This window comes from Schistocerca americana, chromosome 2 (assembly GCF_021461395.2).
Source record: "Schistocerca americana isolate TAMUIC-IGC-003095 chromosome 2, iqSchAmer2.1, whole genome shotgun sequence".
NCBI lineage: Eukaryota > Metazoa > Arthropoda > Insecta > Orthoptera > Acrididae > Schistocerca > Schistocerca americana.
Window position 1 is genome coordinate 493,025,363 of NC_060120.1, and position 72,089 is coordinate 493,097,451.

The window sequence follows — 72,089 nt, forward strand, 5'->3', positions numbered from 1 at the left end:
TCGAACCTCAGATGGGTTTGGGGGGTTGGTGGTGATGGGGGGGGGGGGGGGGGGAAGTCGAGCAAACCGTAACAAGGCTCCCAAGACCGCGCCTCTATCCCGCTCGGCACACCTTGTGTTTAATACAACCCCACAAAAAACAGTCGTATGTGTTTAGATCCGGAGAATATGGCGGCCAATCGAGGCCCATGCCAGTGGCCTCTGGGTACCCTAGAGCCAGAATGCGTTCCTCAAAGTGCTCCTTCAGCACACCATTCTAAAATTACACCACTTCTCTTAGAATGCATACTGATACGCAAATAAAACGGACAAAACATGTTTTGAGGGTTTCTAGGTACGATAAAAAGATACTAGTGTCGAATGGTGAAATCATGATAAGCAGCACTACGATCAACTCTGAGAAAGGACGAAGCCGTCTGTTTTCCACTGCTCATGCTCCGATGTGGCGTCATCCCATCTACATTGTTCGTAACACTAGGTCAGTATTGAATGTGTGTGTAAGGTACTGTGCAAGCGTAGAGCATGAGGGATTTCTGAGAAGTATTTGACGTGTTGTTGCTGTGTCCTTACCAAAGGATTAGCAATTTCTTTGATCGGGTTCGAATAGCATTGTTACAAATCTTTTTTGTTTTATCTTATTACTCACAACGTATTAATCATAAAATTTAAATACATTTAAATAGTTCAGTTTATAGACGTTAAATTAATACATTCAATTTAGTTACGATTACTATCCTTGTAAGTAAAAAAGGATATAGGCCAGCACATTGTAGCACAGTGGTAAAATTTTGTACGAACCATCTCTGGGGTTGTCTGTATATGGAAAGTCTTAGATTCTCTAAGACCCATATTGCACTGCGCAAGATGTCGGTCAAATTTTATTAGACAAATTTTATAAAATCCTTGACAGTGAACTGCGGTAGTTATATAAAAGATTTGTCAAGGACGTTGACAGTGTAATATGGGCCTTAGGAATGTATTCTTCCTAGAAAAACATATGAACGAAACTTGATCTCAATCAATACTTTATTTGAAGTTGTGGAGAACTTACCTCAACGCTGTAAGAATAAATAGTAGCAAAGAACAGATAGTTCGGCTGGCTTTTGATTGGACCATGTTTTGACAAAGGCGTCCAGCTTAGCGTCCTTTACCATTCCGGTGGCTGTACATACAGCGTGAACATTAATAGTTCAAATGACTGAGCACTATGGGACTTAACATCTGAGGTCATCAGTCCCCTAGAACTTAGAAGTACTTTTACCTAACTAACCTAAGGACATCACACACATCCGTGCCCGAGGCAGGATTCGAACCTGCGACCGTAGCGGTCGCACGGTTCCAGACTGAAGCGCCTACAACCGCTCGGCCACACCGGCCGGCGTGTACATTAATACAACCGCCAAACTGCAGGGACGGATCCCTGATTGGAAATGGAGGAAGAAAGGTCCTATGAACATGTGTCCAGAAATGCATCGTTGCCACGGTAGATGGCACTGACGCATGAAAGTTCCTCTGACCATGCACCGTGTGTTACTTGTGTGTTTCAGGCTGTGTGATTGACGCAGCGTATTGTATGCAACAGAATGGTTCAGTATTCATGTCGGGAACAAGCCGAGAGGGTATTTGTGTACGGCCAAGCAGATGGAAACGGTCGAGAGGCATTACGGCTATACCAAAACATGTACCCTCACAGACACCAAGCACGTAACAAATTTCAAATTCTCTACGGGCTTTTGTATGATCATAGGTTCTTTCAGACAGACGAACGTGCAGGGAGGCGGCGGATTGTGGGTACACCAGACTTCGAAGAGAGGGTTATGCCTCTCGACCGGTTCCATCCACTTGGCCGTACATAAACACCATCTCGACTTGTTCCCGACATGAATACCGAACCAATCTTCTGCTTACAGTACGGTCCGCCAATCAGACAGCCTGCAACACGCGAGGAACACACAGCACTTGGTCACAGGAATATTCGGTCGTCAGTGCCATCTACAATGACAACAATGCATTTCTGGACACATGTTTATAGGACATTTCTTCCTCCATTTCCAATCAGGAATCCGTCCCTGCAGTTTGGCGGTTTTATTAATTCCTCTGAAAGGGAACCTGACTGGTACACAACCTGCACCGGAGGCTTGCCTTTATGAAGTGATTTAAGGTGCTTCGCTAGTCTGAGGATATCTACTTCTAAGTTATGTTGGGAGTTGTTCTAGTGATGTTTAAAGCTTTCCCGGCGTACCAGTTCTTCTATAAAAACACGGGAGAACTGCCGGATATCAGTAACGTCCTGTCACGATATTCCGGCGCAGAGTCTTCTGGCCATCTTCAGGTGAGTGCCAGTACTACTACAGTGGCACTCACCTGAAGATGGCCAGAAGACTCTGCGCCGAAATACCGTGGCAGGACTTTACCGATATCCGGCAGTTCTCCAGTGTTTTTATGGAACAGTTGTTCTAGGTTCGAATTCTGAAATACTTACTTCATCTTCTTTAGTGAAGGAGTTTCGGAAAACCGTATTCAGTAACTCTGCAAAATGGCACTGTTAACAATGACATCACCTATCGCGCGGTGAAGGAACTGATTACACCTTGTCTCTGGGATACTTTACATATGACCAGAATATCTTTGGGTTTTCTACCAGGATTCGAGACAGAGTTTCGTTTTGGAAAGTATTAAAAGCATCCCTCATTGAAATTCGCACAAAAATTCGGGCTTTTGTAAAACTTAGCTAATCTCAGGAACAATACGTTCGTTTGAATTTGGCAGTATTTTAAATTTTTAAATTATGTCAATAGTTATATGAACCATTAAAATGTTTTTGCAGCCCCCGGAAACCGTATGCCAGCAATAGCGGCCCTTGATCGTTTTAGCCCTTTAGTAATACACGTACGTAGATGACGTAATTTACACGTGAGTTAACTGATACGATTTTAGCAGCCGTACCTCTACAAAGTGGAGGACGTCGCTTGTTGGGGGGCGGAAGCGTGGGCGAAGGGCTGCCGGGAATAGCAGCCAGTTGGGGGGGCAGGGCGTAGACTGCAGCTCAGTGACTTCTGCGGAGCCGCAGCGCCACCGCCACCTTCTTAGGTCAGTGTGTTGAGCGCACGCAGGCTAACAAGAGCCTCCGGCGACCTGGGGCGCGTGGCGCTTCAGTTCACCTGTATGTTCTTCGCGAGCCATTTTACAGTGGCTGTCGGTGGATACTTTCAACCAATATTTGCCGCATTCGCTATCCAGACGAAGTGAAGATGGTGATTCTACGTGCCTTTTTTTTTCACCAGTGGCGCACTCAACAAGGCAGCTACCAGTCAGACCACGTAGTCCTGGCAGGACGAAGGGGTCCTTAATTTCCGAGTTATTCTGGGGGGAATGAAAACTGCGAGATAATCTTGTTCTATCTGCTGCCTAACCTGTGCTCTACGAGTTTAAAATTTTCTGTGGCGCAGTGGTAACTGAGTGCATTTAATGGCTATTGTAAACTTTTAGCTGATTTATCAGTAAATGGAGAACACCAGTTGTGAAGAACAGCTCTGTAACATTCCCTAAACCTCTTCAGGTGCGAAAGTATAATAATTTGATGCCGCTTAGACACTACTAAAAGCATCGTAATGATTAGTAGAAGCTGGGAGGATAAGAGAAAAAAAAGAGCAAAATCATTCACAACAGCTGGATTATGTAAAGGGATTGGACTGTCAGTGGAGAGATCGAGAATCGCTGCGGTAAATAGAAAAGTAAACTGGTGGTTTGACCTTAATACGTCCCGTAAAAAACACGATTACACTCCAGTCATCACGAATATTACATATACATATTTACACTACTTGACAATAAAATTGCTACACCACGAAGATGACGTGCTACACACGCGAAATTTACCCGACAGGAAGAAGATGCTGTGGTATTCAAATGATTAGCTTTTCAGAGCATTCCACGAGGTTGGCGCCGGTGGCGACACCTACAACGTGCTGACATGAGGAAAGTTTCCAACCGATTTCTCATACACAAACAGCAGTTGACCGGCGTTGCCTGTTGAAACGTTGTTGTGATGCCTGGTGTAAGGAGGAGAAATGCGTACCATCACGTTTCCGACTTTGATAAAGGTCGGATTGTAGCCCATCGCGATTGCGGTTTATCCTATCGCGATATTGCTGACTGTTAGCAGAATATGGAATCAGTGGGTTCAGGAGGGTAATACGGAACGCCGTGCTGGATCCCAACGGCCTCGTATCGCTAGCAGTCGAGATGACAGGCATCTTATCCGCATGGCTGTAACGGATCGTGCAGCCACGTCTCGATCCCTGAGTCAACAGATGGCGACGTTTGCAAGACAACAACCATCTGCACGAACAATTCGACGACGTTTGCAGCAGCATGGCCTATCAGCTCGGAGACCATAGCTGCGGTTACCATTGACGCTGCATCACAGACAGGAGTACATGCGATGGTGTACTCAACGACGAACCTGGGTGCACGAATGACAAAACGTCATTTTTTCGGATGAATCCTGGTTCTGTTTACAGCATCATGATGGTCGCATCCGTGTTTGGCGACATCACGGTGAACGCACATTGGAAGCGTGTATTCGTCATCGCCAAACTGGCGTATCACAATGGCCTGCCATTGGTTACACGTCTCGGTCACCTCTTGTTCGCATTGACGGCACTTTGAACAGTGGACGTTACATTTCAGATGTGTTACGACCCGTGGCTCTACCCTTCATTCGATCCCTGCGAAACCCTACATTTCAGCAGGATAATGTACGACCGCATGTTGCAGGTCCTGTACGGGCCTTTCTGGATACAGAAAAAGTTCGACTGCTGCCCTGGCCAGCACATTCTCCAGATCTCTCACCAACTGAACACGTCTAGTCAATGGTGGCCGAGCAACTGGCTCGTCACAATACGTCAGTCACTACTCTTGATGAACTGTGGTATCGTGTTGAAGCTGCATGGGCAGCTGTACCTGTACACGCCATCCAAGCTCTGTTTGACTCATTGCCCAGGCGTATCAAGGCCGTTATTACGGCCAGAGGTGGTTGTTCTGGGTTCTGATTTCGCGGGATCTATGCACCCAAACTGCGTGAAAACGTAATCACATATCAGTTCTAGTGTAACATATTTGTCCAATGAATACCCGTTTATCATCTGCATTTCTTCTTGGTGTAGCAGTATTAATGGCCAGTAGTGTATTATTCCTGTTGATGCTGGATCCCCTTTCCGTTAAATCTACGAGGCAAGTACTGAAAAATGTAATGACCCGCTTCATTGACACTATAAGAGCTGTTGGTAGAGTGCCATGTGATCCATTTTGATGATTAGCACACATGATCAGTTAACAGTAAATTGCGCATAATCATCTCCAGAACTGCCACACAAATCAAAATTATCTGGACTATTATTCGTTGTCCCGTGAACTCTGCTGAACTACACACTGTGACAAGTCTTTTGATTTTGAATTTGATCGTCGTTACTCTCCACAATCGGAGAGCCTGAAACAAAATTGCGTTCATATTCCAAAGAGATGTAATGTCAGCTTCTACTTCGAAAAAAATTCCGGTAAGTCAATAACGAGTCAAGATTTGCATTGCTTGCACACCACAGCCACGACTGCATTTGAAGCAGTCGTCCATAGGGGGCACCGAAAGTTAGATTTTTATGGGACTGCTTCCGCATAATAACTCGAAAATTTAAAGAAATATTTGGTTGTGGTCTCTGAAATGGAAGCACTTGTACTGAGAGACATTATTCTGCAATTCAGCTGTATTTATAAACAAACATACATTTCGATAATTCTCAGCAAATAGCCTTTGGATTAAGGCCAGTTTCAAGTGGGCACATGGTCACGTGTCATATTGTACATATACGCTTTAATTCGAAATCGTCAGACTGGGGATTAATAAAGCCTTGTTAGCTAATAAACATGCGGCTCGATAGCTATGAGGGTAAATGTTAGGTTACAAATCTAAAAGACCGGAAGTTTCTCTGACACTTCTCGCTTCGTTCACCACCAGCAATCATTTGTTAATGTGCCACAACGCGAAGTTGCACCATGGTTCGTCACGTCAAACAACAGGTGTTCCTTTAAATGCCAGGGTAAGTCAGTTCATAAGTCATAGGACAGTAAGGTCACAGGACGGTAACCACTAAAGCTCGGTGATCTTCAAACCTTTCACTTCAGAGCACCCTGACTTATTTTTAGTTATGAGATACAGCGAAGTGGGAAGTGGGTACGCCGTTTCAGAAATTTTAATACGCGTACAAGATTAGCTATTCAACGGTTTCTCAACCACAGTGTTTACCTGAAACCCATCCACACGAACTAGCTTCTGCCTGCCTGCACTAAGGATCTTGCTGCATCGAGCAGAAGGCGTTTCAGACGCAGCAGTTGATCAGTATAGCGAACATTATTTCCACGTGTTACATAAATTTTGTTTCTGTAAAGTATATAAAAAGCTTTGACAGGCATAGTTTAATGGTATTCTACGTAAACAGCATACGATAAAGTACTAATAGATGTCGTCATTTTTATGCAGTCATGGAGATAGATTTTGTAAAAAAAATTCAATAAACATAAACCTGTGTTTAAGATAGCTAAAGTTAGCATGCCACCTCCAATACAATCCATCTGCGTTAGAGTGTATATATTGTATTAGGGTTGCCTTTGGCATTTAGCATTGTATGTTGACAGAAGTTTTTACTGTGTTGAAATTTGGAAGAAGAAGAGCAGCAAGTGATCTTACAGACACTTTGTAGATGATCTTTGGTTTGTTTAAGGGAATCCCACTCACTGTTGGATGCTACAGAAACTTGGTAAGGTAAGCAATAAGAGAACAATTATTCTTGTACATATACACAAAGAAAATGGAGAAAATATGGAATATATGGGAAAATATGGAAAATATGGAAAAATATGGATACGAAAAGGGGATACAGGATGCTTGTACTTATACAGGACGAGTGATAGAAATTTGCGTGTAAGTTGTTGTTGTTTACAGTGTAAATTTAGCGATATGTGGTTAGTAGTTTTTTCCTGTCCTTGTTTAGAAATGTACTATAAGACTATAATGTCATACTTCCCATACTATTACAGTGACGTTATTGATTTTTAACACACTAATAATGCAGGACTGAGTGCCTTGGTATGTATTTATAGCAGTGTACTATTTGTTTAACATCGTATGTGGGTGTATTTGTTAAGATATAATGCTGTGATAGTTGTACAATGTGTGATAATGGCGTATTTGTTTGAATATTGCATTATGCTAGTTGTTCAGCTTCGTATTTACCTGTGTCTGTGGTTGACAGTCTTGAACAGTGACTGTTTTGGTAAAGTCGGTCAAGAATGTAACTAATTGTAAATAACAATGGGAGGTGGAGATACTTGGGCGTGCCTACAGAAAAAAACGTCATGATATGGTTGATTTATATCGATTCCGGAGCACCCTAGTCACACACTGTAATGTCAAAGTACCTTACAAAGTGATGTTAATATTTTCCGCCATTTCGCATTATGTGCTACGAAGTCATTAAATTATAGTGATTGAGCACAAAACCAGTGACACACTGTAATTTCAAAGTATTTTATGTCATAAATACGTTAATATCTCCCGCAATTTTGAAGGATATGGTTTGACGTCATTGAATTATAGTAATTCAGCTGATCCTCAGTCATACAGTAAAATGTAAAACTGTCTTAGATGATAAATTATGTTAATATATCCAATATTTTGCAGCATATGTGATGACGTCATCGAGTTATGTTAATTCAGCCATATGTCTTACAGTGTGATGTCATAGTGTCTAACCTCATACATTACGATGAGACGAAGGGCTTATTTCAGTAGTGGTACAAGTCCATTACCTCCACTTTTCTGTCTATAATGCTTCTGAAATTAATGAGCCAAACAAACAGCAAGAAAGGTTCATTTCTAGCAAGAATCCATATGCTTGAATATTTCTGGAATCTCAACTGCGGCCGGCCGGAGTGGCCGAGTAGTTCTAGGCGCTACAGTCTGGAACTGCGCGACCGCTACGGTCGCAGGTTGGAATCCTGCCTCGGGCATGGATGTGTGTGATGTCCTTAGGTTACTTAGGTATAAGTAGTTCTAAGTTCTAGGGGACTGATGACCTCAGAAGTTAAGTCCCATAGTGCTCAGAGCCATTTGAAGCATTTTTATCTCCTGCAGATTTTTCAGTGCTCATTTAACTTTAGGACTTTGTATCTCAATACGAACAAAAATAGACTTGTACCACTACTGAAATAAGCCCGTCATATTTCCCCTCATTTTAAAGTAGAATAACTGAGCTGTTGATGGTCCTCTCTCTACAGTGTACAGAGCACAAGTAACGAAACTCACAGAATTGGAATATTTGTTGTAAAAATGGGGAGCGGGGTAGGGAAGAGGGTTTTGTGCCATTTTTATGTGTTCCTATTGGTCTAGATAAAAGTAGAGGAGGGAGTGGAGGCGGGGCAGGGTGACCTTCATTTTCCCAAAGTTTTTATGTCACGCAGTTGTCCAAGGTGCATGGGTGTGGTATTCGGTTACAAACTAATCTTGAATGTACCACACAAAAGTTACTTACAGGTTTGAGCGGGAGGAGGAGGGGGGGGGGTATCAAGTTACATCCTGACCTTGAAAGCGTTACGATGGCTTGAATGCCCACTGCCCACCGACATTTAAACTGTCGAACGATCTTTCTAGGGCGACAGATCCCATCAGTGTGTCTTGATTTTCCTTCAGTCTCACTTTTATTATCAAGAGCAACATCCGGACTGCCTCACTGGTGCTGTTACCTTTCCCTTTTCTAAACGCCTACAATAAACAGCGTGTGTATGGTTGAGATGGCTACAAATATATCCAAGGGAAGACATGAAAAGTGGATCCACAGGGGCAGCCAGCAAATGTGATTGTTCTATTTGGATGATTGCTTTTCGGAATTTACATTTTATTGACCGAAGATGACAACTTTGTGTAATGTTTGTCCTTCTCTCTCTGTCCGCTGTTTCATTGATGAAGTACAATGTATTTTGTTAAACTTTGTGGCTGGAGGTACTTCCCGACGCCACAGTCTTCGGCGAAGTTAAATGGACGGAAATAGTTTATGAGCTGTGCCAGTTTTTTCGGTGAGTTATCGTATTTTATCTGTTTCTGTATTATATTTCTGAGGCGCGAATGGAAGCAAGCGCTTCATTTGGGTAAACGACAGTGGGAAACCTCCTTAAATTCACACCCAGACTGACTCACGGACAATCAAAATTACGGCTCTTGTCTTTCTCACCTCCCTATTTCGCCAGCCAGCGGGCTGTGAAAATAGGCGGAAGTCAGACAACAGGTACTGATTGCCGGCCGGAGTGGCCGTGCGGTTCTAGGCGCTACAGTCTGGAGCAGAGCGACCGCTACGGTCGCAGGTTCGAATCCTGCCTCGGGCATGGATATGTGTGATGTCCTTAGGTTAGTTAGGTTTAATTAGTTCTAAGCTCTAGGCGACTAATGAACTCAGACGTTAAGTCGCATAGTGCTCAGAGCCATTTGAGCCAGGTACTGATTCACGCAAATTATCAAACATTGAATGATAGCCTACATGTGAAGAAAAGATGTTAATTATCAAGTGCACGAGTAAAATATACGCGGTAGGCTATGTATCTATTTTCTTCAACATTCAAATGGTAAAGAGATATCTTCACATTTTTGCTTCAGTTAATCAGTTCATCTCTCAACTGGGCGTGCCTTGCCCAAAGAGCAGTTACTAGTTAGGTGGTACTTCACTGCTGCGTTTCCCAGAGTTTATGGTGCGCGTTCCAACTAGTCACAGATATACAAACGTGTTTGGCAGAGAGACGTGGAAAGGAAAGAGGAAGCGTTTCCAGATAGCATTCCTTTGCTTAGCTACGCTTTTTGTTCCGCCGTATCTCCTGCCGCAGTTACGCCGTAAGCGTTTACTGGATTCCAGATAAAGGTACAGTTAGCAGCGAAGGCAAATGCGTCACGTACGCACATCAGATTTCCGTCGGCAACAGTCAGAGCCTTTTTTTGTTTTGTTACTACCATACGCTTTATCAGAAAATCTTTTTCAGTTGTTAAGTTTCTTGTCTTTGGTGTTCTTCTTTTTACACTAGAATATGACATCAATAAAACATGAAGAGTGTCGTTCCTGACGCCTATGTATCTGTACCGCTGAAGTAAGTTCGTTTTGGTACCATGGAGTAATTCTCGTGTTCACAAGTACCCCTTTGTCCTGATTTTATTTGCCACCAAGGGCAACACTTCCTGCATCGACTGTGTGAACATCTCCTATTTATTTCGGCTTTTTATTCATTTTAAAAGTTGCCTCGCATTTTGTAATTCAGTAACCGACACTATAAATGACCTAAAGTTGCAAACACAATACAGCCGCCTACATTTTGGCATTTAAGGCATAATATTATTCTGGACAGTAACTGGCTAGCAGAGATTGAGAAAAAGCGTCTATGACGACAGCAACATACGAGGGTTGGAACTTAAATAATGGCAACTATTTATTCACAGCCGATACAAAAGATTTACATGCTTGCACCTGTTACTGTCTTTCGAAGTAGTCACCAGCGTTGTGTGGAACCCGTTGCCAGCGATGTGGAAGGCGTAGTATACCGTTAGCAGAGCCTGTTTTGCTGATGGTGCGAATGGAGCGGTCTACTGCCTGTCGAATCTCTGGAACAGTTATGAATCGAATGCCACGAAGTGGTTCCTTCATCTTCGGAATCAAATCAAAGTCACAAGGACTAAAGTCCGGGGAGTATGGTGGATGGTACAGTACTTCCCAGTCCCATTGACCAAACAGTGCAGCCACAGCTTGCGCTGTACGCGCCCGCTCGTTACCGTGCAAAATGGTGGGTGGGTTGCGCAGAAAGTGTCTCCGCTTCTTTCGCAAAGCTGGTCGCAGGTGATGTTCCAAAAACGAACAGTAATACCCTGCATTGACGGTCCGCTGTGGAGGAACGTAATGCGTTAGGATAACACCATCACAGTCGTACACGAGAATCACCATACTGGGGCTCTGACGCACTTTAGGCTTTTGCGGCGACCCATAATGACGCCATTCGTTGGATTGGAGTTTTAGTTTTGGCTCGTACGATGTGGCCCATGTCTCATCCAGTGTTACGACACGGCATAAGAAAGCCTCTCCTTCGCGCTCATAGCGCTCCAAGTGCGTCTGAGCAGCGTCGTAACGCATCCATTTCTGCATTTCCGTCAAGTCATGCGGAACCCATCGTGATGCAGTTTTTGCATGCCCAGACGTTCCATCAGGATGCAAAGCACAGTCGTATGCGCTAATCCGGTTTCGTGGGCGAGCTCACCAATCGTATGGCATCGATCACTGTCCACTAACGCGGCAACAGCATGCACTTCTTCTCCAGACTCGCTAGGACGACTTGCCCGATGCATGTCTGTCACAGTTTGCCTACCTTCGTTGAAGGCTTTTACCCAACGTGCCACTGTTTTGTACGGCAATGCCAATTCCCCGCACGCCTCTTGAAGATCTTGATGACACTGTCGTGCTGTACGACCACTGGTACATTCAATCTTGATCCAACTCCGTTGTTCCTGTTTCGAAAACATAGTGACACCGTTACTTTAGACCTCTCGCACGTAAGTGAGGCGCTGGTGACGTGGGACGGACGAGTCCATTTGCTCCGAGGTAAGGTAGGTATGCCAACAACGCATGCTATCAGCGACAATAGTAGATTCCATTGCTTAGTGTCTCCACAGCAGTGTTGCCACTATTTAAGTTCCAACCTACGTATTATAAATTCACTATGTCACTGACATATTTGTTATTCTGCTGCTAAAAAGTGGCAAGAGGAATGGGGAGAAAACAAGAAAAGATCAGCTTTTATTTGCCGATCCATACACAGGACATCAAAGATGCAAAAGAGGGTAACGGCGAGCTGTAACGTTTTCAAAGCAACACTCACGGTAGTCGTTTTCGGTAATTTACGGCCGCTTCGGAAAACATAAATATTGACTGCTGGACGTGGTTTGAACTCCACTTACCCCGAAAGCAGAACCATTCCTTAATGACTGGCCCATCTCTCTCGGTGGAAGGAATCAAGAGTATTAAACCTCTAACGGCCCGCTTGTAGAGACCGTTTTAATTTCCATTACTAGCCAACCCTTGGGTCTAGTTGCATGGCGATGTTGTTTAATGTAGAGATATCTGAGCAGAGACAACCACAGTCCATTATGGGGGAAGTTTCTGTGCGCAATTCTAATAAAAATGTATGTTTCAGGAAGAGAGATGTAAATAAGTCGGCGCCGCTGTGTGCAACCGTACCGGTGGAACAGACCATAACAGCGGGCGAGATCTCATCTGCATTAAATTACATTTTTTCTACATTTGGACCAAGCTGCCATTCATCACACCCACTGGAAATTTTGTCTATGTTATCTGGTATCCTTCTACAGTCATTTAACAACTTGAGGTATACCACAGCATTGCCCGTCCGGCTAGCCGCGCGGCCTGACGGGCTGTTTAGCGAGTGGGAAGGCGTGCGGGTCCCCGACACGAATCCGTCCGGGGGATTTGTGTCGAGGTCCGGTGTGCCGGTCAGCCTGTGGATGGTTTTTAAGGCGTTTTTCCATCTACCTTGGCGAATGCGCGTTGGTTCCCCTTATTCCGGCTCAGTTACACTATGTCGGCGATTGATGTGGAAACACTATCTCTATGTACGCGTACACCATAATTACTCTACCATGCAAACATTTGGGGCTACACTCATCTGGTATGAGACGTTCCCGGGAGTGTCCACTGGGGGCCGAACCGCACATTAACCCTGGGTTCGGTGTGAGGTGGGGGTGGGTGGGTGGACTGCTGTGGCCTGTTGTGGGGTTGTGAGCCACTGAGGGCTACGAGGGGACGAAGCCTCTCCGTCGTTTCTAGGTCCCCAGTTTAATACACAATACGACAGCATCATCAGCAATCATCCGGAACCTGCTGCTCACCCTGTCCATCTGGTCATTTATTTATACAGGGTTTTACAAGAAGGTACGGTCAAACTTTCAGAAAACATTCCTCACACACAAATAAAGAAAAGATGTTATATGGACATGTGTCCGGAAACGCTTAATTTCCATGTTAGAGCTCATTTTAGTTTCGTCAGTATGTACTGTACTTCCTCGATTCACCGCCAGTTGGCCCATTTGAAGGAAGGTAATGTTGACTTCGGTGCTTGTGTTGACATGCGACTCATTGCACTACAGTACTAGCATCAAGCACATCAGTACGTAGCATCAACAGGTTAGTGCTCATCACGAACTTGGTTTTGCAGTCAGTGCAATGTTTACAAATGCGGAGTTGGCAGATGCCCATTTGATGTATGGATTAGCATGGGGCAATAGCCGTGGCGCGGTACTTTTGTATCGAGACAGATTTCCAGAACGAAGGTGTCCCGACAGGAAGACGTTCGAAGCAATTGATCGGCGTCTTAGGGAGCACGGAACATTCCAGCCTATGACTCGCGACTGGGGAAGACCTAGAACGACGAGGACACCGGCAATGGACGAGGCAATTCTTCGTGCAGTTGACGATAACCCTAATGTCAGCGTCAGAGAAGTTGCTGCTGTACAAGGTAACGTTGACCACGTCACTGTATGGAGAGTGCTACGGGAGAACCAGTTGTTTCCGTACCATGTACAGCGTGTGCAGGCACTATCAGCAGCTGATTGGCCTCCACGGGTACACTTCTGCGAATGGTTCATCCAACAATGTGTCAATCCTCATTTCAGTGCAAATGTTCTCTTTACGGATGAGGCTTCATTCCAACGTGATCAAATTGTAAATTTTCACAATCAACATGTATGGGCTGACGAGAATCCGCACGCAATTGTGCAATCACGTCATCAGCACAGATTTTCTGTGAACGTTTGGGCAGGCGTTCTTGGTGATGTCTTGATTGGATCCGATGTTCTTCCACCTACGCTCAGTGGAGCACGTTATTATGATTTCATACGGGATACTCTACCTGTGCTGCTAGAACATGTGCCTTTAGAAGTACGACACAACATGTGGTTCATGCACGATGTAGCTCCTGCACATTTCAGTCGAAGTGTTCGTACGCTTCTCAACAACAGCTTCGGTGACCGATGGATTGATAGAGGTGGACCAATTCCATGGCCTCCACGCTCTCCTGACCTCAACCCTCTTGACTTTCAATTATGAGGGCATTTGAAAGCTCTTGTCTACGCAACCCCGGAACCAAATGTAGAAACTCTTCGTGCTCGCATTGTGGACGCCATTCTCCAGAGCTGCATCAGCGCATCAGGGATTCCATGCGACGGAGGGTGGATGCATGCACCCTCGCTAACGGAGGACATTTTGAACATTTCCTGTAACAAAGTGTTTGAAGTCACCCTGGTACGTTCTGTTGCTGTGTGTTTCCATGACTAATGTGATTTGAAGAGAAGTAATTAATTGAGCTCTAACAATGAAAGTAAGCATTTCCGGACACATGTCCACATAACATATTTTCTTTCTTTGTGTGTGAGGAATGTTTCCTGAAAGTTTGGCCGTACCTTTTTGCAACACCCTGTATAAACAATGTTACTCTTTCCTGGGGCATTCCTGAGGATTGTTTCTCCACCATCGATGACAACGTACTGGATTCTATTACTCAATAAACCCTCTAACCATTCACGATCTGCGAACCCATTCTGTACGCTCGGACCTTCGTTAACACTCTGCAGTTTCGGAACGTGTTTAATGCTTTTTGGAGATATAGGAATATGGAATCTGCCAGATGCCTTTGCAGGATCCCCTCACCTCATTAAAGGTTTCTCAGTTTAGCCACGAGTCCGTAGGAAGCGTTGTAGATTCCGTGCTAGTTATGCTAACCCTTTTCTGGATTATCTTAATAACCGTCGTGTAGAATTTCCTCCTGCCTTGTTTCGGCCAATCTCTAGTTGAAGGTGTCCCTCGGAGCAGTTCTTGTAGCACATTGCGTTCTTTAGAAGATGCAAACAGGCGGCCTGTGATTGTAAGTGGTGATACGGATAGCTAATTTACTTGAAATAAGTCCCGGAATGTCATTACGATGTTTTTTTTTACTGAACATTATGAAGCTGTAAAACTCGACTATTAGAGAACAACAAGCTTTGAGTACGTCCTATCGCCGACTGTCGAGACTGGTGCACAACCAAAATCTCTTTAATACTTCCCAAGACTTCAAAACTATTCGTACGTCGTCGACAGCTTAACAAAATTCATTTATCTATTGATTTAACTGGATTATTGCATGGTGGTTCTGTTGTATTAAAACTCTGGTGACACGTAGGCTCCTCCTGATATTTTGCTATGCCAAAATTGGGCCTTGACAACTCTTGTTTAGCAAAGAAATTTCTAATTTTTGCACCGGAACGCCAGTGACTGCACCTACGTATCGATTGTCATACTAGAGCTTTCCCCGTAGCTCGCATACATCTCCTCATATCACTGTGCCGTATGGTCCATTCATCACAAACGTCTGCAAGAGAACCAGTTTCCCACCCGGTGCTATCGTACTCTGCAACGAATTACTTCTGCTAGCTGGTGAGTCCCAAGAAAATGTATAATTTAGAAAAGAAAATGCTGCCCGAAACTAGAGGAACCTCACACCTTTCATCCGTGGTCTGCACGAGCGATGCTTTCTAGATACCTGCTCATCTGCAAGCGAAAGTTTTTTTGTCGCAAGGGAATTTATTATATACGATCCGAGATGTTAAAGAATTCGGCAGCACACCAATGTTAAGGATATTAGTTTGTAACTATTGCCGGACCATTTTTTCCCGCTTCTTGTATACAGTATAACCTACATCGCTTTTTTCCGTGCGTGCGGGGCTTTGCGCTAGGCGAGAGATTCGCAAGCTAGGTCAGGAACCAAGACCGTAAAGTACTCTCTCTAAACTGAATTGGGATTCCATCCACACCCGGCGACTTACTTGTTTTCAGCTCCCTTAGTTGCTTCTCTACGCCAGGGATGGCTGTTAATTCGTCCTAGGTATGAGAGTCTGTGCGACGGGCAAACGACAGTATGTTTGTATGATTCTCTTGCGTCAATGATTTCTTAATGTGAAATTTCGAACTTCAGCTGTCCTTTTGCTGTCTTCTGTTGCTACGCCAGACTGGATAGAAACCATAGACCAATGTACCGATTTTACGTAGGATCAGAATTTGCTCTGGTTGTCGGCAAGACCTTTTGCTAAAGGTATGATGCTGGAAAAATTTTTTAAAGTCATAATAGGAACAATAGTGATACTTTATGGTCATTTTACAAAAAACAGTCATAGTGCACTTATAGTTACAGTGTGTTTATTGGTATGGTAACCTGTTTCAGTCATAGAAACCATCATCAGAGCAGTGTGTCTGTGAAACTAACAAAGGAGGCCAGGAATAATACAGCTATTCGCCTTACGTAACATGAAGTATGCAACATTCTTAACCCACTTATTTGTCATATACTTCTCCAGAGCGCGATTTACAATCGGTTGAAACTTAGCCCATATTTTCTTTACGTCCATGTCTATCCATTGACTAAGTGGGATGCTGACAATTGCTTTCTGCCTTTTCTAAGAAAAAATATCTCCCAGGCTTCTTGATGAATTTATTAACTTAGTAAGAACCATCGCTATAAAATCACGAGCATTAACCCTTGTCTCAATACTGACATTGTCGACAAGGTCAGACACATTCACAGCTACATAGTCTAAAATATTTCCAGTACGTGTGTATTGGACTAACTGCACAAGACAGTTTTCGGACAACATTTTCAAAACTAGTTCTCAAGACTGTCTGTCCGTACCAGCTGCAATGAATCGATGGACTTCCAGCCTACACTCGGTAGGCTTAAAGTCTGTAATCGTGTTCCATCTTTTAGTCTGTTGTGACATTTTTATCTTTTCTCTATGATTCGATTAATTACTTCCTCATTAGTTTTTAGATCTGTACATATGGTATACAGAATTCTTCAGCAGCGTTCAAAATCTTCTTTCATGTGCATGACTACTGTTTATTGTTCACGTTCCACTACCATATAGTGCGATCCTCTAGACAAATATTTTCAGAAAAGGCTTTTGTTGCTGTTGGGAACCTGCATTTGATAGCATCTCCACTTCTCCAGGCATCAGTTATTTGCTACCAAGTAATAAATTTCCTCTACCGATTCTAGTGTCTCGTTTTCTGGTGGGATTATGTTAGCATCGCCTGACCTAATCCACCTGTATTCCATTATGCTTGTTTCACTTCTGCTGACCTTCAATTTAAAACCTGTTTTCAAGGTATTTACGAGTAGTTAAACAAATCTTTCGAATTCTTTTCTGTCTTGACAGAATTACATTATCAGCAAAAGTTAAACGTTAATTTCGTCTCCATGAACTTGAAAATGGAACAACACGGGAGATAGGCTACAGCCCTGCTCACTGTGCCTGTTTCAGGCCATTCCATTTTTAAAATGGAACTGTGAATTCGTTACACACTGATGATAATCTTATTACCTTGTGCCTTATTCCTGGTAATTTGAGAACTTTAACGAGGCTTCACCAGAGCTACAGAAGCTGTAAATGGAGGTTTATTTTCTTTCAATGTATTTTCTGAGCTAAGTCTTTATATCAGTACTGCCTTGCTCTATCTTGCAACGTTCAGTATGCCAAACTGACTTCTCCAAGTATTTTCATCCATTTTTAAGTGATCCGTGTAAGTATTTTGAAACCATGACTGATACTTCTGTAATATTCGCACTTGACATCTCCTGCCTGCTTTGGAAATGGGATTATTACCTTCTTCTTAACGTATAAATGTATTTCACTTGTTCCGTCTATCTTTCGTATCAGGTGGAACAGTTTTGTCGTGGGTGATTATCCCAAGGATCTTAATAATTCTGCAGAAATATCTTCTACGTCATTGTCCTTGATCCGACTTAGGCCTCTCAGTGCCCTGTCAAACTCTTCGCTTTCTTCGGCATTTCCATGATACTGTCTTCAAGTTTCTTTTCTTTATGTAACCCTTTTTTTCTTCAGCCTATCAGCCGTCCGTTCCTTATGTAACGGTAGCATGGAATCATCGCTCTTGATATTCATAGAGCAGCTTGTCTTTTCTCCAAACATTTTATTAATCTTCCTATACGTGACATCTGTGTTTGCACAGGCATTCATGTTTTTACAGCATTAAATTTCTCCTCTGGCGATTCCTGCTTTTGTCATGCTGCGCCTTTTGTCAATCTAATTTTTAGACGACTGTATTCCCATCATCCTGATTCAGTTATTTCTTCCACCAGCCTAATTTAATATCTCGTCTGATACCCAAGGCATTCTTCTACGCTTTACCTCTTTGCCTGGTTATTCCTCTGCGGCCTATAATATTTTATTTCTGAAACTTGGCCATTCGTTTTCTATTGGATTTTCTTCCACCTGTTCCAGTCAGTCATTTCCGAATGCTCCGTTTGAAATACTATACAACTTTTTTTCCCATCTTAACGAGTTATTATCTTAGCAGTTTCTTCAGCTGAAATCTGCATTTCACAAATAAAAAATAATATGGGCCGAGTCCATATCCGCTCCTGGGAAAGTATTGCACTTTTAAATTAATACCTCAAAATTTTATGATCTATCTGAATCCTTCCCGTGTCTCCAGGTCGATTCAAGCTATATAATTATCTTTCATGACTCTAAATTCAAGAGTCTACAATGATTAAATTGTGCACTGTGCCAAATTCCACCAGGCTGCTTCCCCTTTCACTTCTCTTCCACAGCCCATGTTCTCGTATTGGTTTACTACTCTTCCTTTTTGCGCTAATTGCAGTCATTCAGCAGACTTAAACTCCTGTAGATCTTAACAAAATGAACATTTTTTTCTCTCTCACCACACCTGTTCTATGGTGGATCTTAACTTTGTGTCTGTCTTGGCTTTATTCGTTAATTTTTGTTTTTTTGAAATGCGTGACACACAGCTGTATTATAATCCTTTTATTATAACCGGTTTCGATAGATACAACTGATCATCATGTGGTGTTCACATGTTACAGAGTAAGTAACAAAGATTATTGTTACAGGAAACCAAATGAAGTGGAGCTCTGCTTCATATGTTTGATATTCACAGTAGCTACTCATTTCAGAACGTCATATCACTCAATGAATGTATAGTTACAAAAAGTAACTTTTACAATTAAATGGTAACTCAGTTGTAAAAAACGTAATGTGGAAACTAAAAAGAAACTAGAGCCACACAGAATCATGTAGATGGGCATGTAAATATATGCAGTTTTTAATAAAATTAGCCGTAGCATCTAAAATAGATAGACGTATGAGAATCAGACGAACAAGGCAAATCACAGCACTGTTAAACTTTGACAACAATCAAGTTGTATAGCGATGCAGAAAATGCACTTACAGTACTTATGTCTAGTTAATATTACAAATAATAACAACTTATGGATTGTCAACATAGGTGACAAAGTATGTAACCTCTTAGAAGCATGAGATAACAACTATAAAACGAAAATCACAGCGCCCAAGGATAAGAGTTAAACTTAAGAAAACAATCTTATTTGATAGAAGGCTATATACGTTGTGTAACGGCTAAAAATGGGCACCACAGGTAACAAATAGCCAGTATTGCGCGAAGGCGTGCTGAGAAGTAATACCTCCAATTTCTTATGTGGAAACTGCTAAAGATTTTTTAAAAATAAAACAAACGTTATTATGGCGACGAACACATTTCTCTAAACTGGAGACGAATTTCTTGATACCGTCACTGAAGCATGTTTGAGTTTGTTGACGGAGATACAATCTCACCTCTGCTTCCACTGCTTCGTCGCTATGAAAGTGGAGTCCTAGAAGGCGTTCTGTAAGTTCTGGAAACAGATGAAAATCAGATAGGGCCAGGCCACGACTGTATGGAGAACGATCGAATACATTAAACCCAAGGCCTTGGACTGTTGCGGATGTCGCAGCGCTCGTGTGGGTTCCGGCATTGTCATGGTGGAGAATAGGGTGCTCCATGTGTGGACGAGCTCTTCGAAGTCGAAGCTCGATTACAGCACGCTGTTTCTCACGCAGCGATGTAGTTACGTTACACATCGCCATGTTACACCCTGCAATTCAGAGCCCTCTAGCTGCAGAGGGCTGTAAATATCCGTCATTTATCGTCTTGTAAAGTCATCAGATGATCAAAACCATTTGCAAAATGTTAGTGCAAAAAGTGGCAGTTGAATCTAAATAATGAAAAACGTGAAAGCATCCATATGATTGCTACGGTTACACGTTTAATCACACAGATCTAATGGCTGTAAGTTTAGCAAAATACTTAGGGATTACAGTTACGAATAATTTGAAAGGAACGCTCATATGGATAATGTTATGGAGACAACAAACCAAAGACCCTGTTTTATTGGTAGACGGATAGAATGTGAAACAGGTCTACTAAAGAGACCGTTAAAAAACAGTGCGCCTTTCCGCCCTCTCCTGGAGTAATGCTGTGCGATGTGGAATCCGCAAGGGGTGGAACTGTCGGAGGACATCCAAAACATAAACGGGCAGTTAGTTTTGTCTGATTGCAGAATATGAAGATACGTGAATTGGCATGGCAACCTACATAGGAAGGAAAGATCATCATAACAAAATAAGGCAAATCAGAGTTCTCACAGAAAGATTTAAGAGTTCGTTTTTCGCCCGCACCGTTAGAGTGTGGAACAGCAGAGAAGTAGCTTCTAGACGGTTCGATGAACTCTCTGTTAGGTAGCCAATTGCGAATTTCAGAATAATTACGTAGATGTAGTTGCAGATGTAGAATATGCAGACATGAAGAATACAAGGGTAGAATGTCAATAACATTCGTTTCATGTAAAGAAATCGGAGTGATTACTTTCGAGCACGCCCTCGTGCTTACAACTAATAAGAAGAATAAATTAGCATGTCATACCAAATGTTACGACCACAAGCAAACAAAGTTACAGGATGTAATTCCTAATGTTTTCTCAGCCATCTCTTGACAATCTGAGGAGTCGGGTGTTCTGACGGATATCAGCATCGTTCACGCACAGTATTTCATCAACATGACTCGTTATCTTCATCAGGTGCTACTGGGGACTGCTCGTTGAGTGGAACGGGTCTAGAATGTATAAATACTAGACCGCTCCACCTGATGAGCAGTTTCAGTAGCACCTGATGAAGATAACGAGTCATGTTGACTAAGTACTGTGCGTGAACGACGCTGATATTCGTCATTATACCCGTTACCTCAACATCTCAGTTAGAGAAATGAAGGAGTGATTCAGTCAAATAACATAAGAATTAAAAAAGGAAACAGGAAAACAATTTACATTTGGGCAAAACCCCGAAAACTGTCTTTGGAAATACACTACTGGCCATTAAAATTGCTTCACCACTAAGATGACGTGCTACAGACGCGAAATTTAACCGACAGGAAGAAAATGATGTGATATGCAAATGATTAGCTTTTCAGGGCATTCACACAAGGTTGGCACCGGTGGCGACACCTACAACGTGCTGAGATGGGGAAAGTTTCCAACCGATTTCTCATACACAAACAGCAGTTGACCGGCGTTGCTGGGTGATACGTTGTTGTGATGCCTCTTGTAAGGAGGAGAAATGCGTACCATCACGTTTCCCACTTTGATAAAGGTCGGATTGTTGCCTATCGTGATTGCGGTTTATCGTATCGCTACATTGCTGTTAGCGTTGGTCGAGATCCAATGACTGTTAGCAGAATATGGAATCGGTGGGTTCAGGAGGGTAATACGGAACGCTATGTTGGATCCCAACGGCCTCGTATCACTAGCAGTCGAGATGACAGGCATCTTATCCGCATGGCTGTAACGGATCGTGCAGCCACGTCTCGATCCCTGAGTCAACAGATGGGGACGTTTGCAACACAACATTCATCTGCACGAATAGTTCGACGACGTTTGCAGCAGCATGGACTATCAGCTCGGAGACCATGGCTACGGTTACCATTGACGCTGCATCACAGACAGAAGCGCCTGCTATAGCGTACTTAACGACGAACCTGGGTGCACGAATGGCAAAACGTCATTATTTCGGATGAATGCAGGTTCTGTTTACAGCATCATGATGGTCGCATCCGTGTTTGGCGACATCGCGGTGAACGCACATTGGAAGCGTGTATTCGTCATTGCCATACTGGCGTATCACCTGGCCTGATGGTATGGGGTGCCATTGGTTACACGTCTCGGTCACCTCTTGTTCGCATTGACGGCACTTTGAAGAATGGACGTTACATTTCAGATGTGTTACGACTCGCGGCTCTGCCCTTCATTCGATCCCTGTGAAACCCTACATTTCAACAGGATAATGCACGACCTCATGTTGTAGGTCCTCCACGGGCCTCTCTGGATACATTATCCAGATCTCTCACCAATTGAAAACGTCTGGTGAATGGTAGCCGAGCAACTGGCTCGTCACAATACGCGTCACTACTCTTGATGAACTGTTGTATGTGTTGAAGCTGCATGGGCAGCTATACCTGTATAAGCCATACAAGCTCTGTTTCACTCAATGCCCAGGCGTATCAAGGCCGTTATTACGGCCAGAGGTAGTTGTTCTGGGTACTGATTTCTCAGGATCTATGCACCCAAATTGCGTGAAAATGTAATCACATGTCAGTTCCAGTATAATATATTTGTCCAATGAATACCCGTTTATCATCTGCATTTCTTCTTGGTGTAGCAATTTTAATGGTCCGTAGTGTATATCAACAGGATAAAAGCTGAGCAAGATCAATTAAGCAGATAATAACACAAAGAAGTCGTTGAATGTGCTAAAAATCTCAGTGTCAAAGCAACACATCAAATATGATTTTAGTGCCGGATTGGAACTCGTATGTGTAAGTTAATATCAGGACATAAAACTGGAAAGTCGCGCGTACAGTAAGAACTACAGAAGGACAGGAGGCAATAACTATGGGCAACCATATTATACGGTACAATAAAAGTTAAGCATGCCACTAACAAGTACTAATGCTAAGGGCACTATATGCACCAGCAGTAATAATCACTATTCCGTGTAAAAATACATGACATCAACCATCAGAAGTATAAGTAATACCGGCGTTAGATTATTTTTAAATGACAACCACTTTTCAAACCAGACCCCACGCCTAACAGCGAAGTACCGAATTGGCTGGCTCTGAGCAGTGTGGGACTTAACTTCTGAGGTCATCAGTCCCCCAGAACTTAGAACTACTTAAACCTAACTAAACTAAGGGCATCACACACATCCATGCCCGAGGCAGGATTCGAACCTGCGACCGTAGCGGTCGCGCGGTTCCAGACTTTAGCGCCTAGAACCGCTAAAGAAGTACCGAATTACTGTCACCCATCGGCCTAGCGATTGTCAAACTGTGGATACTTATGTCGGCTTCTCTAGTATACCCAAATCTCACTCCCTTCCCACCGCCATTTCTATTCCAGTGGGTGCTACAGGTTTCTTACTAAATAGTGAGTTATTCTACATAGTAAACTATATATCTATTATATTAAACTGAAAAATTCTCTAACTGATTCAAACCTGCATTTTTAGTTACATTTTATCCCCTTTTTACTTACACTTTCTCCCAAAGACTGTTGTCATGTGTTAATGCCACAGAAGTTTTTCCAGTAAGGAAGTCATATTTGTTTGGCTGAAACTCCTACAGGCGTTCTAGATTTTTAGGTTTACATGTCACCATCTTACCACCACTGTCTCCTCTCACAGGGATGTTAGAGAGAGACATCCTTACGGCATTTCTTCCAGATACCACGTTATGCGGACACGAAGTTTCGTTCAAACTCCTCGAGGGCTTACAGATTTCTCATGCTTCACGATAGGTTTTCTAGGAGCTTCTCAACTTTCAGTATGATCTCCAGATATTAAGTGCTGTGTGTACCAAGTTTGATTGGAATTGCTTCTGTCTTTTGTTACTGTGCCGTAACAAACGCGTCCATAACTACCTACCCAGCGACGCTCGAGGGCCGTTCGGTAAGTAATGTATCACATACATCTTTGTCGGCCAGATTCGGTTGAAAAAAATGCGGAATTTGTTGTGGGACATCGTGGAATATTCTCGCTTCAACCACCACAGTTTCATGAAACTGCGGTAGGTGGCGGCGCTATGCGCAGCAATCAAAATGGCATAATATATCTGACAGTACGGAAGTGCTTCCAAACAGAAAGCTGTAATTGAGTTTCTTTTCGCAGAAAATCAGAGCGTCACAGTTATTCATAGGCGTTTGCAGAATGTCTACGGAGTCCTGGCAGTGAACAAAAGCACGGTGAATGGTCGGGCGACGCGTTGTCATCGTGGCAACAAGGTCGCGCAAACCTGCCCCATCTCCCGCCTGCCAGCCGACCGCACACAGCTGTGCCTCCTGCGACGTTGAAACATGCGGACATTCTCATTCGACGCAGTCAACGGATCACCCTCAAATACCTCTCTGCATAACTGGACGTCTGTGTCGGTAGTGCTCACAGAACTTCATTAGACTGTTCTTCCTCATCCACCTTACAGTCTGGATCTCGCACCTTCCGGCCTCCATCTGGTTGGCGCAAGGGCGTCATATTGGAGACAGATTATTTTGAAAAATAGGGTTTTGTAGCCAAAAGGGTGACGAAAAATATCGTGCGTTGGAGTACTGAATAAAATCAACTTGCTTTCAAAAAAACAATGGCCTGTGTTACGTTTTCAACGCTCCATGTATACTGCTGGCTTTTACAACTCAACACAATAAAGACAGCCTGCGGCAAACATCTTACTGGCTTGAACTGTACTACATGCTTGAGTACGCAAATGACTAGCATTCAGCGCCACTGCAAAAGAACAGTTAGAAGTAACATCAACTACATTCTGTGCATCAGAAAAAATTAAGCAGTTTGTTTTTAACTGGCTGCCAGTTTTTGAACAGAAATTCATCAATGGAATAGAAGCAGTTTTCCAGGAGAAATCATTTTAAAGTTGGGTTAAAAACCTGCTTTGCTACCTGTCAGACATATTACGTCCCACCCGATAGCTGAGTGGTAATCGCGGCAGTCTGTCACGCCAAGGGGCCCGGGTTCGATTCCCGGGTGGGTCGGAGGTTTTCTCCGTTCAGGGACTGGGTGTTGTGTTGTCCTCATTATCATTTCATCATCACGAGTGGAAGGCAACGGGAAACCACCACTGGAATCACTTCCCTAGACGCTCATGCGGTGGACCGCTCTGACGAAGCTTCCCCCATGAGAAGACCTGCCGTAAGGCAGAACACAAAAGTACGTAGACATATTACATCATTGGCCAAATGTCCAAAATTTTTCTTGCTGCGTATTGAACTCCTTTCTGAGCTACTGCCAGCTTCAATAATGTGCAATAAAGTTCATTTTTCCCTCTAGTGTTGTAGGCATGGACATCACTGTTCTTTTCAAATTGTGATGGATTAATTATGACGAATCTCGTTGACGGTGCTGTTAAAATGCATAGTTCCTTGAAGAGGTACCTATCTGACGCCTGTGAGTGAACACAACATATTATTCTTACTGACAATAAAATACAATCAGTATTTTCTATGTATGTGATGAATTACCACAGCGATTATTTCTTCAGCCATTATTGAGAGGAAATATGCAAAACGCGTCAGGTGGTTGATTCGTTTGATTCCAAGATTGGCAGTGATACGAAGAGCAGAAGTAGCTGAACTTAATTGTTTGAAAACTCAGTAATATTCTTTTTCCAGTTCAAATTTCCATCAATGTGTACACCGAAAAATTTGGAGCATTCTACCTTGTTTACTGACTTCTGCTCATGTCCTACATCAATTGTTGGTAAGACTCTGTTTACTGTACACTGTGTTTTTTTCAAAATTTAGAGATAGTTCATTTTCTAAGAACCACTTTATAATTCTTTGTTAAATGTCGTTTACCATCTCTTCTGTTGCTTTCTCTTTAATGGGATTTATTATAACACTAATATCGCCTGCAGAAAGTACTAGTTCTGTTTGTTGAAAGTTAAGTTGAAAGTCATTCACTTATGTGAGGAGTAGGAGTGGACCCAAAATTGAACCCTGTGGGACTCCCTTTGTGATTCCTACCATTCCAACATTGTTTGAATGATTCGCTACAACTTTTTGCATTCTTTTTGTAAGTATGATTCAAACCAGTTGTGCATAAGGATTTCAGTCCAATGGAATTTGAGTTTTCCTAAGAGAGTAGCTTGATCTATGCAGTCAGATGTCTTGGAAAGATGTCAAAAATACCAACTAGCGATTTGGTAACCTATAAGGCTTTCACTCTTTGATGAGTGAATGTATAAATAGCACTTGTCGCGTAACCCTTCTGGAATCCAATGTGTGATACGCGAGGGACATTGTTTCTACTTAAGTGTGAGGCTAGTCTAAAGTGCATTACTTTCTCGAATATTTTGGAAAAATATGTCGGTTAGGAAACTAGAAGATACACATTTATGTCTGTCTGGCCATCTTTCTCATGAAGAGATTTAGCAGTTGCATGGTATGTGTAAGAAAAAAGTCTAAGTCTGACAGCACGTCTTGGAGTTATACAGTGGCAGGATCATTGCCTGTCAAACTGAAGTTTATTGTTCAGGCAAATAGCTAGTCGTCAGGACTCACCATTGTCACGCACATATGGAATCAGTGGGTTTAAAAGGACCATACACAACGCAATGCAGTATCCCAGCAGGCCCTCACGACTAGCGGCCGAGCGGACATCCTGCCATGCAGGATCGTGCAGCCACATATATCTTGAATTTTTGTTGCAATAGAAGTATGCACATAGTGAGTGTGATGACGTCTGTAGCGCCGTGGACTATTGTCCCAGTTTAGTGATTGTATCCTAGTGTGGAAGCTCCAAGGAGAACGAACTTCACCATGCTACATTTGTCTATGTCACACAGGCCCAGTACCTGGCGTGATGGTGTGCCATAAGGTACATAACATGAAGATCTGTGCTTTGTGTAGATGGACTGCAGCCATTATATTTCCCAAATGTGTGAACACCAGTGAATGTGCCCTGTTTTTAAGATTACACTTCAACAAGGTAATGCGAGACATCATAATACCTGTGCTGTCTAGATCTACGTCTACAAGGGGGTTCGACTGTGTCCCCAGACCGTATGTTCTCCAGATCCCTCAGTCACTTAGAGCATCTGGGCACGGGTTGGAGACAGACAGAAATGCCACCACTCGCCAGCCACTATGATCGACGAACTCTGGCTTAAAGTTCACTTAGCATGGAACAACGAACCTGTACCTACCATCCAAGTTCAGTTCGCTTGACGCCCAGTTAGGTTAGAAACGTTCTTTCGGCCAGAGTTGGCCGCTCTGTGTAGCAAATTATGCACACTTTATACGCCAAAATAATGTATTCTTCCTACCGTGGAACGCGGGGCGTTTAATAAGTGACGCAACACGTTTTTTTCTTCCCAATACACCTTACTATTCCCCACTCTTTTGGCCACAAAACCCTGTTTTTCCAAATGGTGTCCGTTCAATACGACGGCGTTACGCCATCTTACTAGGAGGGCCTGCATGCAGTCCTGGTAGCACTCTAGTGGCCACCGTCGGAGCCGACGCCTTGGTTCATCAATAATCTCCCAACCATCCACGTACTGCTTCCCGTGGAGTCTATCCTTCATTGAGCCGAACACTTGCAAATCAAATGATTCAAGTTCTGAGGTGTAGGTTAGAGAGGCCGGCCGCTGTGGCCGAGCTGTTCTAGGTGCTTCAATCCGGAACCGCACTGCTGCTAGGGTCGCAGGTTCGAATCCTGCTTCGGGCATGGAAGTGTGTGATGTGCTTAGGTTAGTTAGGTTTAAGTAGTTCTAAGTCTAGGGGACTGTGCTTAGAGCCATTTGAACCATTTTTTGTAGCGTAGAGAGGAGGAAAAGTGCGCGAAGTTTCGTGAGCTCTTCTCAGGTGCGCAGACTTGTGTGAGGCCACGCATATTATCATGGAGAAGGACAGGTTCGTTTGCATTTTTGTGGCGACGAACACGCTGAACTCGTTTCATCGATTTCCTGATGGTAGTGCAATACACTTCAAAGTTGCTCGTTGCACCATGAGGGATTACATCAAACAGAATAACCCCTTCAGAGCCCCAGGAGTCCTTCGCCATGACTTTACCGACTGAGGGTGCGGCTCTGAACTCTTTCTTCGAAGGAGAGGTGGTGTACTGCCACTCCATGGTTTGCCACTTTGTTTCCGGTTCGAAGTTTCATCGCCTGTGACGATGTTCGACAAAAATTTTTTACGATCAGCCCTGTATCTAGCAAGCAGTTCTGCACAGTTTCAAATTGAATCGAGCGGATGGGGACAACCTCGTGAATCCATGAACCCAGCATATCAGAAGGAGACTGTTCAAGCTGGTGGAGGCTGGAGGCTCTGTAATGGTTTGGGGCGTGTGCAGTTGCAGTGATATGGGACACCTGATACGTCTAGATACGACTCTGACAGGTGACGCGTATGTAAGCGTCCTGTCTGATCACTTGCATCCATTCATGTCCATTGTGCATTCCGACGGGCATGGGAAATTCCAACAGGACAATGCGATACCCCACACGTCCAGAATTGCTACAGAGTGGCTTCAGGAACACTCTTCTGAGTTCAAACGCTTCCGCTGGCCATCAAACATGAACATTATAGAACATATGCCGTGCAACGTGCTGTTCAGAAATCTCCATCCCCTCGTGCTCTTATGGATTTATGGATACCCCTGCAGGATTCATGGCGTCAGTTCCCTCCGGCTCTACTTCTGACGTTAGTTGAGTCCATGCCACGCAGTGCTGCAGAACTTCTGCGTACTCACTGGTGCCCCACACGATGTCAGGCAGGTGTACCAGGTTCTTTTGCTCTTTAGTGTTTGTAGAGGGACGCCATTCGACAGCAGCTGATTGGAAACGAATGATTTGGGAGTGATTCAGCACGCTATGCCCTGCAGCAATCCGAAGGAAAAGCTTTAGTTTGGCGAATGCATGGAGAATGTTAGCTGTCATCGCGTGTAGTGCCAAGATGAACGTCAGAGGACGTCGTGTTGCGGTGTGAAGGTGTTTTAGAAGGTTACGGTGTAGTCCCCTTATTGCGCTTAAGAAAACGCTAAATGCGGGAGGATATTAACAAATTATACAACATTGTGTACTGCGTACAGCAGGGGAACAGCTCGGAGACGATGACTGTTCGTATCAGTATGACAATGCATGCTATCATACAGCAGCATCTTCGAGGTAATGATTTGTGGACGACAACGTTTCTGAATTGGACTGACCTGCCCAGAGTCCCGATTTGAACCCAATGAAACAACTTTTCGATGAGTTAGTACGTCGAATTCGCTCTAGACTCCAGCGTCCTACATCACTTTCGACTCATGAGGGTGCCATTCTATCACAGACACTCAGACGCATCACTGAAAGTGTTTTCAGTAGAGTTGAAGGAGTCATAAAGACGAAGGGTGGACACACCCCATATTAGTGCAAACTAACAGATAAATAATTTTCGTAAGATAGGATGTGTGGCAGGAACTGATATGTTACCTCAGTCTTCGTAGCTCATTATGTTCTTCTGTTAGGTGGCGAGTAATCCAGCGGGCACACACCTATGAGTACCCCAGCTGATGGAGCAATGTGTCTGGACTACCAACACAGACGTCCAGTTGAGAAGCGGGGTGTTTGATTGTGATCCGTCGATCACCTTAAGTGAGATGATCTGCACGTTCTACCAATGCAGCAAATGACAGCTGTGTGCATCCAGTCGGTACATGGTAGATCGGACAGGTTAGCGCGACATGTTGCGATGATGCCCCAGACACCTTTCCCAACGACTCATCGTGCTTTTGTTGACTGCCAAAACTCCGTAGACATTGCGCAAGCGCGTAGGAGTATCTGCAATGCCTTGAATTTCCGCCGAAAGAAAATCAATGACAGCTCACTGCTTCGAACGCACCTCCGTTACGTACGCCGTTTTGAAGGCAAGGCATAGCGTCTCCATCTACCAGAACCTCATGAAACTATAGAGCCTGAAGTGGGAATATCCTACGACGTCTCACAACAATGACTGAAGAAAAAGGTGTTGCATTACTGAACATCCCTAGTACATACGCACAAAATGTATGATTTCGTATTAGCAAGCCTTCTTCCTACGCACAAAAAGTATGATTTCGTGTTTGCTAACCTTCTTGCTGTTGCAACTTCAATGGCTGACAGCGCATTTCTGTTTACCCGTCAACAGACTGGCTGTCATCTACCATAATCTATTTGCAGATTTGCATTTTAATCCCTGACACCAGTTAGATATCGGACACATTGAGAAGGGTTATTAAATAGGTATGAATGTTCTATGGGATAGTAAGTTATTTGACACTGTTTCTGCTTGTTTGAACAGATGCCGAAGCCCATCAAGCAACACAAAGTATTACACTCGCAGACAAAGTTGACACTCGGCGCATTGGCTGATGGGAGCGACCGTAAAGGCATTTCTCATTCACAGTTGCTACCATCAGCCACCGCGCCGAGTGTCAACTTTGTTTGCGTAAATATAATGTGCACATGTTGAGGCCGGAAAACGACATTTTGAACAGTTTGTATGACTTCATAACATTGTAAACGATTTCTAAGAACTTGGAACTGCCAACAGTTTGCGTACCAGTACTTGTTGTTCATTATTCTACTTTTTTCTTATTTTGACAAATATATATACAAGTACTCTTTACACATGCTTCATGTTCTTGCGCTGTTTCCGTGAAACCTATTTCTTACAGAAAGTGTCTCTTACACTTTACTTTATGTGCAGCTGGAGCGCTGAAGCTGTGTAAAGACTAAGCTAGTCGCAAAGTACCCATAAGAAAGGAAGAAGAGGGTTTTTCATCCCATCAGCAATAATGTTTCAGATCCTACCACGCAAAACAACTTTTAAAATTAAGGGAAACGGCGACGGTACTGTGTGGGCGACGAGAGTTCTTCCTCCCGCCGCAAACAGGATATCACGTTTCTGAATGCAATCTGTTGGAAATGGAGTTCTCGGCAGCGACGAAGCGAGGGGCGCGCACCTACCTACCGACGCCTGGGTCTGTGCGCGTCGCCATGGCAACGTCGCGCGGCCTTGAGACGGCTGGGCTCGCTTTACTGCGCAGGCGCAGAGGTGCCCGTCGCGTCTATCGTCTCCTACACTGCCCCCGGGCTTTCGGAGAAGCCGTGCTTTGGGTTACACAACTCCTTTGTCCCGTCGGTTTAATGCTGTCCGTAACGAGCCCTATTATTTGTCTCCAGCTATCAGTCCCCACTTCATGTTGCTATAATGTTTTTTCCCCGTGTTGTGCGTTATTGCATTCCACTAGATAAGGTATGGCGGCTCACAGACTGGTGAGTGTGAGACTTGCGAGTTACGTTAATGTGTTATGGCGTGAGGACGTAAACCTCAGGCAGTGCGGACTGTTGTTAGACAGTAACATTGGACCGCCGAGATATGCGACTGACTTTTGTCAGCTTGTGCAAGCAGGGCTGTTAACACTTTTGGGAGGGCGCTGCATCAAATTAGCGCAGCGTCTGGCATGGTCTGAATGGGCTTACACTATCAGAATATTAAAGGAAAGCAATACAGTAAACAGACTTCAAGAGTAATTTCTTAAATAAAGTTTTTATGCGCTTTGATAATTTTTAAAACTCAAGGCTATCTGAGTAATTACCTGATAAAATCAGTTGCAATACTGCCGAGAAGCAGAGCCATTTTATTAACATCATATTTTGGGGATCAACGGTGACTGAAAACAGACTTCACCAACTCCTAACTATGGTTTCTTCCGCAACAGAATTAGTCTGCCTTTACCATTAAAACAATGTCACCGAGCGAGGTGGCGCAGTGGTTAGGCACTGGACTCGCATTCGGGAGGACGACGGTTCAATCCGGCGTCCGGCCATCCTGATTTAGGTTTTCCGTGATTTCCCTAAATCGCTCCAGGCAAATGCCGGGATGGTTCCTTTCAAAGGGCACGGCCGACTTCCTTCCCCGTCCTTCCCTAATCCGATGAGACCGATGACCTCGCTGTCTGGTCTCCTTCCCCGAAACAACCAACCAACCAACCAACCAATGTCTGCCGCAGCAGCTCTGTACCCCAAGTGGTCTCTGTCACGAAGTTATTGACTGACAGGCTGCGTCGTTCCACATTTCTGGGTACTGTCTGAGAACATCTGTCGACACTTTAGAGAGAGGATCTGCTTCGAGTGGTATTCGAGCAGTAGTATGTCTGTGAGCCAGGCCGGCTAGTGTTCCCGCCTTGACACTGCTTTAGCCTGGTCAGACATAACCGTTGGGCAATGATGACGTCAAACGGCGTGGTTTTCTCTTCCCATCAGCTCGTCTAGACGTCCTGTCGTAGCTCTTGGCTGCCCTACCTTCGCTTTCCAGAAGAGGTGGCGGCGTATTCCACAGTATCAGCTCATTGAGATAAGTGCTCTTGTATTCTGAATGTGCGTTCTTACTCCGTACGGCATGGTCATCAAGATGACGTCAGTTTGCTGCAACGACAACGGCAGTTCATTACTTCAGACTAGGTCGTGTTGCTATAACACTTCCATTTAGTAGAATTATCCCGAACAAATTGCACAGTGTCCACCTAATACTGGGTAATGAGATACTATCAGGTTCTTTTTCGATGCCATAGTGGTCGTTATTCAATTTGTCCTGCTTTTACAGCAGTTTCTTACGATTGTACGGTGATCGTGCATTCTGAGACAAAAGAAAACGATGCACCACTAAAGAATCATCCGAGTGGAACGGAAATCGGCAGACATGATGTACATGTACAGAGAAACAAATGACAGTTTCATAAACACGGGATGATTTATTCAAGACAAAGAGCGACACAAATTGAGCAAGTCAGTAACGTTTGGCCCTTAAGCAAACAATTATCCGGTGTGACATTGATTAGTGGAGTTGTTGGATGTCTTCCTGAAGGATGTAGTGCCAAATTCCATCCATCTGGTGCGTTAGATTGTCGAAGTCCCGAGCTGGTTGGAGGGCCCTGCCCATAATGCTACAAACATTCTCAGTTGGGCAGAAATACGGCGAACTTACTGGCCTTAGGAGAATTTGGAAAGCACGAAGACAAGTAATAGAAACTCTCGTCATGTGCGGGTGGGCCTTATCTTGCTGAAATGTAAGCCCAGGATGGCTTACTATGAAGGATAACAAATCGGCGGCCGGCCGCGGTGGTCTAGCGGTTCTCGGCGCTCAGTCCGGAATCGCGCGACTGCTACGGTCGCAGGTTCGAATCCTGCCTCGGGCATAGATGTGTGTGATGTCCTTAGGTTAGTTAGTTTTAAGTAGTTCTAAGTTCTAGGGGACTGATGACCACAGATGTTAAGTCCCATAGTGCTCAGAGCCAACAAATCGGGGCATAGAATATCGTCGACGTATCGGCGTGCTGTGAGGGTATGACAGCCAAAGGAAACCAGCTGTGAAATGAAATTGCACCCTCGACCATCACTCCTTGTCGTTGGGGCGTACAGAGGGCGACTTAGGTTGGTATCCCGCCGCTGACTGGGGCGTCTCCAGACACTCTTTCATTGGTCATCGGGGCTCAGTTCAAAGACAGTTTTATTCCAGTGAAATTGCGCTGCGGCGTCATATAATCATCCATTGGCCTCCAGAGTTTACAGGTTGGCATTTTCCGTCGTTGCTTGTATGAATATCGCCGGCCGCGGTGGTCTTGCGGTTCTAGGCGCTGCAGTCCGGAACGGCGGGACTGCTACGGTCGCAGGTTCGAATCCTGCCTCGGGCATGGATGTGTGTGATGTCTTTAGGTTTGTTAGGTTTAAGTAGTTCTAAGTTCTAGGGGACTGATGACCTAAGACGTTAAGTCCCATAGTGCTCAGAGCCATTTGAACCATTTTTGTATGAATATCAGGTTGTGACAAATTTGCATACCTCTTTCGTGGTGTGTCGTTTCCTTTGTATTGCAGTGTACTTTCCTCTGCATTACAACATTATCATCGAACAATCTTCTAGTGCTGCTGCTCCTACCTGCTACAACGTGTGTGCATATTGAGATGTATGGCATTCACCTCCAGTATAAAGCACTGTGCCTATTCCTCGACAAAAGACTTAAAAACATTTAAAATAAAAACTGAATATCCACAGTTAGGATAGTTTTAGATTGTCTCAAACTAATTCCATGTTCCCAGAATGAAATTTTCACTCTGTAGCGGAGTGTCCGCCGATATGAAACTTCCTGGCAGATTAAAACTGTGTGCCGGACCGAGACTCGAACTCGGGACCGTTGCCTTTCACGGGCAAGTGCTCTACCAATTGAGCTACCCAAGCACGACTCACGCCCCGTCCCCACAGCTTTAATTCCGCCAGTACCTCCTCTCCAACCTTACATACTTCGCAGAAGCTCTCCTGCATACCTTGCACACAGTTTTAATATGCCAGGAAGTTTCATATCAGCCCACACTCCGCTGCAGAGTGAAAATCTCATTCTGGAAACATCCCCCAGGCTGTGGCTAAGCCATGTCTCCACAATATCCTTTCTTCCAGGAGTGATAGTTCTGCAACGTATGCAAGAGAGCTTCTCCGAAGTTTGGAAGGTTGGAGACGAGGTACTGGCGGAATTAAAGCTGTGAGGACGGGACGTGAGTCTTGCTTATGTAGCTCAGTTGGTAGAGCACTTGCCCGCGAAAGGCAAAGGTCTCGAGTTCGAGTCTCGGTCCGGCACACGGTTTGAATCTGTCAGGAAGTTTAATTCCATGTTGTTGTTGTTGTGGTCTTCAGTCCGAAGACTGCTTTGATGCAGCTCTCCATGCTACTCTATCCTGTGCAAGCCTCTTCATCTCCGAATAACTATTGCTACTTACATCCGTCTGAGTCTGCTCGCTATCTCTTGGTCTCCCCCTACAATTTTTACCCCCCTACGCTTCCCTCCAATACTAAACTGGTGATCCCTTGATGTCTCAGAATGTATCCTGTCAACCGACCCCTTCGTCTAGTCAGGTTGTGACACAAATTTCTTTTCTTCCCAATGCTCTTCAGTACCTCCTCATTAGCTACTTGATCTACCCAGCCAATCTTCAGAATTTTTCTGTAGCTCAACATTTCAAAAGCTTCTATCCTCCTCTTGTCTAAGCCGTTTATAGTCCATATTTCACTCTATAAAAATACCTTCAGAAAAGACTTCCTAACACTTAAATCTATGTTCGATGGTAACAAAATTCTCTTCTTCAGAAAAGCTTTCCTCGGTATTGCCAGTCTACATCTTACATCTTCTCTACTTCGGCCATCATCAGTTATTTTGCTATCCAAATAACAAAACACGTTTACTACTTTAATTTCTCGTTTCCGAATACAATTCCCGCAGCAACGCCTGATTTAATTCGAATACATTCCATTATCCTTGGTTGGCTTTTGTTGCTGTTCATCTTTTATCCTCCTTTCAAGACACTGTGATTCCCTTCAACTGCTCTTCCATGTCATTTGCTGTCTCTGAAACAATTGCAATGTCATCGGCAAAACTCGAAGTTTTTATTTCTTCTCTCTGGACTTTAATTCCTACTCCAGATTTTTCTCTGGTTTCCTTCAGTGCTTGCTCAGTAATCAAACTGAAAGACGTACGCGACAGGATACAACTCTGTCGCACTTCCTCGTCAACCACTGCTACATTATCATGCCCCTCGACTCTTGTAATTATAGTCGCTGATGAGTTATAAATAGCCTTCTGCTCCCTGTATTTTACACCTGCTACCTTCAGAGTTTCAACATTGTCAAAACCTTTCTCCAAGTCTACAACGTAGGTTTGCCTTTCCTTAACCTGTCTTCTGGGATAAGTCGTGAAACTGATCTCCCCCGAGATAGGATCCTACCAGTTTTTCCATTCTTCTCTACAGAATTCTTGTTAGTAATTAGCAACCATGACTTACTAAACTGGTAGCTTAGTAAGTGCCTGTCAGCGCCTGCTTACTGCGTAATCGAATTATTACATTAATTTTGAAGTCAGAGCGTCTTTCATCCGTCTCATACATTTTTCACATGAGACGGAAGAGTTTTGTCGTGGCTGTCAGTAATACTGACGTAATGTCGTCTAATCCTGGAGCCTTGTTTCCAGTTACTGCTCTGTCAAATTCTCCTCGCAGTAGCGTATGTTCCGTTTCATCTTCGGCTACGTTCTATTCCATTTCTATAACATTGCCTTCAAGTTCATATGCCTTGTATAGACCCTCTATATATTTTTTACACCTTCCAGCTTTCCCTTCTTTGATTATGGCTGTTTTTCTATCTGAGCTTTTGATATTCATACACCTGCTTCTCTTTTCTCCGTAGACCTCTTTAATTTTCCTGTAGGCGGCATCTATCATTCCCCTTGCAAAATATACTTGCAAATTCTTAAATTTGTCCTCTAGCCATTCTTGCTTAGCCATTTTGCACTTCCTGTCAATTTATTGTTTTAGAGCTTTGTATTCCCTTTCTCTGCTTCATTTGCTGCATTTTATGTTTTCTTCTTTCATGAGTTAAATTTATTATCTCTTGTGTTTTCCAAGGATTTCTATTAGGATTTATCTTTTTACCTATTTCATCGCCGGCCGTTGTGACCGAGCGGTTCTAGGCGCTTCAGTCCGGAAGCGTGCTGCTGCTACGGTCGCAGGTTCGGATCCTGCGTCGGGTATGGATGTGTGTGATGCCCTTAGGTTAGTTAGGTTTAAGTAGTTCGTAGTCTAGGAGACTGATGACCTCAGATGTTAAGTCCCATAGTGCTCAGAGTCATTTGAACCATTTGCTACCTTCACGACTTCATCTCCCAAAGCTACCCATATGTCTCCTACTGTATTTCTTTCCTTTGTTCTAGCCAATCGTTGCACAATCCTCATTCTGATACTCCAAACAGCCACTGGTTCTTTCCACTTATCCATTTACCATCTCCTTAATTTCCTACCTTTTTGCAGTTCTTTAGTTTTAATCTACAGTTCATAACCAATAATCCGCATCTTCCTCTGGAAATGTCTTACAATTGAAAATCTGGTTCCTAAATCTCTGTCTAATCACTATATAATCAATCTGAAACCTCCCGGTGTCTCCAGGTATCTTCCGTGTGTACAACCTTCTTTCATGATTCTTAAACCAAATGTTAGCTACAGTTAAATTAAGCACTGTGCAGAATTCTACCAGGCGGCTTCTTCTCCTCCCAGTCTATATTGACCTACAACTTTTGCTTCTCTCCTGTTTCCAACTACCGAATTACAGTCCCTAATCACAATTAAAATTTCGTCTTCCTTAACTACCTGAATAATTTCTTTCATCTCATCATACATTTCTTCACCATCTGCGGAGCTAGTTGGCGTATACACTTGTACTACTGTTGTGGGTGCTGGCTATGTGTCTGGCTTGCCTACAATAATTCGTTCAGTATATTCTTCATACTAGCTTACCCTAATTTTCTGTTTTTTTTATTTATTATTAAACCAACTCCTACATCACCACTATCTGATTTTCTATTTACAACCCTGTAATCACCTGATCAGAATTCCTGTTTCTCCTGTAACCGAACTTCAATAATTCCCGCTATATCTAACATTAAATTATGCATTTCCCATTTTAAATTTTATAACCTACCTGCCTGATTAAGGAATCTAAGATTCCACGCACAGATCCGTAGAATGATACTTTTGTTTCTCCTGAAGACGACGTCCTCCAGAGTGACCTCCGCCCAGAGATTATAATGGGGAACTGTTTTACGTCAGGGACATTTTACCCAAGACAATAATATCATCATTTAACCATAGAGCAGAGCTGCATGCGCTCGGGAAAATTACGGTTGTAGTTTCCCCTTGCTTTCATCCATTTGCAGTATCAGCACAACAAGGCCATTTTGGGTGATGGTGTAAGGCCAGATCAGTCCACCATCCAGACTTTTGTACCTGCAACTACTGAAAAAAACTGCTGCCCCTATTCTGGAATCACACGTCTGTCTAGCTCTCAGCAGATACCACTCCACTGTGATTGCACCTACGGTACAGCTGTTTGTATCGGTGAGGCATGTAAGCCACTCCAACAATGGCTATGTCCATGGTTGATGAAGGGTGGACTAAGTCCGTATACTGCACAAAGAATGATACTGACATTGAGTGTTTTGCACCATATCAAAGATTTTTTCAACACTATGTAAGGTTTACCTGCAGAAGATTCCTTTATACATATATGCATGACAGCTGCTTTAACATCTATACTGGTAGTGTACGACGACAATTAGCTCCTAAGGAGTGGTACCTCTTCCCTTTTTTGGTCACATTAACCAGAGATAGATGATGGCTCCATTAGCTTTTTACACTCACCCAAAAAATGTTCAAATGTGTATGAAATCTTATGGGACTTAACTGCTAATGTCATCAGTCCCTAAGCTTACACACTACTTAACCTAAATTATCCTAAGGACAATCACACACACCCATGCCCGAGGGAGGACTCGAACCTCCGCCGGGACCAGCCGCACAGTTCATGACTGCAGCGCCTTACACCGCTCGGTTAATCCCGGGCGGCTTACACCCACCCAGAACAAGACTTTTATTTACGCAAAGTTGATGGCTGGTATGGTGGCCGTAGGCTTTCCCAAGGCGTTGCGAGGGCTCAGATGTGGAGGGGAAGAGTTGTGGGCCCGGAACTGCTGGGATTCCTACCGCATGCTACAGAAACATAGGAGTGCTTGTAAGGACTGGATGCACGGCTGAAGACGGCTGACACATGCAGTATGCTTTCACCTCCAGTGGCCAGCAATGTCTTGCGCGACCGAGCCTACCGCCAGCAGCAGGTTTGCTTAAATAAAATGTCCGTGATTCATCAGTTATTAAATACAACTCTCACATACTGCTACACATGTCTGTGGGCGGCGGTAATTGTTAAACATAGCGGACCATTGCATTAAAACATGGAACCAGGGATATCAGGGTAATTAAAAAAAAATGAATCTGGTACCTTCACAGTCTGTTTTCTAAGAAGCGTGTATTTTGTTTAAAAATGAATCTGGCACCTCCACAGTATAACTGTTACACAGAAGGAATGTTATTTATTTGAAAACAATGAATCTGGCACTGCCACAGTGTAACTGTTATGCACCAAGAATGTGGCTGGTTCAAATACAGCGTAATTTCCTTTGCTAAAAAAAAGTCTCACTCCTAAAAGTGAGGTAGATCCGCCAACTTGTTTACCCTTTCTATGTCAAGTGGCTTATTCAAAAACCAGTCAATTATTATTATTATTAGTGACAAAGTGTCATATGATCTCTTCAATGGCAAAAAATTCCTGATTATTTCCCCATTCAGATCTCTGGAAGGCGACTGCAAGGGAGAGGTGACTGAGAAAAAGACGCAGTAACGAACAAAAGTGTGACATTCTGCCAGGCGGGATGTGGAATGCCAGAAGTCTGTAGCTATAATATCTGAAATGAGAAATGCTAAGGCTTATTCTGGGTATAGTGGGAGTCAGTAAACTGAAATGGAAAGACAATAAGGATTTCAGGTCCGACGAATATAAATTAATAATTACAGCAGAAGAAATTGGTACAACAGGAGTAGGATTTTGGATTTTGAGTGGAAGCCACGGCAGATAGTTCCTCTGAATAGTTCAGTAATATGGTTGGCCTCTGTGAGTGTAGGCTTTCTCTGCGAATTTCATATATGAAGTCTTCACGGGTTGTCAGCCGAGTAGCGTCGTCGCCTCGTAGCAACGTTTCGATGGAGACACATTCCATCGAAACGTTGCTACGAGACGAGAACGCTATTCGGCTGACAACTCGTGAACACTTCATATATGGTTGGTCTCATCCCGATCGGCAGCAAAACAATGATGACAAAAGTAGTTCAGATACACATGTTGCCGTTGCTCGCAAACGAAGAAATAGAAGAAGTGTATGTGGATAATTGTGTGCGTAAAAGGAGGTGAAAATCTTATTATCATGGGGGGACTGGAATGCGCTTGTAGGGGACTGAGTAAAGGGTAGGGTTACAGAAGAATACGAGGTTGGTAGTGGGAAAGGGACAAGAGAAAAAATTATCGAGTTACGCAACAAATTTCAGCTAGTAATAGCGGATAGTCTTTTCACGGAGGGGAGGAGGTATACATGGAAGAGGAAGATTCCAACTGGATTGCATTATGGCCAGACAGAGATTCGGAAATCAGATATTTTGTTGTAATGCGTACCCAGGAGCAAGTGTAGAGTCAGATCACAATTTAGTGGTGATCAAGATTAGACTGAAGTTTAAGAGAATCGTATGGTAGAACAAATGTGGACGGTAGAGAGGAAATATACGTGTTTGAAGTTCGCTCTGGACGTGGGTACCGCAATAATGAATAACAATTGGTAGTTCAGTTGAAGAGGCGTGGTACTCTCTGGAAAGAGCTACCACCGATGTTGTCAAGACACACACACCCACAGGTACTAGGAAAAGAAAACTGAAAAGGAACCTTGGGTAACAGACGAACGAAAGAAATAGGAAAATGTTCTGGGAAGGACAGGACTACAGCCTTGCAAACCCATTAGGAAAGAAATGAAACAGGAAGTGGAGGGGAGTCAAATCAAAATGGCTGCAGGAAATGTGTGAAGAAATCGAAAAAGAAATGATCAGTGGGAGAACAGAGTCAGCATCATAAAAGTCAAAACTGCTTTCGGTGAAATTAAAAGCAAAGGCGCTAACGTTTAGAGTGTAATGGGAATTCCATTGTTAGATGCATAGGAGAGAACGAATAGGTACGTTGAAGGTCTCTATGAGGAGGCGGGGGAAAGTGTCTCATGATGCGGTAGAAGAAGGAGTTCGAGTCAATATGAAAGAGATAAGGGATTAAATATTATAGTCAGAATTTAACAGATATTCAGAAGACTTAGGATCAAATAACAAAATATTTAAATGAGCTTTGGAAGAGTGATAGTAAAGATTGCATCGTCGTGTTTAAAATAATTGGAAGGAGGAATGGCTACCCAACGACAATTAAAATTGGTGTTTAGAATCTGTGAGACTGGCGATGTATCGTCTGACTTTCGGGAAAAAAATCGTCCACTCATGGATGTATCTCTTTTTTAGACTAATATCAGTGTCTTAATGAGAAGTTCAGGCAGGCAGGGCTAAAGAGGTCCAAAACTCACAAAATTCTCACAACAGGAAAGTAACTAATAATGTTACCATATTTAACCAAAATATTGGCGGATTAAAGAAAAAAGTAGATTCTCAAAAAAGTAAAGTAAAAAGTAATGTTACCAATTTTCACCAAAATATCCTGGGATTGAAGAATAAAGTAGATGAGCTCCTGGTTTGTTTAGATGACATTGAATCTTATAATGTAATAGATATACTATGCCTGCCTGAGCATCACATTGTGTCTGATATGGAAAAGGTAAATATCAGTGGTTATAAACTAGCTGCACATATGAGTAGAGAGAATAAGGTGAGAGGAGGAGTTGCCATATATGTCAAAAGTTATCACTGTGTAGAAAGCTTAGATACAAAGAAGTTTTGTCTAGAGCAACATATAGAAGCATGTGCCTGTCAACTTAAACTGAAGGAGGGCTCTTTTATAATTGTAACAGTATACAGGTCCCTTTCACGAAATTTTCATTTATTCCTGGAAAACTTGGATGCCTTGTTGTGCTATCTGTCAGATAGGGGAAAGCAAATTATTATTTGTGGGGACTTCAATGTTGATTAATTGAAAGAGTGTAATAGGACGAATGACCTAGAAGTCTTGCTCAGTTCTTTCAATTTGACATCTGTCATTAATTTTCCTACACGGGTAGTAAAGGATAGCAGGACATTGATAGATAACACTTTTATAGACCAAGATAGGTTTAAAGACATAAATTCTTGTCCAGTTGAGAATGGCCTTTCTGATCATGATGCTCAGCTAGTTACAGTACGTGACATAGCTCCATTCAGTAATTCAAAACTACCCTCCAAAGTTGTGCATTCAATTAATGACTCAACAGTTAGAAATTTCAGAGAAAATCTTCAGCAGTTACAGTGGGATGAGGTGTACAAGGAACATGATGCTAATTTAAAATATAACTTATTTCATGATACACTTATAAGAGAATTTGAAAACTGTTTCCCCAAGAAGGTAGTTAAATCTAATTATAAGAAACCATGCAAAAAACCTTGGATGACTAAAGGAATAAAAATATCTTGTAACAACAAAAGGGAACTGTATCTAACAACAAGAAAGAGTAATGACCCAGAAACAGCCAAATATTATAAAAACTACTGGAAAGGTTATTAAAAAGTCCAGAAGCATGTGCATCATATCTGAGATTAATACCTCTGATAACAAAATCAAAACAATTTGGAATATTATTACAAGGGAGACAGGGCAATCAAGAGTACAGGATTACGGCATCACCATCAGAGCGGATGGAAACCTGATAAACAACAAGCCAGAAATCGAAAACATTTTGAATAATCAATTTTTAAATGTTGTAGAGAAAATGGGATCTAAATGTTCATTAGAAGCAGCAATGCAGTTAATGGAAGAGGCCTTACCTACACCATTTGATACAATTGAAATTGCGCCCACCTCTCCTTCTGAAATTAGGAGGATAATAAACTCTCTCAAGAATAAAAGCTCACATGGATTTGATGGCATTTCCAGCAGGATAATAAAAGCTTGTTTCCAAGAAATAAGTGGGATTCTTAGCCACATATGTAATAGCTGTCTGAAGCAGGGTACTTTCCTAGATAGACTGAAGTATACCATTGTTAAACCACTGCATAAAAAAGAGGATACGTCTGATGTCAACAACTACAGCCCAATCTCTCTTCTGACTGCCTTATCCAAAATTCATGAAAAAGCAATGATTGTAGAGTAGCTTCACACCTTTGTAAAAATAAAGTTTTAAGAAAATGTCAGTTTGGTTTCCAGAAGGGTTTTTCAACGGTAAATGCTATATATACTTTCGCTAATGAAATATTAAATGCTGTGAGTAACCGGAAGTCACCCGTTGGGATTTTTTGTGATCTATCAAAGGCTTTTGGTTGGGTAAATCATGGAATACTTCTAGGTAAGTTCAAGTACTGTGGTATGAATGGGACAGTGCTCAAATGGTTTAAATCTCACCTAACTGGAAGAGTGCAGAAAGTTGAAATAAGCAGTTCATGTAATATGCAAAAAACTAGTGATTTCTCAAATTGGGGGACAATCAAGAATGGGGTGCCGCAAGGTTCGGTCGTGGGTCCTCTGTCGTTCTTAATATATATTAATGACTTGCCATTCTGTATTCACGAAGATGCAAAGCTGGTACTTTTTGCCGATGATACAAGTATAGCTATCACACCCAACAGACAGAATTAACAGGTAAAATTGTAAACGATGTTTTGCAGAAAATCATTAAGTGGTTCTCTGCAAATCGGCTCTCATTAAACTTTGGCAAAACACAGAGTATACATTTCCACACAGTAAATGGAATGGCACAATTAATAAATATAGACTTCGATCATAAATCTGTAGCTAAGGCAGAATATTCCAAATTTCTAGGTGTATGCATTGATGAGGGGTTGAATTGGAAAAAAACACACTGAGGATCTGTTGAAACGTTTGAATTCAGCTACTTATCCTATTAGGGTCATTGCAAATTTTGGCGATGTACATCTCAGTAAATTAGCTTACCACTCCTATTTTCATTCTCTGAGTAAAACAGTGTTCATTGCACAAAAGCGTGTAATCAGAATAATTGCTGGAGCTCATCCCAGATCATCCTGCAGATACTTATTTAAAGGGCTAGAGATCTTCACTGTAGCCTCACAATATATATATTCACTTATGAAATTTGTTATTAACAGTCTGAACTAATTCAAAAGTAATAGCAGTGTACATGGCTACAACACTATGAGAAAGGATGATCTTCACTACTCAAGGTTAAATCTAACTTTGGCTCAGAAGCGGGTAAATTATGCTGCCACAAAAGTCTTTGGTCACTTACCTAATAGCATCAAAAGTCTGACAGCCATATAGCAAAGGGGTAAAAGGAAATTAAAAGAATTTCTTAATGGCAACTCCTTCTACTCATTAGATGAGTTTTTGGATATAGTAAGTGGGTAATTTCCCCAACCCCACAAAACAATTAAAAATACTAAGTGTCATGTAATATTTTGTGTTGTGTAATATATTGTATAGACACCTTTTATTAACCTGACACGTTCCACATCATTACGAAGTGTCGTATTCATGATCTATGGAACAAGTACTAATCTAATCTAATCTAATCATCTGAAATGAAACCGTCCAAGCCGGCCGAAATGGCCGTGCGGTTAAAGGCGCTGCAGTCTGGAACCGCAACACCGCTACGGTCGCAGGTTCGAATCCTGCCTCGGGCATGGATGTTTGTGATGTCCTTAGGTTAGTTAGGTTTAACTAGTTCTAAGTTCTAGGGGACTAATGACCTCAGCAGTTGAGTCCCATAGTGCTCAGAGCCATTTGAACCATTTTGAAACCGTCCAAACATGGTGCGGCGGGGCGGGTTCGGTCGTCTGTGTTGTTTACGCTATCGTTCAGTGCAGCTACCTCGATACAGTTCTTGCCGATGTCCCTTCACTCTGTGGTAGCAGATACGTGCTAGGCAGTGTAAGGCAGCGTTGATGATACCACTACCTAATATTTACCACACAGAGGTTACGTAACTCTAGTTCAAAGTCAGTTCCTGAAAGTTCATGATTAAACGATAGGGCGTTCGGGATATTCAGTCTACTCCATAAAAGCGTTTAAAAGTAGATTAACTCTGGTTTTTATTTATATTGAAACACATGAAATGGCTATCATGGAAAGTTCACTGTCTGTATAACAAATATTCACTCGAAAAGCAGCCAGAATTTTAGCAAGTCCGACCCGACTAATTTTCACGTTCTACCAGTCACAGACCCACAACTATTCGCGAGTTAAACATTTGGTCGTTTCAGAAGTCTAATTCGTAAGAAGTGCTCGCCAAAATATTCCGTATAGAGCCCGAAACACACCATGCGGAGTTGTTACTACGACCAGAAAGTTCACACGTTCATATCTCTCAAACTGTTTAACTTAGAAACACCAAACTTTCATTAAAACGTTCGTAACTCCAGTCGCTTCAGTCACGATATGTTCGAACCGAAATTAGCTCACTATTTCCTCATCTTACAAAATATTTTTAAGGAGCGATCTAACATCGTGTTATCCGTAGGCCGGCTAGCAAGTGACTCTCTCGAGGTATTCTCCTCTTTGTACACTCCTCTATTCATGCGGAAACAGCTTAATTCTGATTGGCTGTTGATCTAAACGACCAATCGGAACGTTCCTTCCTGATCATTCTCGCGGCAAATCTTGCCTTATCCAATCACTAATCTGATAGTAATAAATGTCAGCAAAACTTCAATTTCTTGTATTATATTTAATAAAAATAAGCAAAGAGCGATATATTCTTCAGATTGATAAATAAACTTATTCCGCCTCTAACTTCCATACTGGCTGCTTGTATACAAAAACATGCTCACACAGACATACGTCACCTGAATCGTGGTTGCATCATAAATTTCCCACGGTTCGTTCGTACAAGGTCTTACGTAAAATGAAACGCTAAAATTTAACGTATGTCCCACATACACTCTCTGAATTATTCTCACGCACTCACAGAGCAAAATATAGTCAAATAATAATTTTGAGCGATTTTTGTGTTACTTAATGCAAAGCGACTAAAGTTTGAAAAAGAAAATTCTAATTAATTGATTTTTATGCAGTCACAACTTTCTAATGGCTTCAAATGATAATGAAAGTCAATCTGTTATTGTTCCTAACTTGGTTTTAAAAAACTATCGTAGGTTTTAGGACTTTTAGGTAATTCTCTTTATCTCCAGAACTATAATAATTAAAAATCTGAAATTTTGACCACATCATTCCATTAATACGAGGGCTATCCACAAAGTACATTACGTTTTGGAATTAAAAATAAATGAAGTATTGGAATTTTTTTTATTATATAAAGATGAAAGCCACACTTCAATACTACTTTTCTAGATAGTTGCCATTTAAATTAAGGCACTTATTGTAGCGATGGACGAGCTTGGAAATTCCTTCGTCGTAAAATTCGGCCGCCTGCGCCATCAACCACGTGGTTACATCTTCTTGAAGCTGTGCGTCGTCATCAAAACGCTGCATAGCCAACCACTTCCTCATTGCTGGGAATAAGTGAAAGTCGCTCGGTGCGAGGTCGGGACTGTACGGTGGATGAGGAAACAACTCCCACTTAAAAGATTCGAGAACTTCACGAGTGGCATTTGCCGAGTGGGCCCGGGCGTTGTCGTGAATCAGCAAGATCTTTGAGCCCAACTTTCCCCTGCGCTTGTTTTGTATTGCTCTTCTGAGGTTGTGCAGAGTTTGGCAATACCTTTGAGAGTTTATTGTAGTGCCTCTTTCCAGGAAATCCACAAAAATCGTGTTTCTACCGGGTTACTGATTAACCATGTGGTTGAAGGCGCAGGTGGCCGAGTTTTACGACGAAGGAATTTCCAAGCTCGTCCATCGCTACGATAAGTGCCTTAACTTAAATGGCAACTATGTAGAAAAGTAGTATTTAAGTGTGGCTTTCATCCGTATATAATAAAAAAAATTTCCAATACTTTATTTATTTTTAATTCCAAAGCGTAATGTACTTTGTGGATAGCCCTCGTAACAAAAGTTTGTGTACCAAATTTGAACAAAATCGGATAATAACTAATATGGATTATTTAGATTCGTAGAGGGTATGAATCTTTGTATCGACTGCATGTTATGCTATACAGTTCTCACGGCAGGCAGCGTCAACTGTGCAGTGAGCATAGTGAAAAAAAAACAGCCATCCTGTAGCCACCGTACTAAACGGTGGCGTGCCTTACTGAAACGAATGTTATCTCGTAATAACTTGCGGCGTTACACACACCCTACGAACCTAAAATTACTTTTAAGTGGATTTAAGGTTCATATAACGGCAATGGTATTACTGAATTCTTCAACTGAAACGACAAATTTAAATATGGTATTTTTAATGAAAATTGTTCCTACTTACAATTTTTTTCAGATGAACGAAATATCAAAAATGCATTACAATTTTTATGATGTTACATCAGATTTTAAAGGCTTTGACTTGATAGTGAATAATAAAATTGTTATACATAACTTCCCTTTTTCTTCAGAAAAAATATTTTTCGTACAAAATTCCGCATTTTAACGCTTTCCAGAGAAAAACAATACTTATTAAACCATCTACATTACTAAATATTCAAGTTTTCCTCGAACTTAAATTTGACTTTAAACAATTACTTTACAAATTTATATATCATTTTGAAATGAAATAAACCACTTAATGCCCTTTACAGTCGCTATGCTAGTGTTCATGAAAACTAATATGTTATTATACAAAAAGATTAGATTTTATTAGCGTTATTCCACAAAATTTTCTAGCAGGATAACACTAGCTTTAATCATCGCTGTGGATAAAATGTTTCTTTCGTTATATTATTACAATGAACTTTTCTTCACTTATTCTTAATCTTTTCGCTTTGGGGGCCGCCTTTTTTACATACTTCAGCAAGAAAACGCTTACTTTCTGTAGCAGCACTGAGGTAGAACGTTTTTCCTTCTCACACTTGCACTTCGGTTGCTTTAAAGGAACTTAACTGTGATACAGCGTCCAGTCATCTGTCCTAGACCTGGTTTCTTATAGTCTCATATCAGGTATTCCAAAATTTCGTACCTGCAAAATACAGTAAGTCTAAGCTACCTTTCTCAATTTCTGCACCCTAACTTTATACATATAAACGTATCATAATTCCTATTTTTGTTCTCAACTCTAAAGCGGAAACTTTGCGAGGAACATGCCAGAATTTTAGTGCACTCAAAATTTACCGCTTATTTTAACAAAACCCTTTTCCAAGAAAACTCAATATTCATTCAAATTCAACACCTTTCATCAAATAGTTTTATACAGTACTAATTATTTTCAGTAAAGAGTGAATTAACCATTATTCAAAAATAACAGCAGTATCCAAATTTGCACTATTACTTTACTCTGTCTCAAAAAACCATTATTTGCATTTTATAGTGGGAGAATTCCTAAGAAAGTTCCTGCTGAAAGTAATGCTTATTACTATGCAAGCAGGCCAAGAAAAACATTTTTATTTCAAAAATTTACAAACATTTTCTTTAACTTTTCTTTTCAGAAAAAATATTTACCTTACAGTTACTATTAAATATCTCTTGACTTTACATAAAACAAGATATTATACAAAGAGAATGCGAAATTACTGGAAATGTTTAAAATATTTACGCCAACTTATGTGGCTCTTAGATAAACATCAGATACATAATCTATTTACTTACTTCTACTCGGCACTTTCCTTATGCCCTTTACCACAAACATTTTCCAACGTCATTTCTACATGTTCTGAAAATGGCTTAGAAATCACGTATTAAGGAGTCACATTACATTATTTTTTCAGTATACCTTTTTACATCACTTTCACTCCGCATTCATTCGTGTTAGTCTTTAGTAATCATTTACCTCCAAAACTATCCTTCTTTTACCAGTTCTCTTATTTTCTGGTGGCATTTACTCTCTTGCAATATTATTTTGTTCAAAGTTCTAGCGTCCAAAATGAGCCTAATTGAACCATCTTTTTTAGGCACCACAACAAATGGGTTGTTATACACACTAATTCGCCTTTCTATAATGTCCCATTTGAGCATTTTCTGAATCATATCTCACACAGATTCCTTATGTACATCCGAATGGCTTTCGGAAGAAATGCGCAACCTCTTCCACTGTTAGATAACATTCGTAATCTCGAACTAGTCCTGGCTGGTCAGAAAACACTTCCTGATGCCTGCTAAGAATTTTTTCTTAGCTCATCCTTTTGTGTTTCTGTCAAATCCGATAATCCCTGTACTTTTTCGGTACTTCTTATTAGGTTGTTTCCTACCTCAGAAGGATCTACTTCCATCCTTTCTCCATACTCATTATACCCCACAATATCCTCTTTCTCTCTGCAGTAACGTATAGGCATGTCACTTTGCTCGTCGGATTCACATTGCCTTTTACTAATAAAAGGAATAGCTACTGTTCTTCCCTGTACCACAATGACTGCTTCATTACGTCCAATATCCACTTTTCCTTTTTACTTTTATAAGAAATCTGCTCCCACCAGCATTTCAACGCTTAAGCCGTGTATTATCAGAAAATTTTGGCCAACTGTACATCACCGATCCTGACAGGTAGCATCACTTCATGTTTCACTATTTTCTTACTTTTCCCTGTGGCTACAATAATATTTATGTCATTCACTGGCATTATAACCACATCCTTACCAGCAGGGAGAGCATTCACAAAAACCCTGTGGCACTGCACATAAATCGGAATCACTATCCAGTAAACAAGGAACCTTCTCATTAAAAAAATTAACTTCTATTATAGGCTGCCCTGCAGTTACCTCTCTGACTTCAGAATCAGGTTCGTCTAACAAATCTTGCACTACATCACGTCTATTAAATCCTACACCTTCTAAGGAAATTACGCACGTATTCACGGAGTCTTCTTTCTCTTTAACTGTGGCAGCTTTAATTGGTATGTCCACTACTGACAAATCAAAAAACACTCCCCTTCTTTAATAATAATATCGGATCCTGCAACACTTCCTGTCGTGTTGTCAGAATTATCAAAATAACCCCCTGCTTCCGCCACTTCTGTTCCTTCTTCGTCAGTATCAGACACTACCCCTTCTAATCTACGTAAAACTTCCTCTGCCTTTCAGTATTCTTCCTCAGGCACCTCTAATACCGTTTCTCCTATTATAGTGCTAGCTACTCATATGCATTGCAGTGCTCACTCACACTAACACCCTGTTCTGAGTTGTTGTTTTCCGATAGTTGTTCCTCAAAAAAATGGTTCAAATGGCTCTGAGCACTATGCGACTTACCTTCTGAGGTCATCAGTCGCCTAGAACTTAGAACTAATTAAACCTAACTAACCTAAGGGCATCACACACATCCATGCCCGAGGCAGGATTCGAACCTGCGACCGTAGAGTTCACGCGGTTCCAGACTGAAGCGCCTTTAACCGCACGGCCACACCGGCCGGCAGTTGTTCCTCATTAACGTGGTTTCTGGAATCGCTGTAATGACCTTTTCTTTCGCAAAAATCTACTACACTTCCCTGGAAAACACATGTCTTAACAGTGTCCCTCTCCTCTGCGCCGTTGTTTACTGCTATACCAACCCCAAGATGTTTAGCTGGTGGCTGCCTTACAAAAGGCTGCTGCAGCCTGCAAACGCTAGCCCCATTACAGACTTCCATTAGTTTTCCCCTCTCCTACGCAGTCGTTGCCACTGACATTTCTTTCGGTTGGCTGTCTTCGCCACCCCGTCCACTCAGCGGACTGTTGCTGTCTGTATTCAAGGTTTCGGTCTCTCTCATTATGCCTACTTCCAACAGGACGCCCGCGCCCTCGGTACCTGCCTCTGCAATTACTGGATCTTTGCACTCCTATTCTATTTACATGTGCCTCGCCTCTGTTTTCATTTTTCTTTCTTTTATCGGGTTAGCTACACTTCTGCTTTTAAAGTTCGCACTCACTTGAACTTCACGAGGTCAACACACTACAAAATGGTAAGTGGTGATACATTTCACATTTAGATAAAACTTTTATTTTAATCTTTTAATTCGATAGCAGCCATTGCATGAGCCGTAAAACCTCACCCCTATATTGAACTACTCCGCTATGTGGACTATCTCACAAAAAGAATTAAAAATAATACACCCCTCCGCCACGTTCTCTACGTTATAAATGCAGTGCTTTTATCCGTTTCAGGAGTACGCTACTATCTGCTCGACCCACCCCCCCTCCCACACACACACACACACACACACACACACACACACACACACACACAAAACTGCCTGTCACTCACGACTCTTCTAACTACTGTCACTGCTGGAGATTGACCGTCACGTATAAAGAATGATTTTACGTTACCATTTAGTGTCTTCGGCAGCTCAACACCAGCGAAGTAGCGATTGGAGATTTCCGTTCAAGTAAGTCAAGTAGCTTCCAAGTCTGCAATGTTTTCCTCTCTCGTCAACAAAGATTTGGATCCTCTTGCCGTGTCAGGGAAGAACGGAACACTCACTGAATGCTTGACGATTATTTAGTTACCGTGATCTCATACAGTAACAAAAATTGTGGCCGGCGACTTTGATGGACATTGCTGTTCCAAACCCACTGCTGTCTGGAACAGAGGCCGAGAGTACTGTTTGGCGTCAGTGCTCCCAGGAGACATCACCATCTCGCAACTACATGTGCCACGCACAGTCAGCTCGCCGTCAGTTTCACTAGCGCTTTGAGTTGTTGGGTTTCACGTACAATATTTCAGCCAACTACACTTCACACTTGTAAAATTTAACTTTTAGAAACAAGGTACCTGCCTTTAGAAACTGACAAATAATAAAATTAAAGCTACTGCACGCTTCTCTTTTATATCTATATGCAAGAGTACAGCTCATGTAAACGATGCATGGAAACGGATATTTCGTACGTAAACTGCCATTTCGTATCGTTTCCTCGTCGACGCATCGTACTGTGCTAACTCTGCTTACCTTCTACGACAAATAGTCGCCAAACTTTTGGCAGCTGACGGCGATACTAGCGATCCAAGCGGTTGGCATGTAGTAACTGATATCAAGCGAGTTACTACTACTTTTACGTAGAAGAAAATGAAATTAAACTAACATAAGAGATCCTGTTAATGTCAACATATTATAATAAAATCTATGTCCAGTGTAGTGTACAAGGTGGTCAGAAACAGTCTGAAAAACTTTTAAGGTTGTTGCAGGGTTGATTGTGCTGAGAAATAAATGTTAATAAAAAAAATTTGATACTCTATGCCTTTTCCGAGTTAATTAGCATTAAAGCCAGCCAATCACAGCGTTGGGCGCACAATTTCAAGTGCCAGCTGGGTACAGTTAGTGTCAGTTGTTCTCACAGTGTAGATGATAGCGCACGAGACTGCTCGGCCTTTGGTTTGGGTTCGATCCGTACTGCCGTCTCACGTCCAATTTTTGTGTCGCTCTCTTGTTCGGTTTTAGGAAAAAAGAAACGGAAAACACATTTGGTGCGCCGTTTGAATTTGCTCGCGCGACGGCCTGACTGGTTAGCTTCAATGCCAATTAACTCGGAAACGGCCCAAGTATCGAATTTTTTCCTTACTGTTACTTCTCAGAAAATTTACCTTGCAACACCCGTACAAGCTTTTTAACCTGTTTCTGACCGCCCCGTACACGGTTCACAGTAGCCAAATCACAGTTGTATCATCGAAAATCCTTTACCAGGAAATGAATTGTGACCTTATGTGTTTAAGGTCAAACCGAACTGATTATGTGTGTATCCACATAACTGCCATATACTTTCTGATGCTTTGGGCCGAGAGTAGTTCGTTTCACAATTTTCTTCACGATTTCAGACTCATTTTACTACATTCAAAACTAAGCACGATATTTACATCAGTCCCTTATTCATTTTCACAAAAGATCTTCTGCCATTGTATTTGCTTCTATGCACTTTCATCTGTTCTCCAACCCAGGTATCAAAATCTGTACAACCTTTCTGGATTCTTTTACCCAGCTGTAACATGTGATGATACAGCATTTCCACCTGTGTTCTTCTTATTTACGAGGGTTGGAACTTAATTAGTGGCAACTATTTATTCACAACCGATACAAAAGTGTTACATGTTTGCACCTGTTACTGTCCTTGAGAGCAGTCACCAGCGTTGCGTAGAACACGTTGCCAGCGATGTGAAAGGCGTAGTATACCGTTAGCAGAGCCTGTTCTGTTGATGGTGCGAATGGAGCGGTCCACTGCCTGTCGAATCTCTGGAACAGTCCTTCGGAATCAAATCAAAGTCACAAGAACTTAAGTCCGGGGAGTATGGTGGATGGTACAGTACTTCGCAGTCCCATCGACCGAACAGAGCAGCCACAGCTTGGGCTGTATGCGCCCGCGCATTGTCGTGCAAAATGATGGGTGGGTTGCGCAGAAACTGTCGCCGCTTCTTTCGAAAAGCTGGTCGCAGGCGATGCTCCAAAAACGAACAGTAACACTGTGCATTGACGGTCTGCCGTGGAGGAACGTAATGCGTTAGGATAACACCATCACAGTCGTACACGAGAATCACCATGACTTTAGACCGCTCCATTCGCTCCATCAACAGAACAGACTCTGCTAACGGTATACTACGCATTCCACATCGCTGGAAACGGGTTCTACACAACGCTGGTGACTTCTTTGAAGGACAGTAACAGGTGTAAACATGTGACTCCTTTGTAAAGGGTTGTGAATAAATAGTTGCCACTATTTAAGTTCCAACTGTCGTATGTGTAAGTCGTAACCTAGAGGAGGCATATGTTCCATTACACAAAACCCAATTCCTGTCACTTTCGGCTACCACTGGTGCATCGTCAGTGATTCGTATGGCGCTGATTTTCCGTCCCTGGCAAACAACAACAGTCCGTTAATTCCCTCATTCCCTCTTCAGTGAAAAAATAAACATCATTGGGTTACAATGGAATTGCCTTGACCTTTTCCTGGTTTTCATTTCTCATACAAATGTCAGTACAAACTATTCTAATCCACTTTGGAGAAAGGGAGTGGGTTTCCATTTCTTTTATCGATACCACACAGCCTACAAAAGGAAAAGCATTTTATTTATTTCATATTGTAAAACCCATTTCCATGTTAGTAGCGAAATACGACATTTGCATTTTGAATGACACAACATACAGACAATACACGATTGTTTCGCAGCCAGCGCCTCAGTAGTGAATTTGCAGGAAACCGGTTTGAGTTTATCACTCGTTGTCTTGGGCTCTGGTACAACCGGCTGGCACGCACACACCACTTTTTAGCGCGACTTAGGTTATCCCTGGAGAATCACACGACCACCTGGTACTAGTTCTACACCATGCACAACCCTGCAAACGGCCAGCGAGTTTCTTTAGCGGGAGACTAATATTTTGTCTGGTGAGATTACAGGGAACCCCTTGAGTACAAGGCAGCAAGTTGTCTTTAGTAAGGCTCATTTGAAAGTATGGTGTTGTTATAACGCGAAGAATATTAATTGCTAATGACACACCATGTTCATCAGGAGGGCGACAGAAAATCACTGTCCTAGAGGTGCAGAGGTCAACCTTCTATCGGATGTTTGTATTACACTTCACGAAATGGAAAGCGTTGACCTTCAAGGAATGTTCAAAACAAGCCATTAACTTGCACCAGGAACATCGAGTAACAAAATGGCGCGCCACTGTGATCACAAAGGCTCGCACCATCAGCTCGAACGCAAACGCCTTGGGAGTATGCGACGTCACACATTCAACTGACACATTTGCAGTAACGCTAATATTTCACCTGCCACTTCTTTCTGACTCTGTGAAATTCCTAGGGCTCCTTTCTGACGAACTGTCAACTTCGGCAACTGTTGTAGATATAATGCAATGTTTGGGCTGTTTTTCGTTGCCATTGCTCTGCTTTGTATCAACACCACCAGCACTGTAGCACTGTTGTTAGTCGTCGACTAGGCAGTTCCACTACGCTCCGTAGGCTCATGCTGTGCTCACCACTGGATACCTCCAGTCCTGCCCCCTGTTGCCATTAGCAACTACACTACTGGCCATTAAAATTGCTACACCACCAAGATGACGTGCTACAGACGCGAAATTTGACCGACAGGAGGAAGATGCTGTGATATGCAAATGATTAGCTTTTCACAGCATTCACACAAGGTTGGCACCGGTGGCGACACCTACAACGTGCTGACTTGAGGAAATTTACAAACGATTTCTCATACACCAACAGCAGTTGACTGGCGTTGCCTATTGAAACGTTGTTGTGATGCCTCGCGTAAAGAGGAGAAATGCGTACCATCACGTTTCCGACTTCGATAAAGGTCGGATTGTAGCATATCGCGATCGCGGTTTATCGTATCGGGACATTGCTGCTCGCGTTGGTCGAGATCCAATGACTGTTAGCAGAATATGGAATCGGTGAGTTCATGAGGGTAATACGGAAGGCCGTGCTGGGTCTCAACGGCCTCGTATCGCTAGCAGTCGAGATGACAGGTATCTTATCCGCAGGGCTGTAACGGATCCTGCAGCCACGTCTCGATCCCCGAGTCAACAGATGGGGACGTTTGCAAGCGAACAACTATCTGCACGAACAGTTCGACGACGTTTGCAGCAGCATGGACTATCAGCTCGGAGACCATGGCTGCGGTTACCCTTGACGCTGCATCACAGACAGGAGCGCCTGCGATGGTCTACTCAACGACGAACCTGGGTGCACGAATGGCAAAACGTCATTTTTCGGATGAATCCAGGTTCTGTTTACAGCATTATGATGGTGGCATCCGTGTTTGGCGACATCGCGGTGAACGCACATTGGAAGCCATACTGGCGTATCACCCGGTGTGATGGTATGGGGTGCCATTGGTTGCACGTCTCGGTCACCTCTTGTTCGCATTGACGGCACTTTGAACAATGGACGTTACATTTCATATGTGTTACGACTCGTAGCTCTACCCTTCATTCGATCCCAGCGAAACCCTACATTTCAGCAGGATAATGCACGACCGCATGTTGCAGGTCCTGTACGGGCCTTTCTGGATACAGAAAATGTTCGACTGCTGCCCTGGCCAGCACATTCTCCAGATCTCTCACCGACTGAAAACGTCTGGTCAATGGTGGCCGCGTAACTGGCTCGTCACAATACGTCAGTCACTACTCTTGATGAACTGTGTTATCGTGTTGAAGCTGCGTGGGCAGCTGTACCTGTACACGCCATCCAAGCTCTGTTTGACTCAATGCCCGGGCGTATCAAGGCCGTTATTACGGCCAGAGGTGGTTGTTCTGGGGACTGATTTCTCAGGATCTATGTACCCAAATTGCGTGAAAATGGAATCACATGCCAGTTCTAGTATAATACATTTGTACAATGAATACCCGTTTATTATATGCATTTCTTCTTGATGTAGCAATTTTAATGGCCAGTAGTGTAATTTTGTGGTTTCATATGCGGGGCGTTGAATGCTGTAAGCTTCAATGGCCTTTTGCGACCTCCCACTCTTGTTAGTGACTAGCTTGGCGCCTAAATCTATGAATTAACTGAATCCTTCATACATAAAGGTCGTATGCAAATCAGTCGTTGCTAAAATGAAAGTCTCAATGTCTATTTAAATTAGTCAGAATCAGTCCCCAATTTGGGATCCAGAGTGTTACCTGATGCATAACAGTATCTACTCCAGTAAAAACTTTATATTTTGTATAGATCACATTCCTTCTCATAACAAATCTTAGATGACTGAATTTCGCCTCCCATCTTACTAGTTGTGGCTATAAGTGGTTTTACTTTCTTGTCAGTTCAGTAAAAAGTACTACATTAATACAGTATTTTCTTTTCTGCAGGGAATATGTCGCCTGATAATTGCCGTACATATGCTGACGTCATTACAAAGGCCACAGCGATACAGCTCAAAATGCACATGCACATCTTTGATATTGTAAGTATTTCATTAAACAAATTAGTTGATGTAGCTGCAGTTTTCATGCATCTGTTTATTCATTAAAGTTAAAGCAGTGGTGCTAAATTAATTGAAATATCTCTCTCAACACATTGTAATTTTATATTACATACGGGTGTCGACGATATACAAACGCATTAATTAATCTAATTTCTTACAGAAAACACGATCCGTGGTTACAGATTTTGTTCTATTGAAGGAAGATTTATTCACCACTTTCAAGAAAGTGGTAAGGAAATCAGTGCAACTCTGGGTGCAGCACAAAGTGAACGTAAGTGTTCATCTGTTGTCATTCTACAGCTTATGGGACACTCTATAGTTTTTAATAAACAGCTGCAATAGGTCTCTTTGAGCCTCTGTCTCTTACTACTACCAAACCTTTGGATTTATAGACACTTTTAGTACTCCATTATTGAAGACGCTGCCAATTGGTTTCCCGGGAATTAACAATAAGCATTTAAGAAAGAAAACTTTGTTTAACACATTAACATACACGTTATTTTAGGAGAAGGAAATAACAGAAAAGAGAGGCTAGTAGCAACATTTTACAGGAATCATAACTATCCTGCTGTATGCGAGGAGGTATGGATTCTAAGGAAAAAGAAAGAAAGAAGACCGCATATGGAGCAAATCATTCTTACAAGAATAGTAGGGTACACACCAGTTAAAAGGAAAGTAAATTTAGAAATAAAGATATAATTACAAGAAAGAAGTAGTAACTATCGATGCAATGGGCAGATTTGAAATGTGGTCACTGTTCACCAACATTACAATAAAATTAAGAATGGACATCGTACAGGAGCAAATACTGTCATCTGTTTACGGCTTTCTACAGCCGTGTAAGTAGTCAAAGTATTCCACTAGACGAGGCAAATATTAGCAGCAGGAAGACAATTCCCTCCTCCCCTCTTTCCGGGTAATAGCTGTCTGTCTTCATTCAAGACGTCGAGCAAACAGCAAAGTGTTCCGCCCAAGTGAGCTCATGATGCTGGCCGAAGCACGTGGACGACCCCTTCTTAATGTGGCCGCATGGAGAAGCGGAACTGCACAAGTTTCACAAGCAACTCAGCCAGCCTCCACGAAAACACACGAGTACAGTTCGCGATGATAACAGGGATTAACGGCGCGAGGTCCTTTCTGTACGTAGAACTTTATGAAACGCCAAGCGGAAGAATGTGACGTAAAGTTATCGCAAGACTATAACGTTCCAACACAAAGTAGCACTCAAAGTAATACCAACACACAGAAGGAACCAACCTTCTGTCATGTACCCTGAAAATCCGAGCTCAAACGATGAGCTATGCTGACATCGCTGAAAGTGAACTAAACAAGCAACGTACATTCAGCGCAAACAATTACAGCAATAAAGATACACAACTTGCTATGAGGTATAGCGATGGGAAAGTAATAGGAAGTGTGAGAACGACTAGTTTTCTGTCTGTTCTCTGGACGCGGGAGCTACGTGTAGGCAACAAAATGCTCGCCGTGGATGTATAGCGCCAATGTTTCATAGCGGCCGGAAGATCCGTGATCCTTTGAGACACACCAGTGACTGCGTAGACGCTCTCGGGACTGCATGAATGTATGGAGATTGGTACGTGTGGGGCAGAATCTTTGTTGGTGAAACCGGAAGACCAATTACCACTAAGGTGTCCGAGGCTTGAAAGCTGTGTGTGATCGGATCAGCCTAGCAGATCAAAACGGCAGTAAACGAAACTCTACTGTGGTCGTTGAATTTATTTCCAAGAAAGGTGTTTGTCTACCCGGCAGTCATGATTGCAACAACGGAAAATAAAAGAGGCTAGCAAGATTGTTAACTGAACAACGTGAACGGGGAGGAAGGCTGAAAGACGCCGACTTTTTGGAAAAAAAGTGACCTGATCCACTGTCTTACAGCAGGAGAATGGTTTTGGATGCACTGTGCCGGGTCACTGTGTTGCCTTCTAATACAGGTAACTGCTGTCAGCCACATCACCGCAAGTGACTGTCTAGTGGCGTACAGAAATAGTGACGTCGGTTGTCACATAACTGGAAATGACGTAATACATGGAGAAAAGCACCTTCACAATCCATCGCTTAGAGCAAGGTAGAAACTTCGGTTTTAGTTCTACATATCCTGTCTAGATTTACAAAATGAAACCGCGTACTCCTCAATTTGACACTTGCTGAGGAAGCCTACACGCTGTCACTGATGTATTAGCCTGCTAAATTTTGGATCTAAATTTTTTCGTGACATTTGATTTATGAAATGGTTGGTGATAGCCAGCAACTTTATAGTGGATTTGTTTATGAAAATAATTTTTTCTGGTGCCAGTATTTAACTTGCACGACACATTTCAGAAAATGATTCTGATTACCAGATGCATTTTTTTTCATGGGGATTCCAACGATGTAGTGGACATTCTAATTTACTTCAGTGCCCTACACCAGAAAAAAACAAACGAGTATATAATGGAATATGAACAAGAGAAAAGTATCAAATTCCTGGGCCTTAATATCACAAGACACAATAATACATGCACATTCACAATTTATAGAAGAGATACAGTGTGCTACATTACAATCGCTGGAACTTCATGTCAACAAATTATAAAAAAAATACCGCAAGTAAAGTACCTTTAACCCAAGGACACGTGCAATAACAAATAAACAGAATTAAACAGCTTGCACCTGCCTGTGAGTACACTGTGTCCATGGTTGGCTAAGTGCTGGGAACATAAAGTGTAATTATGAAACATATTGAGAATGCGGAGTACATAAAATAACATGCCTCCACGTTCTACGCAGGGCAAACAGGCCGATATTTTCACGCCCTATATAAGAGAACATAAGAGCCTACACAAACAACTGACAAATAGCAGCCACAAACGCACACAATACAGGACGTCGATTTGGAAACGGAGAGAAAAGCATCAAACTACTTCACCGACCTAATAAAGATCATAATATGGATCTGTTGGAAAAACTGGTGATACAATTTCACACCCAAAAAAATCTGCAGACAACAATTTAAAAGAAAAACTTGAAAATTACCACCTGAAGTTCTTCAAATGCTTCGATAGTATTCTTAAATCAACAAATAAAATAGTGTTACAAAGCAATATCTTTGTAAATGAGATATAAGCAAGCAATAGTTCAGATTAAATTTCTTGAAGCAAGAAAATTCGTATGGACGTAATAATTATGCCCTGTTCGGAATGGTTTCCGCGATAGAAAATCTTAAATGTGCATTTGTTCTTGGGCTAATGGCCCACACGTATGTGTTTTTCCCACCCAACATCACTGACATTTTATTCTATCCCAATCTACCTCGTCGGTGTCCACTACTTTGGTCAGGATTGTTTTCTGCCATTAAACTAGCCCATTGAATGCGCAGTTGCCCATGGAGTACTGTAAGTGAAGTAGTGCGAGGGATTCGTAGTGTATTAGAGAGAAGCATCTGTTAGCTATTTTTGTACATGCGCTGGCTAAAATGCCGTGCGTCTACACTAATGAAGAATGTGCAGTTATGGTGTATGTTTCCGGTTTCTTCGATCCTAGTGTTCCTGCTGCTATCGAAGAATATCATCGCCGCTTTCCGAGACGTCAGATTTCTGAACGCTCAGTGTTTACCAGAATTCTCAGCACATCTCGTGAAACAGGTATTGGTTCAGCTTCCCGTCTGGTTCAGCAACTTGTGCAGGAACAGCAACGATGCAGCGTAGACCTACTACCAGCACATGTGAACTTTGTGCACGTATCAGTGTCCACCGAAAACGTGAATGGCGAACATTACATGTTTGGACTATCTTTGTAAAACGCGTGTTTTAACGTTTACTGGTGGTTGTACGAGCGTAAGCCTGAGAATCTAATGTATAATACAGAATATAAATCACACTGTAGATGAAATGAGTCGCATCTTGAAAACTACGCGAATTAGTGCATATGCCCATACGAAGTTTTCTTGCTGCGAATGACCCCCTGACGCAGCCTCTACAGAAGAAATACCCCCTGCACGAAAGAACAACATACATACACTGTTAACGATCCGCAGCGTGTGGAAAAACGTCATTGTGTCTGTCAAGAAATGATCCTCACAGTCAATCGGTAGCATAAAGTTTATTGCAATACGCCTTGACCAGGTTTTAACACCGCTAGGGGTATCTTCTTCAAAAGGAATAAAGTCACCCATAATGTATTAAACATGTTACAAACTAAACGTCTAAAATAACCAACACATTACAAAAGTGAAATCCATGGAATAAAAAAGATACTTAAATAACGTACATTACTTTAAAATTATAAGCCTACGTTAAGAGTGAAAACGCTCAAGTCAAATAGCAAAGATCATACATTAAGTCATCCACGAAAAACAGAAAAACTTACTCTGCAGGTACAGCCTATTACAAAAACCAACACTGAACTAAAAGTGTGGCAATTACACTCCTGGAAATTGAAATAAGAACACCGTGAATTCATTGTCCCAGGAAGGGGAAACTTTATTGACACATTCCTGGGGACAGATACATCACATGATCACACTGACAGAACCACAGGCACATAGACACAGGCAACAGAGCATGCACAATGTCGGCACTAGTACAGCGTATATCCACCTTTCGCAGCAATGCAGGCGCTATTCTCCCATGGAGACGATCGTAGAGATGCTGGATGTAGTCCTGTGGAACGGCTTGCCATGCCATTTCCACCTGGCGCCTCAGTTGGACCAGCGTTCGTGCTGGACGTGCAGACCGCGTGAGACGACACTTCATCCAGTCCCAAACATGCTCAATGGGGGACAGATCCGGAGATCTTGCTGGCCAGGGTAGTTGACTTACACCTTCTAGAGCACGTTGGGTGGCACGGGATACATGCGGACGTGCATTGTCCTGTTGGAGCAGCAAGTTCCCTTGCCGGTCTAGGAATGGTAGAACGATGGGTTCGATGACGGTTTGGATGTACCGTGCACTATTCAGTGTCCCCTCGACGATCACCAGTGGTGTACGGCCAGTGTAGGAGATCGCTCCCCACACCATGATGCCGGGTGTTGGCCTTGTGTGCCTCGGTCGTATGCAGTCCTGATTGTGGCGCTCACCTGCACGGCGCCAAACACGCATACGACCATCATTGGCACCAAGGCAGAAGCGACTCTCTTCGCTGAAGACGACACGTCTCCATTCGTCCCTCCATTCACGCCTGTCGCGACACCACTGGAGGCGGGCTGCACGATGTTGGGGCGTGAGCGGAAGACGGCCTAACGGTGTGCGGCACCGTAGCCCAGCTTCATGGAGACGGTTGCGAATGGTCCTCACCGATACCCCAGGAGCAACAGTGTCCCTAATTTGCTGGGAAGTGGCGGTGCGGTCCCCTACGGCACTGCGTAGGATCCTACGGTCTTGGCGTGCATCCGTGCGTCGCTGCGGTCCGGTCCCAGGTCGACGGGCACGTGCACCTTCCGCTGACCACTGGCGACAACATCGATGTACTGTGGAGACCTCACGCCCCACGTGTTGAGCAATTCGGCGGTACGTCCACCCGGCCTCCCGCATGCCCACTATACGCCTTCGCTCAAAGTCCGTCAACTGCACATACGGTTCACGTCCACGCTGTCGCGGCATGCTACCAGTGTTAAAGACTGCGATGGAGCTCCGTATGCCACGGCAAACTGGCTGACACTGACGGCGGCGGTGCACAAATGCTGCGCAGCTAGCGCCATTCGACGGCCAACACCGCGGTTCCTGGTGTGTCCGCTGTGCCGTGCGTGTGATCATTGCTTGTACAGCCCTCTCGCAGTGTCCGGAGCAAGTATGGTGGGTCTGACACACCGGTGTCAATGTGTTCTTTTTTCCATTTCCAGGAGTGTAGTTGCTAAGAGCGCGATAAACGCTTAGCCGAATGAAATACGTGACTGCAGCAGTAATGCGTCAGTGTAAGTTACATTTAAGTGTTTTACATGAAACAAATTGTACACAGTGTAACAGCCAGGACATTATAAAAATATAAAATAGGAATAACATTAAAAAAATAGCGATGGTGGTTACATACGAATCAGGCGAGCGCAGTTCAGACCGTTAGGATACTTTTGAGACCGATAGTAAAGCCGCCAAAATTAATCTTACACTGTAAATATGTAGCAAAACATGAATAAATTGGATAGTTACAAAAACATACGCTGGTGAGAAATGATAAAGAATATACTATAGCAGGACTTAAACAAGCTATTACAATATGCAAAAAAGAGAAACTTTCTTTAATACCTGTATAACCAGAATACGGGGCCGTCTGGCGTCCCATTAGTGAGGAAATGCAGCGTCCTCTAAGTAAAGGGAGAGACAAAGTTTCAAAAGCAGAAGCCAAAAGTAACATGAACCAAAACGTAATGCAGTTGCGAACAACATTTCAGAAGCGTTAAAGAAACTTCCATTTGTCAACTGAAGTTGTTCATTTAAAATGAGGCCATCTTGACTAATCGCATGTACGAAGCCGGCCGGAGTAGCCGAGCGGTTGTAAGCGCTACAGTCTGGAACCGCGCGACCGCTACGGTCGCAGGTTCGAATCCGGTCTCGGGCATGGATGTGTGTGATGTCCTTAGGTTAGTTAGGTTTAAGTAATTCTAAGTTCTAGGGGACTGATGACCACAGCAGTTAAGTCCCATAGTGCTCAGAGCTATTAGAACATGTACGAAGATCTCAAGTTCTACCAAGAACACAAGCTTCCATCCTTTTTCTCTCTAAATATAATCGTTATTTCGTGTACTTTTTTTGGACTCTGTTCTGCTGTCAATAAATGCTCTGCTAAAGTGGAGTAATCAGCACTGTTTGGCTGATTCGCGGGTGGGGACCAAACAGCGAGCTCATCATTCCCATTGGATTAGGGAAGGATGGGGAAGAAACTCGGCCGTGCCCTTTCACGGGAACCATCCCGGTATTTACCTGAAGCGATTTGGGGAAAACACGGGAAACCTAAATCAGGATGCCCGGACGCGGGTTTGAACAGCCGTCTTCTCCAATGCCAATCCATTGTGCTAATCACTGCGCCACCTCCCTCGGTGAATTACGAACGTCGGTACGCTTCTTTCGCAGCAGATGCTCCTTCCTTCTTATCTTAAAAGCCTTACCGATCTGTCGGATATAAAAACCGGACATGTACCGCAACAGATTTTTTAAACTACTGAGCTACGTTTTTGAATTATGAAATTAATTTTTTTGTAAACTGCTTCTTGTGGAGAAGGCAATTTTGCCTTCGTATTTATTAATCACCAGATGCTAAATCCCGTACGATACGTTTCTTGAGTAATGTAATGAGTAAATTTACCTCACCATTATTTCCATTTTGACACTTACCTAGAGTAGGGACTCTTTTATTAGCTTTCGCTTAGCAATTTTTTTCCACTAATGAGTTATTACGAGCCACGAATTTAATTAAACTGATTTCTTTCCTTCGTTTAGTAGGTGTTAAAAGGCGTGACTACACCAAGATGAATAACAGAATGAAAGAAAGCGGTATTATAGAACTGAGGATGTTTTGAAACAGAAGGTACAGTTTGGTTGGCGCTTGTTACTTTACAGAAAATATCAAAAGTTTTACTGTAATCTGTTATAGTCAAACAGCACCACAAAACGTAGCTAACGATTTTCATTTTGCAACCTGCAGGTGAAACTAATTTTCTCACGAAGATTATTAAATATTTTAAAGAGTTGGTCTGGTTCGTCACTAGTTCCGTCCAATGTAACCAAAATATCAGCCCCGTACCGCTATACTGAATACCTAATTCTATAGAAGCCGCCTGGTAGAATTTTGCACAGAGCATAACTTAATCATAGCTAACACTTGGTTCAAGAATCATGAAAGAAGGTTCTATACAAGGAAGAACCCTGGAGATATTAGGAGGTTTCAGATACATTATATAATGGTAAGACAGAGATTTAGGAACCAGGTTTTAAATTGTAAGACATTTCCAGGGGCAGATGTGGACTCTGACCACAATCTATTGGTTATGAACTGTAGATTAAAACTGAAGAAACTGCAAAAAGGTGGGAATTTAAGGAGATGGGACCTGGATAAGCTGAAAGAACCAGAGGTTCTACAGAGTTTCAGGGAGAGCATAAGGGAACAATTGACAGGAATGGGGGGAAAGAAATACGGTAGAAGAAAAATGGATAGCTTTGCGGAATGAAATAGTGAAGGCAGCAGGGGATAAAGTAGGTAAAAAGACGAGGGCTAGTAGAAATCCTTGGATAACAGAAAAGATACTGAATTTAATTGATGAAAGGAGAAAATAAAAAAATGCAGTAAGTGAAGCAGGCAAAAGGAATACAAACGCCTCAAAAATGAGATCGACAGGAAGGGCAAAATTGCTAAGCAGGGATGGCTAGAGGACAAATGTAAGGATGTAGAGGCTTATCTCACAAGGGGTAAGATAGATACCGCCTACAGGAAAATTAAAGAGACCTTTGGAGAAAAGAGAACCACTTGCATGAATATCAAGAGCTCAGATGGAAACCCAGTTATAAGCAAAGAAGGGAAAGCAGAAAGGTGGAAGGAGTGTATAGAGGATCTATACAGGGACGTTATTCTTGAGGACAATATTATTGTAATGGAAGAGGATGTAAATGAAGATGAAATGGGAGATATGATACTGCGTGAAGAGTTTGACAGAGCACTGAAAGACCTAAGTCGAAACAAGGCCCCGGGAGTAGACAACATTCCATTAGAACTACTGACAGCCTTGGGATAGCCAGTCCTGACAAAACTCTACCATCTGGTGAGCAAGATGTATGAGACAGGCGAAATTCCCTCAGACTTCAAGAAGAATTTAATAATTCCAATCCCAAAGAAAGCAGATGTTGACAGATGTGAAAATTACCGAACTATCAGTTTAATAAGTCACAGCTGCAAAATACTAACGCGAATTGTTTACAGACGAATGGAAAAACTGGTAGAAGCCGACCTCGGGGAAGATCAGTTTGTATTCCATAGAAATGTAGGAACACGTGAGGCAATACTGACCCTACGGTTTATCTTAGAAGAAAGATTAAGGAAAGACAAACCTACGTTTCTAGCATTTGTAGACTTGGAGAAAGCTTTTGACAATGTTGACTGGAATACTCTCTTTCAAATTCTGAAGGTGGCAGGGGTAAAATACAGGGAGCGAAAGGCTATTTACAATTTGTACAGAAACCATATGGCAGTAATAAGAGTCTAGGGACATGAAAGGTAAGCAGTAGTTGAGACAGGAGTGAGACAGGGATGTAGTCTCTCTACGATGCTATTCAATCAATATATTGAGCAAGCGGTGAAGGAAACAAAAGAAAAGTTCGGAGTAGGTATTAAAATCCACGGAGAAGAAATAAAAACATTGTGGTTCTCCGATGAAATTGTAATTCTGTCAGAGACAGCAAAGGACTTGGAAGAGCAGTTGAACGGAATGGACAGTGTCTTGAAAGGAGGGTATAAGGTGAACATCAACAAAAGCAAAACGAGGATAATGGAATGTAGTCGAATTAAATCGGGTGATGCTGAGGGGATTAGATTAGGAAATGAGACACTTAAAGGAGGAAAGGAGTTTTGCTATGTGGTGAGCAATATAACTGATTATGGTCGAAGTAGATAGGATATAAAATGCAGGCTGGCAATGGCAAGGAAAGCGTTTCTGAAGAAGAGAAATTTGTTAACATCGAGTATTGATTTAAGTGTCAGGAAGTCGTTTCTGAAAGTATTTGTATGGAGTGTAGCCATGTATGGAAGTGAAACATGGACGATAAATAGTTTAGACAAGAAGAGAATAGAAGCTTTCGAAATGTGGTGCTACAGGAGAATGCTGAAGATTAGATGGGTAGATCACATAACTAATGAGGAGGTATTGAATAGAATTAGGAAGAAGAGGAGTTTGTGGCACAACTTGACTATAAGAAGGGATCGGTTGGTAGGACAAGTTCTGAGGCATCAAGGGATCACCAATTTAGTAAATGGCTCTGAGCACTATGGGAATTAACTTCTAAGGTCATCAGCCCCCTAGAACTTAGAACTAATTAAACCTAACTAACCTAAGGACATCACACACATCCATGCCCGAGGCAGGATTCGGACCTGCGACCGTGGCGGCCGCGCGGTTCCAGACTGTAGCGCCTTTAACCGCTTGGCCACCACGGCCGGCACCAATTTAGTACTGGTGGGCAGCGTGGAGGGTAAAAATCGTAGAGGGAGACCAAGAGATGAATACACTAAGCAGATTCAGAAGGATGTAGGCTGCAGTAGGTACTGGGAGATGAAGAAGCTTGCACTGGATAGAGTAGCATGGAGAGCTGCATCAAACCAGCCTCAGGACTGGAGACCACAACAAGAACAGCATAGGAGCATAACTTCTAAAAACGTTATAACGCTACTAGCGACCAGCATGTGGCGCTCTCTGTGCCTACTTGGCATTGAACTAGTTGCCACATGTGTAGTTTAATGGCTGTTCTTACAACAAAATGTAACTGTGGAGTTATTTTTGCTGTTTGTCATGGAGGACTTAATCTATGATTCCTTCTACACTCCTGGAAATGGAAAAAAGAACACATTAACACCGGTGTGTCAGACCCACCATACTTGCTCTGGACACTGCGAGAGGGCTGTACAAGCAATGATCACACGCACGGCACAGCGGACACACCAGGAACCGCGGTATTGGCCGTCGATGGCGCTAGCTGCGCAGCATTTGTGCACCGCCGCCGTCAGTGTCAGCCAGTTTGCCGTGGCATACGGAGCTCCATCGCAGTCTTTAACACTGGTAGCATGCCGCGACAGCGTGGACGTGAACCGTATGTGCAGTTGACGGACTTTGAGCGAGGGCGTATAGTGGGCATGCGGGAGGCCGGGTGGACGTACCGCCGAATTGCTCAACACGTGGGGCGTGAGGTCTCCACAGTACACCGATGTTGTCGCCAGTGGTCGGCGGAAGGTGCACGTGCCCGTCGACCTGGGACCGGACCGCAGCGACGCACGGATGCACGTCAAGACCGTAGGATCCTACGCAGTGCCGTAGGGGACCGCACCGCCACTTCCCAGCAAATTAGGGACACTGTTGCTCCTGGGGTATCGGCGAGGACCATTCGCAACCGTCTCCATGAAGCTGGGCTACGGTCCCGCACACCGTTAGGCCATCTTCCGCTCACGCCCCAACATCGTGCAGCCCGCCTCCAGTGGTGTCGCGACAGGCGTGAATGGAGGGACGAATGGAGACGTGTCGTCTTCAGCGATGAGAGTCGCTTCTGCCTTGGTGCCAATGATGGTCGTATGCGTGTTTGGCGCCGTGCAGGTGAGCGCCACAATCAGGACTGCATACGACCGAGGCACACAGGGCCAACACCCGGCAGCATGGTGTGGGGAGCGATCTCCTACACTGGCCGTACACCACTGGTGATCGTCGAGGGGACACTGAATAGTGCACGGTACATCCAAACCGTCATCGAACCCATCGTTCTACCATTCCTAGACCGGCAAGGGAACTTGCTGTTCCAACAGGACAATGCACGTCCGCATGTATCCCGTGCCACCCAACGTGCTCTAGAAGGTGTAAGTCAACTACCCTGGCCAGCAAGATCTCCGGATCTGTCCCCCATTGAGCATGTTTGGGACTGGATGAAGCGTCGTCTCACGCGGTTTGCACGTCCAGCACGAACGCTGGTCCAACTGAGGCGCCAGGTGGAAATGGCATGGCAAGCCGTTCCACAGGACTACATCCAGCATCTCTACGATCGTCTCCATGGGAGAATAGCAGCCTGCATTGCTGCGAAAGGTGGATATACACTGTACTAGTGCCGACATTGTGCATGCTCTGTTGCCTGTGTCTATGTGCCTGTGGTTCTGTCAGTGTGATCATGTGATGTATCTGACCCCAGGAATGTGTCAATAAAGTTTCCCCTTCCTAGGACAATGAATTCACGGTGTTCTTATTTCAATTTCCAGGAGTGTATTTGACTAGAGCATTTTAGCTCATAATGTATGTTTATAATTTTAGCATAATGTAAGTTACATAGGTACCGTCTTTATCCCATGTACTTCATTTCACTTTTGTGATGTGTTGTCCATTTTAAATGTAAATTTTGTACTATGTTTAACATCAATCAATTTACTTCCTGGTCTAACCAATGGTTCCTTAAGATTAACCCCTCCACAATCCAGCCAATAATTATAGGACACACCACCCGCACGTTCCGTCTCCATGACTTCTACCTCACCATTGATGGCCGTCCCCTCCATCTTATTCCTCTTCTTCTTCTTTTAGTGTTCAACCCTGTGGCTGGTTTGCAGCAGAGCGCCATTTTTCTCTTCTGTCTGCCTTCCTATTCATGTTACATCCAACGTCGTTCAAGATCTGCTGCATGTTATGGTATCCTTGGCCCCCTCCCTTCCCCCCGATTCCTTCCCTCAATAGCTTCTGTTATTGTTCCAAAGATGTTGTTGTGTCATCTCCAGGGCCTCTAGCCGTCTTCTCTCTTCTCTTCCAGTTGTCCAAGTTTCACATCCGTATAGGGCCAAACGAAAGCTTTCATGGTACGTTTCCTTATTTTCAGACTGATGTTCTTGCTGTTGAGTAAGTTCCTCCTCCGATTAAATGCAATTTTGGCCTTTTTCATTCTGCTCGCAATTTCTTTCCTGCTTCTACCATCCCTTGAGGTTTTGGTTCCCAGGTAAGTAAATTCCTCTATCATTTCCAGCTCCTCACTTCCAATTCTCATTCTCAGAGGTTCATATTCTGATACTGTACTGCATACCAACACTTTAGTCTTTTTCTTGTTTATTCTCATTCCATACTGATTGCATAGAATCATTTCCATTGCTCTGAGGACTTCCTCTAGATCTTCTTTTGTCTCCGTGAATATAGCAGTATCATCTGCATAACGTAGCATGTCTATCTTCTGCACATTAATTTTGATCCCCACCTCAGTAGTAATTAACACACTAAAATACCTTGGACTGACCTTAAACTGGCAACTAACGTGGAAGCCTCACGTACTAACCACCCAAAAAAATCCCACAATAGACTTAAACTAGTAACCGGCCGATCATGGGGACTACACCCCTCTACTGTCCTTCACACGTACAAATCCCTACTCCGCCCCATCCTTTGCTATGCTAATGTTGCATGGATATCCGGCCTCACCAAGTTCTAAATTTCGTCCAGATCCTTGAACACTATGCACTCCACCTCGCTTTCCTGATCCGTTTACCTTTCCCCACGGGGATCCTTTACCAACTCGTCAAATTCCCTTTCCTCCTCACCCACACTGAACACCTCCGAAAAATATACACCACCTGCAAACTCGACTCCAATAATCCCATCGTTTCCCCTCTACTTTCCAATCCTCATAAGCTGCTTCATTTTTACCAACACCTTCCACCAATCCTACACCTACACACCCTCCATCTATTTTCCCTCTCACAACTCTTAGCGTCACTAGTCCCCCCCCCCCCCCCCCACTTCCTTTACACCACCCCTTCTTCTGTTCCAACAGCCACTTCGGCTCTATCGCTGCTATGCACCAGTCTTACCGACCAATATCTCCCCCTTCAACAACAGATCCTTATACCAGAGCAGGTCTTTCCGGTTCTTAGTGACAGAGAAGTATTTTCTTTAAGTATCGGTGTTTCGGCATCAGCTTATAAATGTTTAAATGTGCTCTTATTCTGTTTCGTTTTATCTTTTATTATTACTGTTTTTAACTACCAGTACAAGAGGTTATATCTCTCTTATACCTAAAAACTTCCATTTGACTTTTCCCCTCAAAAAAGTTTTGGATTCAATGCAGATGTTTCCCCTATTTGTTTCTCGTTTCATCTTCATATAATTAAATTTTTGCTATCAATTGACTGAAGAGCGGGTGCCTGTACAGCTGACAACGCACCACCCCCCCTCTCCCGTAGGGGGTGCGAGGGGATGAAGTACAAATACAGAAAAAAATCCTGTGTTTAAGACGTTATAGGTGACTTCCTTCCTTCTAAAGAAGATATCCCTGGTGGGATTGAAACCCGTTCATGGTTTATCACAAAAAAATTTGTGCAACCGATTATCTGAAGTACATCATTTATTGAAAAATTATTCACAGTTGGTGCTGTCAGCTATTTATAAAATTGTGGTATTTGTGACTGTTATGTTACTATACGTCTGCTGTTTTCAACGTGTGCTATTTACTATAATCTGCGTAAGTGATTTTCAGTATGTGTACGTTTCTGCATAAGTGGACTACAAGTAAATCGTAAGCAATTTCTTTTTCAAATTCGCGGCTAACTATATGTACAGATCCATCATTAAATTTAAAAATTGTCCTTGTTTATATTCTGCAGTAAAGGCAGCAGTATAATACAGCATCTCACACATCGCAAACATGGGGCATAAACGCCATAATGCACGAACAAAAGCACTTGATAATGGAGAAATCATTTCCCGAAACTTGTCGTACAAGAATCAAATAGGAAAAAATCATCTTTGGCAGCAGCAGAAGTTATTTCATAAACAAACCCCTCATTAAATGTGGCGCTTCGGCTTTAGCACTCATACTGTAGTTGTCTGGATATTGCTAGTGTATACTAGTGTTATGCATATTACACAGCAGTCGTTTTGTTGCTACAGGAAACTGATGGAGAGCCTATGGAGTACAACCCACGTTATTTTGCTGATTTTGTGTTCGCTTCGGAGAGCGTGGTGAAGGAGGTAAGAATTAATAACATTTCTACTTATCTAATTCCCCTAGTTCTTATCTCATCGTAAAAGGTCCCCTCTGTTAATAATCTGCTATTTTTTTTTTAAATTTTACTTAGTGGCAGAGTCGGCAGTTAATCTACGGCAGGGAAGTCTTGTGCACCTCTAGCAAATCGTGCAAACTTTGTTCTGTGTGTGACCTTATCTTAACGTTTAGTGTATCGTATTTTCTGAGACGGAGATTGGAGAGAAGATCAGCATTTGCGCAAAACGGGAGTGCGTGCACGCCTAACCCGCATCGCGGTGGCCAATGCACCAGCCCAACGGTCATCAACTCGCTTGGCGAATGCGGTCCGTGCGTGCCTCACCCCAGTCTCGCGCTTTTCTTTAAGCCGTAAGAGCAGGTCGACTCACATTTCCACGATCTGAACATAAAATAAAGTAGGCCAACCAGTGATCAGTTTCACAGGGCTGCGAAAATAAATTTTTGTTCAGGGGTTTTAATCGTGAAGGGTGATTTTTATTAGTTGCTGGCCTCTGTTGAAAAATGTGAAGTCAGATTCTAGACATTACGTATGAGAAAACTGTAATAAAGAATTGCCGTATTTACACAGCATCAAGATATTTTTGTGTATTAATAAAGACAATGACAGCTGTACTAGTAACCTGTAAACAGTTTACAAATTATGCAATAAACAAAATTAGACAGCACTCATTTGTTCATAGACCTATTCACAATGTAAGTTCAACGTACTCAAGTCTTACGTAGACACTGCAGTTTTTCAGTACTGCTTCCTCTCCATATTAAAATTTTCCCTTCGAGATTTTCTTCTATGCTGTAGAT